Source organism: Peromyscus eremicus, chromosome 2 (assembly GCF_949786415.1).
Source record: "Peromyscus eremicus chromosome 2, PerEre_H2_v1, whole genome shotgun sequence".
Lineage (NCBI taxonomy): Eukaryota > Metazoa > Chordata > Mammalia > Rodentia > Cricetidae > Peromyscus > Peromyscus eremicus.
The window spans coordinates 104,681,913-104,754,001 of record NC_081417.1 but is presented as its reverse complement, the minus strand read 5'-3'; the positions used below and the strand labels follow the sequence as shown (position 1 = coordinate 104,754,001).

The 72,089-nt window shown below is 40.8% G+C and overlaps 3 long non-coding RNA genes across 4 annotated transcripts; 2 read left to right on the top strand and 1 right to left on the bottom strand.

Annotated features, from left to right (window-relative positions):
• Positions 1 to 11,534: 11,534 nt before the first annotated feature.
• LOC131905021 (uncharacterized) lies at positions 11,535 to 18,427 on the bottom strand. Its single transcript, XR_009377829.1, has 3 exons — positions 18,222 to 18,427; positions 12,123 to 12,254; positions 11,535 to 11,728 (listed from the first exon to the last, which is right to left on the bottom strand). It is a non-coding gene; the product is annotated as an uncharacterized LOC131905021 (long non-coding RNA).
• On the top strand, positions 17,654 to 19,562 carry LOC131905022 (uncharacterized). Its single transcript, XR_009377830.1, has 2 exons — positions 17,654 to 18,321; positions 19,029 to 19,562. It is a non-coding gene; the product is annotated as an uncharacterized LOC131905022 (long non-coding RNA).
• Positions 19,563 to 31,938: 12,376 nt separating this feature from the next.
• Positions 31,939 to 69,699, top strand: LOC131903763 (uncharacterized). 2 transcript variants are annotated; one of them, XR_009377589.1, is made up of 4 exons: positions 31,939 to 32,120; positions 50,209 to 50,362; positions 68,935 to 69,094; positions 69,373 to 69,699. It is a non-coding gene; the product is annotated as an uncharacterized LOC131903763 (long non-coding RNA). The 2 variants fall into 2 exon arrangements; XR_009377588.1 differs by having other exon boundaries at positions 31,942 to 32,120; positions 68,935 to 69,699.
• Positions 69,700 to 72,089: the final 2,390 nt, after the last annotated feature.

Genomic DNA, 72,089 nt, shown 5'->3' with positions numbered 1-72,089 from the left:
AATCTATGGGACCCATTTCTGACTAGATGCCTTTTTCTGCCTTCTCTTATTCCCTTCCACACTTCTTGTGAGAGCACTCCCCCAATAAGTTACCGATACAGGAATTTCCATCACAGGAAACCAACCAAAAACAGTGGTACTCCATGATGGTGGGGTGTTTACAGTGTGGCGAAGCAAGGTCTGCACTGAGAAGCAGAAAGTTTAAGTTGACAAGGCTCAAGGGAGCCTGTCTATGATTTCTTTGTAAATCACTCTACAAAAATCATCTAAATACACACAAACACATCTGCAGAGTAAACTTCGGTGCATAAAAAGTATTGACATGAAAGGAGGAAAGGAATCATCCAGACTTCACACTCAGGAAAACATCTTCCCTGTCTGCAGGGAAGAATAATATTTTATGTTCCACATCTCATTGGAACAGGTCTCCAGACCTTAGCACAACTGAACCCATGGTGAAAGTACCATTCAGGCCATAAAACTCAGTTTGTAGATAGTAACACCAGCCAAAATGAAAACAAAGACTTAATCCATCAAAGTCCATAGCTATGGGAAAGTCTCTAAGTCTATTAACCTTGCTTTTTGGCTTCTATAGTTTGCTTCTGGCTAACTGTTCTTGTTAACTGAGGTTTGTCAACTCAGGATATGATTTTTGTACTTAAAAGCTCACTCTGAGAAAGACTCGGGGCTATACTGGGATCCCAAACACCCAGTGTATTCACCAGCCAACTAGTAAAGACTTTCTATTGTCTTAAACCCATCTCCATGTAGTCTTCTCTGGTGGATAACCCACAACATCATGAAGCATCAGAAATGTGCAGACTTTGAAAACCACAGAGGTTAGTTAGGAACTACATGATCACTTCCAGAGATTTTTGAAAATCTGAAAAGGAAAGGACTGATAAAGTGAATACCTAAACTAATTCTTACATGGTGGAGTGGAGAACTGTGAAAAAGTGAACCCTGGACTGAGGAGAGATGGTGGAAGCCAAAGAAAGTTCAGTAAGATTTGCCTTGGACTCCCCACTGACCCCTCCATTTTCAGGAGCTTCTTGACTTGACTCATTAAGCTCCTACTATTGAGTACTAAGTTTGGTGAACATGTTTAATTTCCCTTCTAAACCCTTCCATTCTCCTTTCTTCTCATGATACTTAGTATTACGTGTCACCTTCAATGTGATACAGGATGCTCAGGCACCTGGTAAAGCATCATTTCTATGGATGTGAGAGAATTTTCAGAAGAAATTGACATTTGAAATCAGCAGACTGAGAAAAGATGTTCTCTCATTCTTGTGGGTATGCACCATCTAATTTGCTGAGACCCGAGACAGAACAAAAAGTCATAAAGGTGAGTTTCTCTCCTTTCTACACTGGGCCATCTACTGTCCCCTTTCCCTGTAAGGTCATTAGCACCTTGTTTTGAAGCCTTTGGGTTCAGTCCAAAGAACTCCACCAACTTGTTTGGTGGTCTGGCTTGTAAATACATGTCTCGGGACTTCTTGGCCTCTATAATCTCATGAGCCAATTCCCATGAAAAGTCTCCCTTGTATGTATGTGTTATCTGTACATACCTGATTAGTCCTGTGTCTTTGGAGGACCCTGATAAATACATAGAAATTTTTTTGCCATAGAAATTATTGCTTCTACCAGGGCTTCTTTCTAAATTACACCAGTGCAACATGGGAATCCTTTCAATAGTCCAAACTTCTCCCATTTTTCTGATGTCCAAGTAAGGACACAAAAAAATTTAAGATATCCTAGAAGTGTTTCCTTGTTGGAACAAAATTTCAAAAGACAGGTAAATGTTCTCCATCCCAGAAATCTGACTAAGTCTCCACTGCTAGTTCCAGCAAAGAGGGACCTTTTCCTTCCTGACCTAGGTCAGAAAATAGAAATGCCTGGAGGTCTTCCTTCTACTGTGCTGGCACAGACAGGACCAGTTCCTGAAGAATGCCAGTTCTCTAAGAATAAAGGGGACTGGGGCTAGAGAGGATGGCTCAGAGGTTAAGAGCACTGGCTGCTCTTCCAGAGGTCCTGAGTTCAATTCCCAGCAACCACATGGTGGCTCATAAACATCTATAATGAGATCTGGTGCCCTCTTCTGGCCTATAGTCATACATGCTGTAGCTGTATACATAATAAATAAATTAAAAAAAAAAAAAAAAGCTGAGCGTGTCAGCTGGGCATGGTAGTTCACGCCTTTAATCCCGAGCACTGGGGAGGCAGAGACTAGTGAATCCTGTGAGTTTGAGACCAGCCTGGTCCAAATAGAGCTCTGGGCCAGCCAGGGCTACATAGAGAGACCTTGTCTCAAACAAACAAAACTAAAGAGAGAGAGAGAGAGAGAGAGAGAGAGAGAGAGAGAGAGAGAGAGAGAGAGAGAGAGAGGGAGAGAGAAGAAAGAAAGAAAGAAAGAAAGAAAGAAAGAAAGAAAGAAAGAAAGAAAGAAAGAAAGAAAGAAAGAAAGAAAGAAAAGAATGAATGAGGGACTGGAGCCACAAACAGGCACACGCCATTTCTGGGCTCCCACAAGTTACTAGTGTCTAAAGCCAAACCTGCCTTGAAATTTTTCAGTAAGACTTTAAATGGTGCCTGGGATTTTTCTTCCACATTAATAGTTTTTCTGTCACTCCCAACGGAGGCCTAATGTAAGATGCCTTCCTTCTGAGAAATGCAGTGAGAATCCTGCCTCCCTCTAAGCTTTACTCTTTCTCTGGAGAACCTCTCACTGCCTCTTCCTTCCTCCTCCTGTTCATGCACACTATTCACAGAAGTCCATTCTGCTGGAAGAGCTCCATGTGCCTTCTCCAGGAGAAGTAACTCTGTCTTACTCCTTCACATTATTCTGGTGGGGACATCTTGTTTTCCAATGAGCAGCCTTGGGTCGGGATTACATAAAAGCAAGCTTCAAAAAATGGAAGTCCAGCAGTAATTCAAACTTTTACGATTCCAAAATCCTCAAATTTTGATTCTCTCACACAGCCCCAGAAGCTCGCTGTGTATAAGAACACAGTTGGGGATGAGCTCACGCTGCTTCCTCCCTCCAGCGCAGGGCAGGATGTCATCGCCTTGGGACAGATCATAATATGGTTAGTGTTTATCTTCATTGCTGCAAGTGGTATACGTTTGCTAAACTCAAGATGAATATGTTTGTTTAAACTTCTAAACTACACTTATTAACTGAAAAACACTGTCCCCAAAACGTGAGCACTACTATGCCAATTAATTATCTTGAATCCATCTGAACAGAACAGATTTCAGAAAGTCACTTAGAAGGTTTTGGCTGTTCTTTCTGAAATGTTTTTGATGGGGTTTTAATGTTTTAAAAGTCTGACAGCTGCTCCTGAAAATGAAATTCTGTTTGTCAGCAAGCTACAGCTAACTCATTTCAGTAAATAGGTGATCTGTTCTCTTAGAGAAGGCTTGAAAGCACTCGCTGACATCTGAGTGAAAAAGAAAACTGGGCAATTTGAAGTGGTTAGTGGAGTGAAATCTCAAATCAGATCCTGTGAATGCGAGAGAGACTGGGCACCCAGCAGACTGCTTTAGTCTGCCTCTGAGGAAAGGGATCGAATTGCAAATAATACTTGTCTACCACCTGATGTAGGAAAAGAAAGGCGACAACATGGTAATCTAGTTCCTCCATAAACACTTTCTTGTTTATTGTTAAAAGACCCATCATGTAGAGCAGCTTCCTGGACTTCGTGTTTCTATGTATTAACAAATATTCTTATTGTGGATAATATTAAACCAGACATTATTTTCCAAAGGCTTTTTAGTAAAAGAAATGCCATTCTAGGAGCTAGGGAGATGGCTCAGTGGATAAATGCTTGCCACTAAAATATGAGGACTGGAGTTTGAATCCCCAGAATCCATGTAAAGGCTTGGTGGGCATGACAACCCACCTGTAATTCCAGCCTCAAGGATCCCCAGAACAAGCCTAATCATAGCTGAGAGTTCCAGGTTTGATTGAGAGAACTTGGCTCAATGAATGATATGGAAAAACAGTTAAAGATGACTCCCTAACATCAACGTCAATGCACACACACACACACACACACACACACACACACACACACACACACACACGCAGCATACACATTGACACAGCTGTTAAAAAAAAAAAAAAAAAAAAAAAAAAAAAAAAAAAAAAAAAAGCCTCTTCTAACCATTCCTAAATGTACCTAGCAGTTTGCTGGACCAGATTAGCAACTGCCCAGCTTCTTTGTACATTTGGCACTTTTAATTGTCTATTGATCCACAATTGACTCTTGACCTTAAAAACACAAGTACATGCCATCAACATCTGGCTGTAAAACAACAGAAACCACAGTGCCTTTTTCAACACAGAGAGAATCATGCACGTTCTGAAAGGCATCCAATGGAATGACTGAATTAGTCAAAAGAGAACACTGAGATAGCCCTAGGGGGGGTGCAACTAAAGGTAAGATTGTAAGAACCTTGAGTTGGTGAAGAGGACATACCCTGAGCCATAGCTGATAGCTCTGTGGGGATGTGACATAGTATTGAACTGAGTCCTAATGCCATAATGTTATTCCCATAGATTAAAGCATCTCTCAACCCTCATCAAGAAACTTCTATTTGCAATAGATGGCAATTGAACAGAGATCTACAATCAGCTGAGATGCAGAGACTATGAGGCTGTAGGATGATAAGTTTAGACAGGATATCTATATCACATGCCTTCCTCCCAAATCTCAAGGATCATTGCAGAAGAGGGGGCAGGATGACTATGAAAGCCAGAGGCTGTGGATGGATAGAAGGAAAGTGTCCTCTGGACAGAGCAGGGCAGTTGCACATATGAGCCCACAGCAGTTATGAAGGCATACCCAAGACCCATGCACACCCAAGCCAGACCAAACCACAGCATGGAGAGGGGAGGTGGACATGAAGTTCCACCCCTAGCTAAGTAACTGTTGGCAACTGATAGCTTTGGGGAGAGGGAGGGTCAATTTTCTTTAAGAGTGCAGCACCTGGTAAGTTGACCGTGAACCAGTGGAAGACCATATATCCAAGGACATGTAGGCAGTACAAACTGGACTTGAAAAAGAGCACAAAGTTGGGGGGTAGGGAAAGGAGCATAGATATGCGAGGAGTGGGAAGGAGTGAATATGATCAAAACACATTGTACAAAGTTTTCAAAGAACTAAGAAAGAAAAGTAAAGGAAGGAAGGGGAAAGATGGACGGACTGGTTCTCATAGTGCAGCAAGTAATCCCAGAATAGAGCTAACTATTGCTTTTAGGATCATCCAATACCTCTTGACCCATCACAGTATGGGAGCAGGTAAAAAGTTCAGACAAGTCCTTTCCACTGCCCACTATTCAGTATTGCCAGTACTAGTACTGACAGAGTATTAAGAAGAATCATTTTGGAAAGAAGGAAGGGAGCGGGGAGGGAGAAGAATATCAATAACAATAACAACAAAAAGCCAAGAAGATGTAGCTTTCATGGCCCCAAAATAGCATCAAAAATGGAGAATAGGAACGCTTCCCTGAAGTTGAGATAACCATGATATACCAAACTTGTCTATTCCACTTCAAACTCGATGTACTCTCCTCTCTTCTGATCCCAATGTAACCAAAAAGATATATAGATATAGAGATAAATAAGTTTTCCTTAAGCACTAAATCAAATGGCTTGTCACAGCTGTGTCCAAACCCGACCCAGAAGCAAGCGAATGTTTATTTTGGCTTGTGGTTTCTGTCTCAGCTTCAACTGCATTTGTGCTCCTTTCTTTGCCAGACTTCACATTTTCCCTCTCATTTTGCTCTACTTTCTGTTTTCTTTCTCACTGTAAATCCAGAGAAGTGACAGAAACCATAAGTGCCCTGCAGCCTGAATCAGACCCTATGCATATCCTTTCCTCCACCAAAGTAATTGGTCCCTTGCTTTGAAAGTTCTCAAGACATGGACAGAAGCCATCCACACGCTTTGCAGGAATGTAATACAAATTGCGTCTTATCCGGCCCCAGCAGGGTTCTTTTTACCTTCTTAGATCTAAGGAGCCTGGCTTCACTGTCCACACTGCTATCAGCACATGGCATTCTGAGTTCCTACGAGAATCGTCCATGAAGCTCTGCTTGTAGCCTTCTGGGGCTTCTCTGGCCCACAGTTTCAAGTGCTTCCAAATTCCTCCAACAAACCTGTTCCAGGTGACTACAGAGCACATGATCAGGTGTTTCACAGCACTTCTCATGACCAGTTTTCTACACTAATTAGTTTTCTCATCACTGTGACCAAGTACCTGACAAGAAGAAACTTAGCTGTTAAAGGACTTCTTTTGACTAATGGTCTAAGGGCACAGTCCGTCAGCACATGGAGGGAATATCAGAAGGAACGGCTCTCAGCTGTGGTAGAGAGAGTGTGGAAGCTGCTTGTTCCCATCTGGGTGGAACAAAAAGGATAATCAGGACAGAAAAATGGGGCCCAGATATAAACCTGAAGGCCTGTCCCAGCAGTGACCCACTTCCCCCCAGCTAGGCACCACTTTCTGGAGATCCTCCCCAAACAGCATCACCAGCAAGGAACAAGTATTCAAACACATGTGCCTGCAGCATACATGTCACACTCAAACCATAACATGTAATGAGGTATAGTCACAACAATTTCCCAAGGGAAAAAAAAAAAGCTGTGGACTTCGGGAAAATTGCACACATTCACTGGGCATTAGTTTTCTTTTATGTGGTGCACATTTCAGATGTACTAAAATTTCAGATGTACATGAAATATTAGGAACACGTTTGTAAATAGATGATCTACATATAGCACTTACCTCAATGCTAGTTCTAAGACAGACACACAGCAAACATTAGCTGACTTCCTTTTCTCCCTCACTCCTCATCCTTTTTATGGAATACATGGCTTTGGGCCCTGCTACAAAAATTTTAAGCATCAGTAAGCATATGCAAGATCACTGACAGGAAAACTCACCCTACGAGGTTTTACTAGTCTGGCAGGTCAGAAACTTGAGAGTTCTAAGGAAGGGATACACATGTTTCTTACAAGAATGGGTTTATTGTGAGGATGCATGGGAACAAAAAGGGAGTTCTTAGAACAAAGTCCTGGCAGGGGTGGCCAATCTTTTGGCTTCTCTAGGCCACACTGGTATCTACAATGACCACATTCAAGAACTGCACAATCAAATGACACACAAATGGGGAAGAAAACTCACACTACTTTAAGGAATTCATTATTGTGTGTTGAGTCACATTTACAGCTATTCCAGACCGCATGCAGACTATGGGCCATGAACTGGAAATCGCTGCGAGCAGAGTGACGTACAGCAAACCCATAAGACCTTCAAGAATACTACCTATTCTACCAGGACGAGAACCTGAGCCTTCGGTTCGATTGGCTATCATCAAGAAAACAAGTCACTACAGGAGCTAAAGATGTGGGTCAGCAGTTAAGGGACACTGAGTGCTTTTGCAGAAGACCCAGGTCAGGTTCCCAGAACCCGCATGGCAGATCACAGCTGTCTAACTCCAGTTCCTGGGAATCAGATGACCAGTTCTAGCCTCCTCAGGCACATGCATACATGTGGTGCACATGAGCTCATGCTGGTGCACACACACACACACACACACACACACACACACACATACACATTAAAATATTTTTAAATAAATCTTGGGGCTAGAGAAATGACTCCACTTGCTCTTGAAGAGGATGCAGACTTAGTTCCCAGAACTCATGTGATGACTCACAACTGTCCTCAACTTCAGTTTCAGTGAATCTGACACCCTCTTCTGACCTCCTGGAGTACCAGGCACACATGTGGTACACAGACATGCAAGCAGGTGAAACACACACACACACACACACACACACACACACACACGCACGCACACACATGCACACACACTAATAATCTTTTGTAAAAAAAGAAAACAAAAGACTATCACAAATGATGAATAGATAGTGAAAACGTGACACATCACATATATACATGTTGGGATTTTATGAAGCTGCAAAGAAAAATGAAATTACAAAATTCACAGGAAAAATTATAGTAAGTGAGGTGACCCAAGCTCAAGTGGATGAAAACCACATGTTCACTCTTATAAATGGATCCTAATTTTCATGTACATGTGTTTGTGTTTGGGAGCCAAGACACTGGAAAGGGTATCATGCAGTGGTGGGAGGGGCTTTCGTGGAAGGGAGAGCAGGGTAGTTGCACACATGTGATAATGGTGATACTAGGGGTAAAATGTTTAGCACGCCTTTAATCCCAGCACTCAAGAGGCAGAGCCAGGCGGAACTCCGTGAGTTCGAGGCCAGCCTGGTCTACACAGCGAGATGCAGGAAAGGCGTAAAGCTACACAGGGAAACCCTGTCTCGAAAAACCAAAAAAAAAAAGTCTGAACAGAGGTACCTTGTATAAACAAATAAAGCCGCCCACACCAGGAAGCAATGGAAATGAAAGCCCCAGTGACAGATTTGAGTTGTTGATCAAGAAGGTCCCTGAGGTCCCCAAAATAATGCAGGTTATTGCCACTAGAACTAGAAAGTAAGACCCTGTTCCAGAAGATACCACCCACTTCGCTCACAGGCAGAGGAATCTAGCTGGAAATGTCCTCTCTACTGACTACCCTCACGGTTCTGGAAGGTGGTTCTACAGACTGCTGGGGGAACGCAGTCATCAATAGCAGTGTTTAGCTGTGGGCCCCACGTTGTTGGGCAAGACACGCCCACTGGTACAAGGGTGGCAAGCCTGTTTCGGGTGTAGTCAACCACTTCCTGATTGGATTGGAGGCCTGCTCCGCAGGAGGGAATTCAGGCCTGATGCTGTAAGCGAAAGTCCACAGCTAAGGAAGGCAGAAACTCAACTGAGGAAGGTACGGCTGTTGCTTTTCTAAAAGGAGTATGATGTGTCCACTAAATTGCCTTCTAAATAACTTTGTTTATGCCCGTAAGTCAGGGCCGCTGTCAGCTTTGGTCAGAGCGGCTTATTTTTACAGTGGACAGTGGTTCCTGCAGAGACGCCTACTCCCTGAGTGCTGAGAATAACTCACTGTTAAGTTATGTCAAGCCCTAAATGAAACTTCTATACTACCCCTCGAAGGTTCAGTAAACATCTCTAAAGAGATAAAGAAGAGATGTAAGAAGTGGAGGAAGGGCTGAAGTGCGAGGGAATGGTTTCTTCCAGGCGTAACGTGGCACTGCACCCCTGAACTCTCAGCAGCTGTGATTATCAGCACAAGACCTTGACAAGATTAGGCCCATCAAGCTTCTGTCAGAGGCAGAGAGGACCATGAGGCCCCGTCCCCTCTGAGGTTATAAATGAAGTTCATAGCTGCTGAGAAGCTGGAGTGGGGGAGATGGAGAGATTTTCTTCCATCGTGTAGCCATAGTAAAGTTATCAATACTCCCACAAATAACCCCTTACTGATGCTCCAATAAGCAATCCTCATTAAACAAAAAAAGAAAAGATATGACAACAGAACATGTCATGTCTAGTGGGAAAAAGGGAGAGGGTCTGTGGCACAAGAAAAGATTTGGGGCAAATATGATTGAAATACAGCATCTGTATGAATATGTTCAAAAAAGGCATTTTTCCAAAAAAGGAAATAAATAAATATTAATGTCATCCAAAACAAAATAACTTGAACTTTTACTGACATGCAATTCTTTGTCTATGCAGTGTATGTATTTTCCAATAGTTGAACTGCAGTGAGTCAGTTTACCCCCATTTGTGTGGTTCACTGCTGTTGCACAGGGGTCATGCAATCACCTAGAGATTACTGATAGCCTCAACTGGCCCTGCATGTGGTTAATTCCAAGATATGTCCCCTGCTCTTCATAACGTCTAGGCTGTGACTAAGGCGGCAACATTCACTCTGGTCAGTTATGGGAGTCTTAACGCACTCACTTTAAAACAAAAGTTACCTAATCATTTGCCCACAAGAGCCCACTGCCGTTTTATCCTATCCTGATATGAAGAATACCTACCACTTCTCGGTAAACTCTTCATTTCTCAGAACCATTTTATCTTCAAATATGGTGCTGCAAAGAATTCCAAGTAGAATATACAGAGAGACAACGAGGGAAGCGAGATTTCAAAGAAAGAGAATAATTCACCTTTTAGCCATGTCATTATGCTGACCTCAGAAGAGGAGTCGCCATTGCCTAGATCCCTAAACTGAGGGAGTAAGTTAGCAGTAGGAATATTATCAGAAACAGGTAAAATAATGGGTTCCCATATGATGAGACAGATATTTTAAGTTGCAGGAGGTCATTATTCACATATTTGAGCACAAACACAATGAGGATAATATAATATAAAAACATAATATGGTAAAGGAATCCCCCTTCTAATTTTTTGGAATGCAGAAGTATGAGATTTATTCTGCTGGCCACACTGGAAAGAGGAACAACTAAAAAGGTACACACACAAACAAACACACACCACACCCAAGCATCTCTTCCTCAGTGCATTTTTTTCTTTTCTTTTTTTTTTTATATATTTTCTAAATTTTAAGTGCCATATATCATGCTGGTCACCTAATAAGAGTTAGAGGCAGCCCTGTAAGTAAAGAAAACAAGAATGATGTTCGTATGTTGCCATGGCTTGAATGTGACCCCCAAAGATCCTGTGTTGGAAACTTAATCCTCAAATTTGTATGTTAATGATGTTTGAAAATGGAGCCCTTGGGAAATCATTAGGCTGAGCCAAGGTCATGAGGGTAGGGGCTTTCTGATGGCCTCAGTGGCCTGTAAGAAGAGGAGAACCAATGACTGAACAAGATACCCCTCTCAGGCTTGTGGGCCTCCCAGCCTCCAGAAACAAGCAAACCTCTACTCTGATAAATTACTTAGTCTCCTGTATTTTTTTATAGATAGGAAAACAGATTAAGACATCTAGAGATAGCCAAACTGCAAGCACACTTTTAGGAAATTCTTTAAATTTGCAGGTGAAATTTTACCCCACTTCACCTACTGGGAGAAAGATTTAAAAGAGAGAAGCCTGAGCCCTGAGTCTGTATGACAACATTTTCTCATTTTGTAGTTCACCTTCTTCACCCCAAACAAGCTGAAATCCTGCATGTGCCAAATATCTTCTCGTCTAGCAATGCTTTTCAGAGATGAGAAACAAAGCAGGCAATACAATGATAAGAGTTTCCAACTACTGCCAGCCAGAGAAAGACCCAAGGTGTTCATTTTCTCAATTACTGTAGTGCTTATTTTCTTGTTGGATGGGCAAGTGCTTCTAAGCAAACCTTGAAGCTAATTGTATATATCCTGGCATATACAGTGTGCTCGAAGCCCAGAGGATACAGCTAGCAATTATATTTCACTGATTAATGTGCAATCGTAAATTTACAGGCTTGATGGTCCAAAGAGGCTCCCTGCTATGTGAGATAATGAATAGGAAATTGTCAGAATAATTAGTCAAGTCAGACCCTACAAATGTACCTGTGACTTGAAAGTAACAAAAGAAAAAAAAAAGTCCCTCATTTACAGATTGAAAGATAAAGTGTAAGAGAAGAACAGAGAACAGGATATTCAAAATATGCTCCTCTTGGCTTGATTTCTTCCACTAGTCTTGGTATCTGAAGAGAAACAGATTTTGTGCTGAGCTTGTCAGGTCCGTTCATGGAGGCAGGACTATTCCACCAGCATCTGTTAGTCTTGCTACCCTCACGGTCAGTTCTGTATGGAATTTGCCTTCCGCAGAAATGCCACCTTGCTGCTAGTCAAACCACCTTCCATGGAGAAAGAACAGCAGACAATAATGGTCAAAACCGAGGTGAAAGGCCTGTCCCCCTTTACAAAACAAGACTCAAGCCAAAAGAGCCAACCTTCTTCAAAACTTGTGTGGGAACACTGAATCCCCACACTGTTGTTAAGAGTTGGCCTCCTTCCCGGCCTGGATTCTTCCCAAAGAGCAGCCCCTAAAAAGCCTTCTGCACACTGTCTATAACAGGACTCCTTCCTGGAGAATCCAACTTGCAACAGGGTTAATCACACACCACTAGAAGAGTCTTCCAAAAAAATGTCCCAACATTCGAAGAGCCCCTTCAGTTCAGTGTGACTAATATTTTGTGCGTGCCAACTGTTCAGATGGGAACCCCAAATCTATATTGAGATAAGTTTTACCTTGAAATTTCTCCTTGAGTATTTGTTTTTTGGTTGGCTGATTGGTTGGTTTGGTTTGGTTGGATGGTCTAAATTAAACACATCAAATCCTAAAGGTGAATCTTCTGAGTAAATGCATTTCCTTGGAATTTCCTGTAAAATAAAATGTGTGGATGATATCTTCAAAATAAGTCAAAGGCAAAACTACTAATTTTAAAAACTGGTGGTATATTGTGTTGCAACTGAACTTTGTGAATATATATATATATATATATATATATATATATATATATATATATATATATAGCTTGACTGACTATAGAGTCAAGTGGACCCAAACAAAGAATGAAAGAATTTACACATTGCCTAGGTTTGATGTCTCATTTCTACTTATCAATGTAATCATGACTATTACATCCTCAATTAAGAGAGGCAAACTGTATGGATGGTGTGTGATACAGATGGGCCGTTTTCAAGTGACAGGTGAATATATTTTCAAATGATGAGGTTTAACCTACATTAAGCAGACACTGAATCTGAAAATCCAGATGACCTTAAAGGATAAATTAGGGAGTTGTTTTTTTTTTCAAATACTTCATTGTAGGGTTTTGTAGTGGGTAGCCATTCCAGCTTTGTTCTGGAAGTTCCAACCCCCATTGAGACTTCGGCAACTGTCATGCCTACAAGGCAGGGCCAAGGGAAGTACCTGGGGACACCAATAGGGTTTTTCAACTAGTTTTTTAAAAATATACCCTGAATTTTAAATCTTCACTTACCTTCCATTCTATCTTTTATATGTTTTAATATTTGAGACCACTTTTTTACACCATATACCTTGGGTCAATGTTTAAGTTGTACTGCTCTTTTCATCTGTTAACCTATTCTTGATGCTCAGTCTCTGGTTACTTGTGAGCAGCATGATCTTGGGTGAACTACTTATCCACCCAAACCCTAGTTTCTTCATTGGTAACACAGAATTGGAAGTTCCCAAGAACTGTTGAGAAGATTAATAAGAACTGTTCAAGAAAACACCTCTGGCATTCCCTGTTGATCATTTGTTGTCAGCGTGCAGTGTTTGACAAGAATTCCCATCCAGAGATTTTTTTAAGGAGTGTATTCAAGTGATGGAATGATTTAATACACATTCAAATCCCTTGGATCTTACATGGCTATATTCATTTTCACACAAAGAATATTTTTAGATATCTTACCTCTCCTTATAAATAATGGCATGGTTCAGAGCCTCTCACTTCCCCTTCTTCAAAATGATACAAGATAAAGGACACTTTTCACAGGGTTAAGGATATCTGTGTGAGTCTGTGGTACCGAAGTGCAAACTGTTCCTTTTTCATTTTGATGTTTATGGGGAGAAAGGGAGACTAATGAGAAATGGCCATTGCCCCACTAAGTACCCAAGTATTTTGTAACACAAGCATTTAGCAAGGGTGCAAGACCTTAAGCCATCGTTCTAGAAGAAACTCTGTATTTTGTTTAGTAAATAATTCTGACTGCTGGGGACATTTACTTTAAAGCTGAATTTGCTGAAAAGCCTGGGGCACAGTTCTAAGACTGTCCCAAAGCACTGTAATGGGGCAATTAGTGCCTAATGATATAGAAGGGTGCAGCTCTAGCCTACATCAAATTGAAAGAAAGGTATTGCTTGAGCTGTTAAGAGCACAGAGGCATGCATTTCCCACTGTCAGCATTACTCTGTGTGTGTGTGTGTGTGTGTGTGTGTGTGTGTGTGTGTGTGTGTGTGTACAGGAACAAAAAACATTTCATTTAGAAGCAACCCATCAATATTTAGAAGAAAATGTATAAAAAGTGGTTTAAAATGTCTTGGATTTTAATATTCCTGAATAGTCCAGTTGTGTGAATAATAGATTTATGTGTAGTGAGCTTTCTTTTACCTTTTCATAGAACTTTTTCCCTAGTTTTGTACCATGATTTTAGGGTTAAGTATGTTTGGGGGTTCTAGTTTTAAATTTTCACCAGCTTTTGACTTTTCTACTTTACATAGTTGTGAAGGTTAGAAACTTTAGGAAATGGTTTGTGTGGCAGTTTGAAAGAAAATGTCCCCCAAAGGGAGTGGCACTATTAGGAGGTGTGGCCTTGTTGAAGTAGGTATGGTCTTGCTAGAGGAAGTGTGTCACTGTGGGGGTGGGCTTTGAGCTCAAGCAACACCCAGTGTCCCAGTTTGCTTCCTGTTGCCTGGGGGATCAAGATGTAGCCAGCACCATGCCTGCCTACATGCCACTACGTACCACCATGATAATAATTGATTAAACCTCTGAAAAATGTAAGCCAGCCCCAATTAAATGTTTTTCCTTTATAAGAGTTGCTGTGGTCATGGTGTCCCTTCATGGCAATAGAAACCCAACTAAGACAGCTTGCTTGAGCTTTTTTTTTTCTTGAAACAATTGACATCTTTGTTCACCACATTACAACAGGGGCAGTGGGTGTGGTAGTAATAGAATCGCCAGCATAGGACTATGAGAGAGTTTTCTAATTGGGAGTGGTCTTGTTTGGTTAAGCCAAGACACTATGCATTCTATTATCTCCCGCCCACCCATTCTATTCATGCCATGTAAATGAGGACAGTCCTGATTGGTCAGTGTTCTGATCTTGAATGGGTTTACAATGCTGTCGTATTTCTGTGATGTCCAGGTGTACTGGCTGGTTTTATGTCAACCTGACACAAGCTAGAGTCATCAGAGAGGAAGGAGCTTCGGTTGAGGAAATTCCTCTGTGAGCTCCAGCTGAAAGGCATTTTCTCAATTAGTGATCAATGGGAGAGGGCCCAGACCACTGTGGTCCTGGGTTCTATAAGTAAGCCGGCTGAGCAAGCCAGAGAAGCAATATAGTAAGCAGCACCCCTCCAAGGCCTCTGCATCAGCTCCTGCCTCCAAGATCCTGCCCTGTTTGAGTTCCTGTCCTGACTTCCTTCCATAACGAACAGCAACATGAAGTGGAAACCAAATAAACCCTTTCCTCCCCAACCTGCTTTGTAGTCATGATGTTTTTGTTACAGCAATAGAAACCCTAACTAAGACATGAGGTTACAGTCCATTCTTACAGGCCTACGGTATTCTGCCTTTACACTGGTCCCAACTGGAGTAGAACAGGCTATAAATGAGAACGCTGGGTGAATACCCAGACACATAAAGCCTGAGAGGTAGGCCTCACTGGGCTCCACTTCCTGCTTCTTAAGGCCAAGAACAATGGACTATTAATTATTGAAGTCCCTGAAGGTAAGGAAGAGGGGAACAGCATGTACACAGGCCTGGACCAATGACCAAATAAGAACAAAGCCTGGAACATATCCAAGTTTGCCCAAAAATGGAAGGCCGTAGCCCTGACCAACCCTCAACTAACTTTTAGCCAACAGAAACTACTAACAAAGATTGCCACCCACATAAGCCAATTATATCTAAGATGAGCTAACTTCCTTGGGCACTCCCCTTAGTGAGGCTTAAAAGAGCCCCTCACTTCCTCCCTGGGGGTCAGTCCCCATTGTGCCTTTGTGCTGGGTAGGCCACCCAATATATTAGAATAGTAAAGACGCTCTTGTCCATTACATACGTGGAAGGTGGTCTTTTGTGGGACTTCTCCGGGACCTCAACCTAGTCTTCTGTTTGGGGAGTCACTTTCTGAAGCGGGGTTGAACTGGGGACCTGCTTTCTTTCCCTAACCGTAGCCTTGCTTCTACATCCCACCTAGTCAAAGCAGCAAACCCATTCCTGGAGAGCTGATTGAAGGCCTTTTCTTTGGTAGCTTCTCTGAGGCATGCAGGAGGACCACACTAGCCCACATGGATCATGTGTGTTACTCTGGCAGGGGTTCCATGCCTTGCCATAAAAGAAGAACTCTACTTAGGAGTGGTTTTGATGGAAGGTCTGCATTCCTGGCCCAGGAGACTTAGAGGAAGTGAGACTTCTGAGGGGAAGGGATAAAAGCGTGGAGATGGACCTGTTGAAGCTTGGAGAAAACAAACTTGGCAAGTGGGTTAAAACTGCAGGAACAAAATGCCGAGAAGCACACAAATAACTCAAAGTGCCTCTAGAAAGTGAAGCAACAAGAAACCACATTATCTCATTTGTTTTAAAGTCTTATCGTTCAAACCCTCTTTTTGAGTCTTGGACCCAAGCACCATCAGTATGTCTGATGGTATTAAGTTGATTTTGTTGTATTTGTCCAGATTTATTATCATAAAAGCAACTTCCTTATTTCCATGTGGTGCAGGGTCTATCTACCTAGAGCAGCAGCCACAAACCAAGAGTCCAGCAGTTCTGAAGGCCAACTACTGTAAGTGGATTGAACAGCAGTTCCCATATGTGTGAAAGTTCTTGGGCTAGTATACTTCTTTGGTTTGTGAGTTCTGGGGAGAGTCTTTAAGTACTAAAAAGTGGAGTTTGTAAGAACCCCTGTTCTTGTACACACAGTGAAGGTGAAGTCAGAAACTATTAACAATGAATTGACACTGCTTTTTCAGTTCAGGCGAGAGAAGTCTGTCATGGCAAAAGTGTGTAGTCCTGATTAAATGGGACTTGGGGAAGGACAAATGTCACAGTCCATGCTCCTGTTCAGTATCTGAGGAGGCAGAGACAGGCTCAGGCCCTAGAGGAAAGAATACACAGTCTCCAAGACTTCAGCAGGCAGAAAATGTAGTATGCTTCTCATGGAAGCCAGGAAGGTGGAGACTGTGAGTGCCCATTAAGGGGGTTAAGACATCCTGTAGAAGAAAGGTGTGTAAAGGGGTTTTGGTTTATGACCTCGGTGAGCTCTCCACTGAACATATTGTCTTTGTACTCTTTGCAATTAGTATTTGATTCTCTGATTGAGCCTAAAATGTATGGCCTGTGAACTAATAAACTTTGGAAGTTACAGTGCCCTTGAAGACTTCTGAGGTGTTGATGAGCTGGCCCAGTTCTCAAGCTTTAGGAATCTAATTTGGCTGGAGTGGAGACCTGAGGACTTAGGAATAAGTAGTCTAGAATAGGAAAGTAATCTAGAGTTTGACTTATATCATAACTAAGGAGGTCTCCTACTTTCTTCCTGTAAGTTCAATTGTATTTGATAGAAAATGAGACCTGAGTATGAGTCTTTCAGAGACTATCCCTGAGGTGACAAAAAAAAAAAAAAATGTGGTTGGCAGATCCTTTAAAAGAGTGTTTTATAATCCCATTGTCAAAGCTCATTGTAGGGCTCCATCTGTTGGTGTGAATTATATCTATACTTTAGGGGACCAGAAAGTGGAGTATGTTGGCAGCCCCAAGTAGCCTCTTAGTGCCACATTAGCACAACTACATAGGGTGTGTTGTTACATTAAGAAGCACTAAATTCTCTCTGTTGGTTGGGTAATAGGCATGCAGTAAGAAGGAAAGACTAGGAGAGGGGAAACAGAGTTTTAAAGGCAGCATGCAGTGTGTTGAGGACAAGTGAAGTGAACTTACTGGTAGTACAATGGTCAGACACTTAGGACAAGCTCCTCTTAACCTATTGTGAGGACAGACTTGGAATTTTAAGAAAGTTCTAGAAACTATTTTATCTCACTCCCAGGGAAACCTGTGAGGCTACCCTGCATAAACAGATGAAGGGTGAATTTTCTAAGTAGGGAGCTGGTGATTTCTTGTCAGGAGGAAGATGTGAGGGAAGAGTTTGGAAAATGCTGGGAAAGTTGTAGGCACCCAGGAGAGGACTTGAATCAAGGGTTAGGGTCTTGAGTTTATGGAGTTTGGGGGATTATGTTTACACCACCAGGAGTCTTCTTGAACAACAAGCACCCAACCTTGAAAACCTTCACTGATACCTGATCCCTGATGGACTCACAACTAAAGGAGACTGATGAGTCCCATGCCAGTGGAATGGTGATTGACTTTAACAGGACAAAGATGGATCCAAAGAGAGAAAAAGTCTCCAAAGCATAACTGCAATGCAAGTTGTTAAAACTTGAGGTGATCTAATGTCACAGGAAAATCCTCAGATGAGCATAGTCTCATGCGGGCTAGCTGAGGAGAAGGAATGAAAAACACAGGAGAAATCTGATCCACCCAACAGCTGCCCCGGGAGCTGGAAAAGAACTGAACAGAAAGGCTTTTTCCTTACAGACAGTAGACCCACCTGCTCAGGACTTTAGATCCCACCAAAATGTTGACTGGGGAGGAGGACATTGCAACTGAAAGATCTGTTAAACAGGCTGGGACCCTCACCCTTTATGGAGGTAGGAATTGTCTTCAAGAAGAGGGGTGATCTGGATTTCACTAGAGTGTTGCCTGGGCCAGAAATTATGGCCCCTGTACCTCAGAGGAGCTCCCTGGAGGGGCTGAAGGCAGATAAAGTCCCTAGGTTGTCTCTGATGTCACAGCAGGGAGGCCTTGTAGTCACATCTAGGTAATCTAGCTGAAAGGCATCAATCATCTCTGAACCCACAAGACATGGCTCTGGGAATTCCCTAGCAAAGAAGGGAAGTCGCTAACAATCCTAGGGATACCCCCAGCCTGAAGACTTTGCCGTCTCCAGCTGCAGAGGTTGCAGCTTCTAGGGCCCAGGATGAGAGGTGAAGTTCCCACTCCTCCTGCAGGCCCATCCATACCATGGCGAGTGGCAGGTCTGTGAAAGAATTCAGCCTTTAGACCAGAGGAAAACAAAGGGACATGTTCTTTAGTACACAGCAGACAGCGGACAGGACAGAATGTGGGGACAGCAGTAAGATAAAAATCACCTTCCAAGAAATGAGTTTTTGATCCACAGAGCCTACATGTGACATTTGGAAATGATTCAGTTAGGCAGGCGTCTCAGTTGCCACGCACTGTACTAGGCACACAGAATACAGAAGTGGCAGCATGTGTAAACAGAAGAGGTATTCTCTCCAGCATTCTCGGCAGTAGGGTTCTCATTATAACCCCAACACTCTATGCTTCTACCCAGCTAGTTCATGTGAAATGAGGTGGCTCTTCTGCTAAGCTGATGTGAAATGACCTTTCATGGACAAATTGTTCTTCTAAAATGTGACACGAAACAGAAGCAGTAATTCACACAGAGATCATAAAAACAAAAGAGCTATTTTCCTCATGAGAGCAGACTGGTTCTCAAGCATAATTCAGACTACTTCTGGACAAGAATCCATCTAACAGAGGTGGTTAGCCAAGGAGCAAGACTGTAATGAGGAATAGATCCAGGAAGATATTAAATCATGATGATAAATATCATTGCCAAATAGTTATATGCTTCAAATGATCTTTCAACTTGCCACATATGTATGAAAAGATGAAATGTTTTTTAATTACATTGAAGAACTTATGTGTCCAAATAAAAGATGAGGGTGTGTAAGGTAAAATCTCTACCCTGCCATTGCCAACTTAATAGCTCAACTTTGTCTCAGCGTCCCCACCTGCAAGTTTGATTTTACTCTACTTTACTCTGCTACTTAACTCAAAATACGAAAGCTTTTTGTGAATAACAGTGTGAGTTGGCCTGACATTAGGAGTCTGTTCACATGAAACTACATATATTTAATTAAAAATAGTTCAAGGTTCCAAGCCACACCCCTGATAACTGACTCGATTACGTGCATATGTATATACATACATATGTATGTATGTGTGTACATATATGTATATTCTCCCTCAATTCCACTGAATCAAGCTTCACGTGGTGGCAATGATGGCTGAGGAGAAAAGGAGCATGATGGTTTTAAAAATGAAATCCGTGCATTCAGGATACAGACCTATTCTGAAGGGAAAGGTGGAAACTAAGTTAAAGAACAAGGAGACGTGTACTTAAAAGTCAAAGGTCTAATTTGAACCATAGACAAGCACAGGATTCCCTGCCCCACCCTGGCTGCTCCTCTGGTAGAGGTCAGGGTGTCTGTGCCCAGCAGAAAGCAGCAAGGACACCTTGTGCTGTTTCTATGCAATTCTAAAGCATATCCAACATCTTTGAGAGCCAGATTTTTTTATTATTATTATTAATTTGACTTGTCAGCCTTTGACTACAGAAACTGATTCTTTTTTCAGGTAAGTAGAAAAAGCAAATATAAGCAGCAGTCCAGTGGGAAGCCAGGGAAGCCAGTGTGAATCACACCATCCTGAGAGACACACCCACTTCCTACAAATGTGGGAGAGAGATTTCTGCCCTTGTCAAGGCCCAGGCTCATATGAGCAGCACTAAATGGTCTCAGTGAGTTGTTTTTTTGTTTGTTTGTTTGTTTGTTTGATTGTTTTTAATGCATCCGTGTGTGTGTGTGTGTGTGTGTGTGTGTGTGTGTGTGTGTATGTGTGTGTAACAATGATATTTTAAAAACTGCCCATGAATTGGAAGTAGGGGCTCCTTGGGAGAGGTTGAAGGGAGGGGACACTGGAGGAAGGAAAGAGGAGGAAGAAAATTATGCAATTATATTTTACTGAAAATATTAAAAGGCGTATTAAAAAGCTGAATTGTCCTTTAGAATAATCTCTGGGAACTGAGCATCTAGACTCCAGGTCAGTCCGTGTCTGAAACCTCAGGGCTGCAGGAAAAGTGGTGTGGAGAGAATGCTGCTGGAGTGTTTAAAGTACTGTAATTAAAGTACTGCGCTGGCCTGCTTCCTGTTGCTGTGATTAACACCAAAGAAACCTGAGCAGGAAAGGGTTGCTTCGGCTTTCAGGTCCCAAACAGGAGCCTTCACTGAGGGAAGCCAGGACAGGAGGGGAGGGAGGAGAAATTGTGGTTGATATGTAAAATGAATAAGAGAAAATTAAAATAAAATAAAATACAAATTTAAAAGGCAGGGAAATAGAACAAGGAACAGCATGTTCTTAATGGCATTTATGGATAGTCAACATTAAGGTTTACTTTGATTTAAATGAAAAAAGGGAGGTCAAACTGGCTTAGAAAACCTACTCTTAGCTGGGTGGTGGTGGTGGCGGCGGCGGCAGCGGCGGCAGCGCACGCCTTTAATGCCAGCACTTGGGAGGCAAAGACAGATGGATCTCAATGAGTTCTAAGCTAGCCTGGTCTAGAAAGTGAGATCCAGGACAGCCAGGACTGTTACAAAGAGAAACCCTGTCTCCAAAAAGCTCCCCCCCCAAAAAAAAGAAAAGAAAAAGAAAAAGAAAACCTATTCTTCACTTAAGTATTTTTTTTAAACTCTGACATTTTGTCTGCAGTTCCAAGTGATGATGAAAATCTCTGCGTTAAACTGAAGCAGCCAGGGTACACACTTGGCCTATAACTCAAGACATCACTCCATTGAGCTTCGGCTAGTTGGCTCAAAGAAATGACTTTAGAGACTGTCTCACACTAGGTTTAGGAAGGATTAAAAGATTTTTGAAATGTTTTTCTGACTGACATGCACTGGCATTTTAGTAATTTTTTTTTTTACACAAGTTGCTTCCCTGGCAAAATTCTCTGTGTGACCACAACTTGTCTGCACCACTCAAAAATGAAGTCATTTTGGATTAGGAAAAACAGTTCTTTCCTTATTGATGGTATTTTCTTCTTCACTTTCACAAGAAACTTTACAGGGTCTGAAAATTATTGTCATAACTCAGACCCATGAGATCAAAAAAGAAAAAACATTTCAGATTGAACATAGGAGAAAATAGTTCTATGGTCTAGCATTTGTATCCAGAATGACAGACCGCTGTGGACAACACAGCAATAGTTAACACTACAGCACTGGTACTTGGCCATAGTAAATTGTTTCTTATTTTATTTCCACAAAAACAGTATGCCATTACCCAGATCCCTGTTTTACAAAAGAGGAAACAGATTCCAGCTGTGCTGCGGATCCTCCAGCCTTGGAAAGTGTTCTCACTCCGACCCTTCAGTAACCAAAAAACATTTTCTCCTTAGCATTATTAGTCAACCAAGAGAGGGAGGAAGAGTAGGAGAGGAGAAGAAAAAACCTTTCATAGATACCAATGGTATTTCATAATCTCTCTTGTAACTCTCTTTTGATCTTGGACTCAAGCAGGGGTTTTTTGTTGTTGTTGTTTGGTTTTTCGTTTTTTTGGTTTGGTTTGGTTTTGGTTTTTCGAGACAGGGTTTCTCTGTGTAGCTTTGTATCTTTCCTGGAACTCGTTCTGTAGCCCAGGCAGGCCTCGAACTCACAGAGATCTGCCTGGCTCTGCCTCCTGAGTGCTGAGATTAAAGGCATGTGCCACCATCACCCGGCTTGGACCCAAGCAGTTTTTTAAACACAGTCACATGTACTGCTTTCTGGCTCTTAGCTGTATTCACCATTCAACCCACTCCATCAATGCTTCCAACATGGCCCCACGTTATATCAGTGCTGTCCTAGGGTAATCAAACACTGACATCGAACCACATGCCTGGTCTCTTTCCAACTGTTCAAGCACATCTTCCTCAAATTGCCAAGTTTCGACTTCTGCACTGCCATTCTTACTTAAAACCACTCCTGAGAAGACATACTGTTTTGTTTTTATCCGCCTTTAGATGTTCATGTAACTCAGAGACATAAGTCTACCCCTCTTCTCATCGGACTCTACACTTCTAGATACCACACTGAGTGATTACATCTATTCTAAAAGTTTTATTTTTTGAGAAATTCGTAAACGGATATAATGTGTTGACCAAGTCTACCCTCGCTGCCTCCTCCCCAGCTCCTCCCACACATCCCACCATTTTCCCCTCCCAATATCATGTCCTCCTTTCGAAACCCACTGAGTCCGCTTAGCGCTGCCTGTATATGCACGGATGTGGGGCTATCCATTGGAACGTGGATAGCCTATCAGTACCTACATCCCTGAAGAAAACCCCCAGCATCCATGAGTTGGCAAGAGCTCAGCTGGGGGTGAGTTTCATGAACACCTTTCCCATCCATGCTAGAGTTTCTCAACTTGGCAATAAATAGCTTAAGATTTACCCTTTTTTTTGGAGGGGGGGAGGGCTTCCGAGACAGGGTTTCTCTGTGTAGCCTTGCGCCTTTCCTGGAACTCGCTTTGGAGACCAGGCTGGCCTCGAACTCACAGAGATCCGCCTGGCTCTGCCTCTTGAGCGCTGGGATTAAAGGCGTGCGCCACCACCGCCCGGCGATTTACCTATTTTTGAATTCCAGTCTATTATTAACGGTGTTAGAGGGAGGTGAGTACGTCTCATCTCCATTACCACCTAAGCAGATGTCAGGGGCACTCGCTAAAGCAGTTGAGTCCAAAGAAGGCTTTTCATCAGTGCTCCCAGTGCTTTATGTGTGTTCACATGCCTGCTCCTCACAACAGCCTCACATCATGTATATCATTTTACAGGGGATTAAGATGGGGTTCAGAGAAGCTTATTAGCATGTATAAAGGCACAGAATTGAGAATTGGGAGGTCAAGGCAACTGGAGGATTTAGATAGCCACAGGACCCCTTTCACCTCAATGTAAGGAAAATAGTCTTAGCATGGAGAACGGGGCAGAAGACAGGTGAGGAAGTCATAGCCTAGCCTACTAACTATAATACACTGTATAAATGGTATGTGAAGTATCTAGTAATTACTATGAACACTGAAATTTGTGAAAGCTATTAAAATATATTTGGTTCAACATTCCAACTAAGGTAGATAGTGGAGAGGAAGGTAAGTTTTGGTCAACTCTTCCAGTTAAATCTTGCTTCAGTTTTTTTCTACTTAATAGACTTATGCAGAAGGATTGGAAGTACCAAAATAAAATACCCTGCCACACAGAGAACAGCACATATTCTGTGAAATAGAAGCCATATCACCTACCTTACAAAGCTAATTATAAAGAGAAAAATTTAGGCTAGCACTACAGTGACACATGAATTTCTATTATAGTCCCTTGATTGGGTTAATTGGGCTCCATAGTAAGTTTGTATCCTGTAAAGAATTTATGCCATGAAAGGAGGAATGTGCTGAAGCCTCAGCAAGGGTTTCTCACATTCCAGCTTTGCAAAAATAATGAAGTCAATAAAAGCCCACAATTAACCAAACATTTAATGAAAGTCCAGAACATGGACAATTGAAATGTGGAGAATAGCCAATGACCCGTGTCAAAATTGAGAGGCCAACATGAAAAGAAATTAAAAGAGAAAAACTTAATCAAAATATCTAAAAACTCTCCCTCTAAAATCTGGAGTAAAGCAAAGATGTCCACTTTTATCACTCTTATATACTCTTACAGTATTGACACGCCACGTCAGAGCAATTAGGCAAGAGAAGGAAAAGGGATTCCAATGGGAAGGAAGGAAGTTAAACTATCCTTGCTTGATATAACAGCATTTCGCATACAGAGAAACCAAAGGACTCACTAAAAAATTATTCGAACTGATAAAAGGATTCAGTAAATTTTCACAACACAAAATCAACATGCAAAAACTACAAGATTTTTATACAATACAATGAACTTGCTAGAAAAGGAACAGTGAAAGAAATTCCTGCTTAATAGTAGCTACAGAAACACTTTGAGTTATATAATCAAGGATGTAAATGATTCCTACTTAGAACATTACCAAATTCTGGGGTTGGGAAGTCGGTAAAGTGCCTTGCAAGCACTAGGACCCAAGATCAATCCCCAGAAACCATCTTTAAAAGGCCAGGCTTGTTGAAGCATGATTGCAGTCATGGTACTGCTGGGGACATGGGCAGGAGTGGCCTTGAGCTTCACTGACCAGACATTCTTGCCTAATTCGTGAGTCCCAGGCCAATGAAAGACCCTGCCTCAAAAAAAAGTGGACACTCACCTAAAGAACAACATGTGAGATTCCCCTCTAGCCTCCACATACATGAGCACACACATGAACATGCGCTCCCACACAGATACACACACACACACACACACACACACACACACACACACACACACCACAAAGGAATTACCAAGTTCTGGTAAAATAAATCCAGTAAGACACCAGAAAATTGGAAAGAACTCCCAGCTTCATGGACTAGGGGAATTAATGTTCTTTAAATGTCCGTGCAACCCAAAGTTACTTGCAGATGTACTTCAGTCCCCAACAAAAATATCAGTAATATTTTACACAGTAGTATGAAAAACAATCCTAAAATTCACATCAAATCATAAACGATGTCAAGTAACCAAAGTGATTTTGAGCACAAAGTCAAAGGTGTATCATGCCTGAACTCAGAACACATAAACAACTTGCCATGTTCCAAGCACCATGGTACTTTAATAAAAACAGACACATAGATTAATTAAACAGAACAAAGTAAAAATAAATCCATATATCAACAAGCCATTGAATTTTTACAAAAGACACTAGAAACATTCATTGGCCAAAGGAAAGCTTCTTTTGCAGATAATACTAGCAAAACAAAATCATATGCACAAGACCGAAACTATACTGTTGTTGTTTGGTTTTGTTCTTTAACTCTTTGAGGGGGGGCATCACTCAGCTCTCAAATAAATCACACATGGAGGCTTATTCTTACTTATAAATGCCTTGCCTCAGCTTGGCTTGTTGCTAGCCAGCTTTGCTTAAATTATCCAGTCTACCTTTTGCCTCTGGGCTTTTCCCATTCTCTTACTTCTGTAAATCTTACTCTTATTCTGTGGCTTGCTGTGTAGTTGGGTGGCTAGCCCCTGACATCCTCCTCCTTCCTCTCTTGTTCCTAGATCTTCTCCCAGATTTCTCCTATATATCTCTCAGCCTGCCAGCCCTACCTATCCTTTCTCCTACCTTGCTATTGGCCGTTCAGCTCTTTATTAGACCATCAGGTGTTTTACACAAGCACAGTAACACAGCTTCACAGAGTTAAACAAATACTACATAAACAAAAGTAACACACCTTAAAATAATATTCTACAAGACCCAGGTTCAGTTTCCCAGCATGTACATCAGGCAGCTCACAACTGCCTGTAACTCCAGTTCCAGGGGATCAGATACCCACATCTGGTCTCCACAGACACCTTCACATTTGTGGTGCACATACACTTGGGCACATATCCATACACTTTAAATAAATGAATTTTTTAAAGTAGAAATGATAATTCTCTTTAATTGATTATTATACATTGTATATTTATATTGTCAAAGTGTCATGTATTCATTAATCATTAATGTGCATAGTTATCTTGTGTCCATTTTTTAAATTATTTGTAAAAAAAGACAATAAAATACAAATGTATCTCACAAGTCAACAGTAAGATAAGTAAGTCATCTTGTCACTTAGATGAAAAATATAGGCTCAAAGGGAGTAAATGACTTATCAAGGTCAAAAAGAAAGTAAAAGGCAGAGCATAGCAAAAGAAATAATCAAAAAAGGGGAAGTACTTGCAAATTTTTCATTTGACAAGAAGTTAACATGCAAAATATATGAAGGATGCCAGGCAGTCAATAGCAGCAAAACAACCCAGTATAAAAGACATGTTTAAACAAAGGATTCTCAAGAGAAGACATACAAAGGAGACCAAAGGTATGTGGTGGTGGGGGGGAGTGCTATGTATCACTAATCATCAAAGAAATGTAAATCAAAATAACCATCATATGTCACCTCACTCCAGTATGAATGGATATGACTAACAAGACTAAAGGTGACAAGGGCTGCCAAGGATGTAAAGAGAAGGAAGCCTTTGCAGTATGGGTGGGAATGTGAATTAGTAACAGCCATTCTGCAAAACAATGTAAAGTTTCCTTCAGGAAATTACCATAGAGCTACAGATGACTCTAAACTCTCACTACTCAATCTATATCTAAAGGAATTGAAATCAGTATGTCAGAGACCTCTGCATACCCATGCTCACATCAGCATTCTTCACGATAGCAAAGATACAGAAGCAACCAAACTGTCCATCAACCAGAATGTAAAGAAAATGTGATATGTATATACTGCAGCTGTGACACCATTCAACTGCTAAGAAAAGATCCTTCCATTTGAGACATTGTGACTGGAATTAGAGTTCCTTGTGTTCAATGAAAAAATGTAAGCCAGCTACAGAAAGGCAAGTTATCACGTGATCTCACTCGTGTGTGAACCTAAAAAGACTGATCTTATAAGAGTTGAACACAAAGTAGGAGTCACCAGAGACTAGGAAAAATAGTGTGAAGAGATGTGGGCAAAGATAAAAGGAACTAGGACATAGATAGAAACAAGACAGTGAAGGGTCCACAAATAATGGGAAAGTACAGTATACCTCCAAAAGCTAGAAGAAAGGATATAGGATGCTTTTACTAGGAATAAATAATAGGTGTTTGAAGAGATCATGTATTTAATCTGATTTAAACATTCTATAACTGCACATCATACAATGTACATATTTATCCAAGTTTTACATATTATATCACCCATGTGTGCACTTTTGCATGTGAGGCATCTGTATTTTTAAAGGAAAGCAAAGGTGGGAACAGAACTTTGCGTTGAACCCATTGCAGTTGCTGAGGGCCTCTGTTTTAACCAACAACACCTTTCTTAAAAAGAAAAAACAGAAATAAGCATTTTTGTTTGAATGCTGATGGGTCGGTTCGCTTTTCAATTTCCTTTTTATTTATTTTATTTTATTTTATTTTATTTTACAGCAGGCCAAAACCACAGTAGCTGTCACCACATTGCACATTATGGATAGAAAGAGGATTCAAGTCAGGAGTAGAGCGAGATCTGAAATATTAAGTCTCAAAAACTAAATAAAGTCTTTACCCAAGTATTAAAACTCTGTCTCTAAGTACTAAGAAACTGGAAGAAATAAATTATAAGGCCTTTCCACTTCAAAAATAATAAGATAACCAGTGGAGCAAAGAATGCACCAGGGGGATGAATGTAATTAAATAGCTGGCTCAAATAATGCACATTTGCAAATCTTAAGGAAAAAAAATCTTTAAATTATTTTGAGCATAAACTGAGAGTTAATAATGTAGTTCAACCCTTTTCTGAGCCCCTGAGAGGCTCCTTGGCACCACCTAGTGCCAACCATCACTAATGACACACTAGTGTCAAGGAAAATTTAACATCTGTACTGATTCCTCTTTGTCATTAGAAAAATAATCTGCCACAGGAGGAAATAGAGGCTTCTTCTCCATGATATAAGCTGTGAAGAATTTCAGTTCAATATGGACTGTCTCATAACAACTACATATGCACATTCGTATCAACCCCCCCCCAAAAAAAAAAGGAAAATCCAACACATGCCATTGTTTCCCTCCACAGAATTATTTAGGACCTCCTTTGTACTAGACCTTGTGTGGGACCAGGCTTAACACTCCGGTGAAGAGAAATGCATCATCAATACCATAGCAGGTGTTTATTGCCTAAACGGACTTTTGTGAATAATAGTGTTGTCCAAATAGAGAATAACAGAAAGGGGGGAATGATTTGCAGAATAAGCAGCCTTCCTGATGACTTTTCAGGATAGTGAGAAAGGTGCTTCCAGGAGGTCAATACAGCAAGGAGGCTCTGAGAAATGAGATGGAGAGAGGTAGGTGCTGAAGCTAGAGTAGCGTGTCCTAATTCTGCTGTCTCACTTCTGTGTGCTTTCATTTTTTATCCTTGTTAAACTAGAACAAGCATGGTGTCCTTCATAGAAAGTAGCTGTGGTAATGAAGGAAGTTAATACACGGAGTGTGCATAGAAAGTCGCTGTGGTAATGAAGAAAGTTAATACACGGAGTGTGCATAGAAAGTCGCTGTGGTAATGAAGGAAGTTAGTACATGGAGTGTGCACAGAAAGTAGGTGTCACACGCTGAGTGTCCAACACTAATTTGCTGTGACTGTTTTGGCTGGAATGTAACTGCTTGGTCAAGCATAAATGGGAACTGAGGTGCCACTCCACTTTCAACACATTAGGTAGACTCAGCCAGGTGGTACCCATATCCAGAGATTCATTTAGATTATCTAAAAACATGATGGGGGCCTCACAGGTGATCGTTTTTCTCCTTGTAGCCCTAATATGAAAATAAGTGTTTCTAGAACTTTCTCTCTTGCTCTAAGGGGAATAATGGTTACTTGGGATTACATCTCAAGTTGAAGAACTTCATGGTTCCTACAATCTCCTCTATCTGTACAGATGGGTTTGGCAGGGTGAGCAGAAAATGTGACTGATAGGCCAGAACTCAAGGCAATATCTAAGTGGTTCTATGTGCCAAACAAGGGTCGGGTCAGGGTACTGGTTTTTGTCTTTACAGAATAATAGAAATACCTGTCTTCAAGAAATCAAAAGGCCTTGGATACCCAGAGGTCTACAGCAGAAGGGAAGGAACTATTGGTACCAATATACACAGGATAATATTTCACTGTCTAACATCTATTTCTCTTTAACTCTAGAAAAGTTGTAGTCCAAATTCAATTATAAATCAAGCTGGCTTTGGAGTTGGAATGTGGCTCTCTCCTTCTCTAATGCAATCATGTTGCTGAAAGAAAGAATTGAGACTCTGTCTTATATCAGAAGAATCACCTGGTGTGGGACAGAAGAAAGTCAATTATCTAGGGACCACAGTTGTCAAGATTCTATTTCTCTTCATGCTTATTCTTGATTTCTGGGAATCCTTCCTCACATGTCACGTCATTCTAAAATCCAAACTTTCCATTTTGATATTAATATGTTCAAGTCCTCCACAGTGAAAAACTTTCCAATAGCAATCTCTAAAGTCTCCAAAAGGAAGATGGGGCCTCACGACAATGACACTACCCAGTCCATAATGATGCCATTAAACTAAAAATCAAATCACTCAATAATCAATTTTGAACTCTTCAGAACAGTTCCAAAATGAGATGGTCCATCATAATACACTTCTAGCCAGAATCTCAGATAACCTTATGCTGCAAGCCGCAATAATATGAAGTAGGATTTCAGCTGATTATGACAAGATAATACCTGGAAGAAGCCAAGAGCCTTCCAGAGGTCAAGCCAAGGCTCAAGGAGTCTCAGTGATATTTGGCTTTTGATTATTAGCCATTTCCTGCTATGAATTTCTCGTGTGTTATTGTAGCTTTTCCATCATTCATTGGGCACCATTTTCCCTCTACTAATGGAATATTTAGATAACCTTCTGTGCAGTAACGCAGCCAGGATCCCTAATTTCAGGCCTTTCTGTAATTATTGTCATTAACAGCATCTGGCCAGGACCATCCTCAGACCAACAAAAGTATCTTATCAGAGACACCTCTGTATTCTCTAAGAACAGACTTAAACATCTAGACTATCTGTTTGAGAAGGCCTGGTGGATGTGCTAATTAAGCTTAACTTTCTCCTTTCCAAAGTCTTATCTCTAGTTTTAGATCCACACTTAACAATTAACTCATAACTAAAGGGTTCCTACTTACAGGTATATCTAGCTGTGACAGAAGTTGCTTAGCCAAGTTGCCTAGCAACCGAGCACATTTCCCCTGCCCTGAAAAAAAAAAATGATGGGAGCAGACATAGCTTGGAGAGATAAGGACCAAAGGAATAAAAGGAAGTTTTATTTTCAGAACTGGAGAACGGAGAAGAAAAAAGAGAATGGAAGAACTAGATGGGGAAGAACTGGAGGGGAACAAGCTGAGATGGGGAAGAACTAGATTTGAAGAGAACTAGATTAGAGAAGAACTAGATTGGAGGGCTAGAAAAGAGTACAAAAGGAACAGGATGGAAGAGGAGGAAGAGCCAGATGGGGAAGAACTAGGTGAGTAAGAATAAGAGGGGAAGAACTAAGGAGATGGAAAAGAACTGGATGGGAAAGAATGAGAGAGAAAACTTAGAAGATTTTAGAGAGGAACTAAGGACAAAGAGGAGCTAAGATGGGGAAGAATTAGATGGATGAGAACCAATATGGGACAGAATTAGAAGAATTAAGACGGGGGAACAGTATATGGGGGAACGGCACATAGGGGGAACAGCACATAAATGTAGAGAGAAGTCTGACAAGAAAGGAGCTAAGTAAGAGTAGAGAGAGAGAACTGACTCATAAGAATAAAGTGTAGGAACTAAAGAGTATTGTGTATGTAGATTTACTAGAGTATCCCTCAGATTAATCTGCCACCAGTAGTGTCTCTTCTGGAACTCTGGGTGAAGGCTATTGAGGGGCTGGACCCCAATAGCCTTCAGTAACCTGCAGACCCTACAGCTAGTCCTATTGATACATAGCCATTTAGCTTTCTTACAGGATCACACAGAGATACCATCACCCCCTAAACAGCAGGAAGCAATTTTAAGAAAATGATGTCCCCTCTCCCAAAGGTTTCATTTTTTCTCAGGGTTATGCATAAGTTGTTATAGGGTTGGAGTGGAACAGTAAAATTTAGGCTTGGGATTCTCTTTTAGGAAAAAAGGAGGGAATAGATAGGTGTGGAATATTTAGGTAGTGTATCTACTAGTAAACAAATTTAGCAAATTATCAGCCTTAGAAAATTGCACTGTTATGGATTCTTGTATATTGATACAAATGTAAACTTTTTTCTACTCCTATTTAAGATAATTTGTATATTGATATAAATTCAAAACTATAATTGTCATATTGTACACATGTTCCTACTCCTATTTGAAGTATTTTGTACATTGATACAAATGGAAAATTATATTCACCTCTGTTTAGGATATTTTGTATATTGATACATATTTAAGGATATTGTTATCACATTGCACTATACATTTCTACCTCAGTTTAAGATATTTTATGTATTGTCACAATTTTGAGGACATTATCTTTAAACTGTACATCTGTTTACAGACTGTTTACCTTGATATGTGAAGCCTTAGTCCTTAGGTTATTTAGGTAGATACGTCTTACAGATTAATAGTCACCCATGAGTGTCATAATAGTTATGTTAGAAAGGTTTTCCAGATTTACAGAACTTATGTCAGATGGATAGGTAATCTTCAAACACTTCATAGACCTAGAAAATATGGCATTGAAATGTTTTGATAACTTAGAATTCTGTTGTCATGAGACACAATTGCTCCTGGCAGCCCTGTACTCCCAAGAGAATGTTGGGCTTCTAAGACACTCTGTTTGGAAGTTTGTCTTCTTCTTGGCACAAAATGGCCAAGAACTGGGCAAAGAACTGTCCTTGCCTCAACTGTAGACAAAATGAACACTGTCCTTTCTGAACTAGCAGGACACAAGGAAGAGTGACTGGTAAACCTTGCCAAGACAGGGTAAGATAGTCTTTCATAATTCCTGTGTCTCAAAATGGTCTGTCAGATATTCTTGGCCTATAGCCAAAATAGATGCCTCCATGGTGCTCAGAATCTTTAGGTGATTGTCCAGGCTGCTGGCTGTCTCATAATTTTTCAGAAATTGCTTGTTTGTACTTCCTGTTTTCTCAGGTAATATTATTTTCCTTCTCAGGTCTTTGATGGGGTTGAAGACTAGATAGAGTTATAACCCTCTCATATATCTTAGCTAAGAACATTTCAGATAATAAAGTTAGATTTTTTTAGGATAGAACAGCTATTGGAACAATCTCTGTAACATGTCATTTACCTATGTTCTGCACATTTCTGAACTTTGGTATGTGTCTGTTGTTTGATGTTGTTCTTGCTGGTTGTATTTCAATTTTTGTTTATGTTATTACCTTTCATCTCTCCTGGATAATTGTTCCTACTGTATATAGTATTGTATTAGGTTAGAACTTTCTTATTTAGACAAAAGGGGGAGATGTAGTGGATAGCTGTTCTGTCTATGACCTTGAAACACCACCCCTAGAGATGTAGCAAGTAACTGTCCTACCTACCTATGACCTTGAAGTACCTGCCCCAGGGCATGGTTCAGAGTTACCCTTAAGACCTGAGATGCACATAGGCTGCTCTCTTCTCTCACTTGTGGGCTGGATGGTGTGGACCGTCTCAGTGGTAGAACAGCGCTGGACTGCACCTTAGCTTTCCAGGACCCTACGCTAAATCTCCCATGCTGTAGTGAGTTTTCCTCCCTAATAAATTCCTTCACCCTTTAAACAAAATCCTTTGATCTCTCATTACTTGTGTCTCTTATAAATCCTGCTATATTCTAATCTTCTATACACTAGGAAATTAAAGATAAAGAGAAGAGAAATAAAGGAGAAGGAGAGAAAAATAAGTAGAAGAATAAACTCATTGTGTGCTTATGCCCTAGCACTTTCTATATATTAATCTCATTTCATTAGCACATACTCCTGTGAGATGGTCATGATTTTGTTCGCAGCTTACAAATGAGAAAAATGAAAGTGAACCCCGAGGACCTGAAACAGCTTACCTGAAGCTACACAGCTGGCAGGTGGAAGGCCATGTTTCTACTACACCTTTAACACTGCAGTTACTGTCATCCACAATCCATCGAGCTTCTCCAGCACCCCAGAAATGAGCCAACTAGACTTAGCTTCCCCACCAGACGAGCCATGCTCTAGTATCCTGCCCCATTTGCTCACAGGTTAAGTAGTTATTCTTTCAAAATACTTGGATTTGGCAAGGTGACAAAAATAATCTATGTGTCTGTGTGTATGTATTCAGTAGTATCTTAGTTACTGTTCTATTGCTGTGAAGACACATCATGACCAAGGCAACTTGAAATAGAAAGCATTTGACTTGTTTACAGTTTCAGAGAATTGGCCCACAATCATCATGGCAGGAAACATGGCAACAGGCAGGCAGCATTGTGCTGGTACAGTAGCTAAGAGCTCACATCTGATCCACAAATTGAAGGCAGTGGGGTAGGGGAATCTGGGCCTAGAAACCTCGAAGCCTATGCCCAGTTCTCAGTTGGCACTAGGTCCTAAAGGCTCCCTCCAGAGAGGGGGTGAGAAGGTGTGGTATCTCGAACAACAAGCTCAATTTCTTCCAGAAGGGGCAAGCCTTATATACCCTCCACCCTGCCCGGGGAGGGGTCTGTTGCATAGGCATCTGTTGATGTGACATGGCTCCCCTTCATTGATCCAGGTCATCTCATGCCCCCACTCAGACACCTGTAGCTAGAGTTTTCCTGCCTTGCCCACAGTCAGGACAAATCTCTGTCACCCGCCAGTCCCACAGCTGCTCAGACCCAACCAAGTAAACACAGAGACTTACATTGCTTACAAACTGTATGGCCGTGGCAGGCTTCTTGCTAACTGTTCTTACAGCTTAAATTAATCCATTTCCATTAATCTACACCTTCCCACATGGCTCGTGGCTTACAGGCGTCTTCACATGCTGCTTGTCAAGGCGGTGGCTGGCAATGACTCCTTCCGCTTTCCTGTTCTCTTTTCTCCTCTCTGTTAGTCCCACCTATACTTCCTGCCTAGCCACTGGCCAATCAGTGTTTTATTTATTGACCAGTCAGAGCAATTTGACATACAGATCATCCCACAACAGACACCATTGTCAAGGCTGTCAGGCAGACCCAAGTTGGCTCCCAGGAAGTATGTTATACACTGGCTCTCATTACCAGTTTGGGCTGGCCAGCCCTCAGGCCTGTTAGGGCTGATTCATCCCATACCGAGTGACACCTCCTCCAACAAGGCTACATCTCCTAATCCTTTCTAAACAGTCTGCCAACTGGGAACCAGACATTCAAATATATGAGGCTACGGAGGCCATTCTCATTTAAACCAACACAAGTAGTGTTTGGACAAATTTACACTAAGATAAAGAAGAGGTAAATTCTCTCCCAGCAATATGTACCACAATACACACAGCACAGCCCAACACTTAACCTTTCCAAAAGCATGTGACTTTGGAAAACAGTTAACTGAAATTACTTGTGATCAACACTTTTTTAAAAAAAAAAGAAAATTGAAATTTTTGTAGATAATCTCCCTCATTTCTGTACCCTTGTCTTGACTTACCCTTCAAATAAGAATTTTCCTCAGCCACCCCACAGACATATGAGTCCTTTCTGATTTCATTTCAGTAAGGATCAAATATCACTTTTGCACACTTGTTTTACTTCCACTGTGGGATGTACACTTTTCTCTGGGTAAAGAGTAGGAGACAGCTGTCGAATATGCAAGATTCCTTTTACCCCTATGGCCAAAGAGGCTAGACATCTGTACAAGCAAGACACTTTGAAGAAAAGAGCATGGGTCAAAATTCAAGAAAATAATTATTTCCTCATCAAAAAATTAGTGCTTCACTCTATCTCTGTAATATTGTCATACATTTCGTTTTCTACTAGTAGGAATGTATGTTTAGTCTGTGTCCATAGTACCCTGAACCAGTCCAATCTTGTCTGATCTTGGAAGCTAAGCAAGGTCAGGCCTGGTTAGTACTTGGATGGGAGATAAATGTTCATAACATGGGAACCTTTGAGATCAAAAATCTCTGAACTATAAAAAACAGAAAGGAGAGATGCAACTAAATATTAAGAAAGATGGTGTGGGAGCATAGTCAGCTTTGTAAAAGTTTTAATGTGGTCAATTCAAAGCCCCCTTTGGGCATTTTGTATCCTTAGATATATTTTTATATATCATTGTCTCTGGTCAGCCAAGTGCACATCAAGAGAACTTGTTTGGTGAGTATTACTACACACAGGAGAAATCTCAGTTAGACCATGACAGGAGGACTTCAAAACCAGTTTCTTTCTATGTCAAATCTGACTCATCTTGAACACAATCTGCATGTCTTCTCATTTCTTGCTTTTTTTTTTAAAACAGCCTTAGCCACTATGTTGACATAAAATTTGTGAAAGAAATACTATCTGCAGACACCTGGCAACTTGAGTCATTGATATTTTTAACCCTAGAGCTCTCTCAAATAGAAATGTAACTTTAGGCATCTAAATACCTGAGTCAGAGATGTTTTTATAGCCCCATTTTCCTACAAAGACAAGAGGAAATTTTAGGGGTTTCCCCTTAGCATTGCATAATTTTTTTTACGTGTGCTGTGTAAGTCATCATGTTACACTGTTAAGCACAGGAGTGAATGAAATAAAATCTCTTAGGTTACCAATGTGAGCACCTAAGTGAGGAGTTGAGATACACTGATTTTATTGAACACAGACGATGTAACTTCAAGGATCCAGGGAAATTAGTGACGTACCGATTAAAGTAGTTGAGAATTAACCAGGTTTTTAGAAAACAGGAAAAGACCATGCAGAATGTAGAAACAGCACACAAAAGAGAGTCGAGTCAAGTGTCTCATTGATTCTGGTGGATCCTGTTAGAATTTTATCACGAAAGTCTCAGAAGGGTTCAGGAAGAGGAGAAATTACTTTTGATTAGAGACTCTTGGAAAGGTGCCTTAAAGGTGATGTTTGTGAATAGATAAGGCCAAGAGCATGTACACACAAGCTTGGGTCTGAGAGCAGAAGTAAGAAGGAAATTCTAGCTAGTTTCAGTTCTAAGAAAAGCCTGGTTCTGTACTCCTAGCAATTTACTGCTTCTGAGTTATAGTTAAGACTCCTAGACTCATACTCCAACCTATTCTGAATTTCTAACAAATAAAAACAATATCCAGTAGCAACAATAAACTTATCCCACACTTAAATGAATGGGATTAGTCATATTTACCATATAAGAAGTATAGAGAGCTAGTCACAGAATCTGTTACCTGTACACATCCTAGGACCATCTCTCATTTCAGTCAGTCTTCAGTGGAAAGCTCTATACAAACTCAGAGTAGGCTCAACCACACGCTAAGCACAGTCCACCAAGACTCCTAGGAGTCTTCTCTCTGACCCAGAACATTCCCAGCCCCTGGCTGTGAAGCAAGGGAGGCTGTGTCCTAAAGTCCCCTGGACCAACCCTCAAACACGTCAGAGTCCTATACACTGTGACATGTGGATTCAGTGAAAAGTGGGGACAGAAGGAAGCATCCTCAGGTTGGCTAAGGTGGCACTTGAAGATTCTCAAGGAATTTAGATCTTGAGTGACCATACCAGCAATCTCCTCTATAAAGGTGGACCCCCTTCCTTCCTTTCTTAACGATTCTCCCACTCCTCATCCTCTTGAATCCATCTCTTAAATTATCTACTTGCCCACAAGTATTTGTTTCAGGCACTGTTTTCTGAGAAGCCATTCTAAAATAGAATGATCTATATAATTATTGATCTATATAATTATGATATACGCAAACCCAAGAGCCTTGCCTTAGGGAAAATTTTTTTTTTTTTTTTTTTTTTTTTTTGGTTTTTCGAGACAAGGTTTCTCTGTGTAGCTTTGTGCCTTTCCTGGAACTCACTTGGTAGCCCAGGCTGGCCTCGAACTCACAGAGATTCGCCTGGCTCTGCCTCCCGAGTGCTGGGATTAAAGGCGTGTGCCACCACCGCCCGGCAGGGAAAAATTTTTTAACGGAAATTGCTAGTGAAATAATATGCCCATAAAAAGGTTGCTCAAATAATGTACAAGTCAAATAAAAAAGTATTAAACTCAATGGACAGCAGTCTCTGATATTAACAGGCAATGAAACACAAAATCAGCTTCAAAATCATGATGCCTGATGATATATATGTCCCTCTGAAAATTCAAGTTGCAAGTTCAAAATTCAAGTTTTGCAAGTGCCAAGACAGCATGCCAGATATATTCAAAGAAGGACAAATTCAAGTTCTAAATAAGCTTTATTAATCTGCTGGTGTTTGTGAATATCAGACTTGATCAGTCCTTAATACCTTAATTAATAGTTTGTGTGTAAGGCTTAGTCATGGGTAAAAAGTAGGATGTCTGGACTTGTGCAATGTTCACTGCCAAGGCCTTAAAAAAAAAAAAAGAATTGGTTGTTATTGTTTCAATTAATTCTCAGTCCACAAATTCAGGGCTTGAAGACTCTTCATTACACAGACTTACCTGCCATGATGGGCAATTATCCCCATGGTATTTGAACTATTAAAAGTTTTCACAAAAAAAGTAACTGAAATGGCCTGTTTTGAATGAAAAACTTTATTTTCTGAATTGTTTAAAGATAATCTTGCTTTTAAAAAATTTTTCTAAAGAGTTGGTTCCTGTTCATTCTGCTCATTCTAAAACCTTAGTAACCAAGAATAATCTCTGTAGAAAACCAAAGGTTTAGCCAAGGCACTGAGGCCATGTGAGTGTGTGGAGATGAGTTGCACATCCCTTGGCTTCTGTCCTAACAAAGCAGGACTTCATCTGTTCAGTGCAGAATGCTCTTTACACGTGGCACACCCTGCTGTGCATGGGGAAATACAGCAGACAGACCCCTCCTCGTATTGGATACAGACATTGTGAATAAAGACACATGTTTGATCAGTGTGAGGAAGCAGAAATGGCAGGAGAGAAAACAAAGAAATCAAATTGGGATTCGGACAAGGAAGCAGCTCTCTGAGGAAGTAATGATTAAGCTGAGCCTGAAAGAATGAGTAGAGAGCAGCCAAGTGACCATGTGCTGTCATAATGGAGCCCAGGGGGGTTGAAAAATGAATGAACATGAACTAGCAAAGCCAAGTGTGGCTTGAGAAGAATCTAGAGACATGGGTAGAGAGGTGCTTAGGCAAGTCCTTGAGGCCATGTAAAAGTGTTTGGGTTCCATGTTAAATGCAACAAGAATCTCAACTAAACATAGGCCAAGAACAAAGCAAACAGAAACCAGCTTACCTGTCACCCTTTCTTGAACGACAGCTGCCATGTATTTCACTGTGAAACAGCTAGTTTTCAAAGTTCTGTACCGTAACCGCCTGCTCAGAATTAATTGTTTGTGAGTTACTTTGATGGTAAGGAACAGGGACCCAGGGCAGACGTGAAATACAAATGAGAATCTTAGCTGTTCCACTCAGTGGGGGTGGACCATGGTGAACACTTCTGCCCAGAAGACAAGCACAGAGAGAGCTGTACCCCGGCCCAGAGTAAAGAAACAGAACACATGATTTCCACAATTTAACATCTGCTGGATAGTGTCCAAGTTGTCTCCAGTGTTCATGTCAGGTCCCCAGCTAATTACAGTCACTTCTATTTATAGATGTGGAAAAGGTCACTGTTTCTTAGGACCTGGCTATGGGGGGAGCACTTCACTGTCATCAAGTTTGAAGACAAATAATCAAGACACTACCCACAAAAGATTCAAGTTCAAAGGGAGTACAGGGGCTAAAAGAAAAAAAAATTCCTTAAAGTCTTTCATGGAGGTTCAGGGGCACCAGTTGGACCTGATAACAGTGAGTGAGGAACCCTAACCTGAAGCACTGATTGATTGGGAATAGGCACGGATATGGTATGACAGGGCAGTGTGGACCAGGCCAAAGCTAATATTCAATGACAAATGCCTGCCTATCTGTTTACACATGAAATACATACATAAAACACTTTAGAGATAACTTTCCTCATGGGCAAGTCATTGTCTTCATTTATGCATTCCCTGGAGACCCAGCATGTCTCCAATGATTGTCCCAACCTAGTGTCACACATATGGTCCTGGTTAGCCAAATGGGCCACAGAACAAAACCAAAAGTCAAAATCTGAGAAAAGGACACAGAGAGGAAAAGAGGTAATGAGGGTGGGATGGGAGATTAAAAGGTGAGCTAGAGTAACCAGAACGTATTGTACAGATATGAAATTGTCAAAGAACTAATTAGTTAACTAACAGGACATACTGTATACATGCATAAGATTGTCAAAGAATAAAAAAATGGTTTAAGAAAATTACATTATAGATTATATAGTTTTTAAATGAAATGGATTAACCTTAAATTTTATTTATTTTTACACAAAGTGCATTACACTGAATTTTCTCTTATTTGAAAGAGCTAGCATATAGTGCTATAACCCTAAAACCAGGGTCAAAAAACTACAGTCTGGGCTTAAATCAGTTTTTATTGGAAGATGAAAAGAGAAAATAACCTTCAAAAAAGTCAACAATAACTTCTATTCTCTGTTAACTGAATTTTCTGCAGTGAACAACTATTGTTTGCACACTTATTTTAAAGGCATTTATTACTAACGTCTCAGAAAAACAATAAAAAGCCATGTACAGCCTACTAATCACTATAAATCAGAAAAAAGAAAACTCCATGAGGATAGAATTCTTCTGATCCTTGAGTCTCAGAATGGCTGTCTGATCAGTTGAGTTGGCCAGGTTATGACCACTCTTCAGTCTTTAGAGCTTTCTTTGTGTGACACAGTGAGCCCCCTACAAGTCACTCGTGAAGCAATTAGGCCGAGAGAATTCTGTCTAGCGACAGTGAACCGCAGGAGCGAGGATTTAGCCAAGCAGTTTTATCTTGAAGCTTCGAGCAAATTCTAGTTACTTTGTGAAGGTGCTGTGAAAAGAGAGGTTGCCTCCGGGATTAGTAGCTACACTGATTTTCTTCCCGGTGGCCTCTGAGGGACACAACCAATAACGACCACTAGGTGTCCTCAAAGTCAAACTAATGCTCACTTGCGCACTCAACTTGTGCACTTTGAAGAGGTGTATTCATTCTGCATCCCGGCGCTGGGCTCCCGGGCTCCCCGGAGACACATTTAAACCTATTTAAAGCCCCGAGCACCCCCGCCCTGCTCTCTGAGTGAAGCGGAGTCCCCGGGGAACAGCATCGGTAACTGCGGTTCTCGGTTTTTGTACCGACGGAAGGCGGGCATGGGAGGTGGAGACCCTCCTAGCCCTGAACCGGAACAAGAGTGGCCAACTGGCCGCCGCCCAACCCCTCAGCAATTCAAGTGTGCAGAGAATACGTCCTGACTTTTAGCTGACTTTCTTTTTTCTCTAGTCGTGGCATTTGTAAACAAGACGGCATTGTGCAGCAAGGAAGCCTGTCCATTCATTTTCACGTCAAGACCGTCATCCAGCACCAAGTCACCGACGCCCCTTCGTACCGGCCCTCCCTTTTCTTTTTCTCTTTTCCAGCTTCCCCCCCTATCTCTGCCCCCTCTATTTCTTCCTTTTCAGTTCTCTCTTAAACCATATCTAACTCTACCACCTTTACACACGCACATGGCGGGGGCGGGGGGGATTTCTGATTAAAATATGAATATTTTACATACTCAATAGAAATAATATTTCATGACTTTGGACAGTCAAGGAGAGGAAAAAACAGGAATAAAAGAAGAAGAAGCAGTGCCTGAGCAATGGCTCTGCTGTTAAGAGTCCTTGCTGCGCTAGTAAGAGGACCCCTGGGTTCTTGCCAGCATCCTCAGGGCCGCTCACCACTACCTGTAACTCTAGTTCCAGGGAATCCAATGACTTCGTCTGACCTGCATAGCCTCTAGTACACATACGCACACTCAGGCACACATACATAAAATAAGTAAATATTAAAAGAGGAGGAGGAGGGAAGGTGGGGAGATGAGAAAGAAAGCAGGTAACTGCCCATATCTACCCAAAGGTTAAGGACAACAAGATCACGTGGTGGGAATGGGTGGCGGGAGCTGCGGAGGGCACTTCCCTTACACCTTTCCTGTCTCAGACTCCGGATCCTTTATCATGTTTTAGGAATTCCTAATCTTACCACAGCCAGATGACTCACACTGGCTGACTGGCTGTCTAGGCCTCTACAAAACACCTGTAGAGATAAACCCTAGTGAGGAAACAACACTCACGGCGGGGTGGCCTTTTCAGATAGCCAGGGGAATTTTCAGGGTTGATTTCAGTTTTTTTCCCCCTCAAAGGCTCACAGACCTTGATCTTAATTTCAGACATATTTGTGTCTGACAGCCAGAAGCTAATTACAAACCAGAACTCCCCCCGCCCTCCCGTGGACTGGGGCCTGCTTCTGCTCAGAGAGGAAGACACATGAGTGCAACATAACCTTATTTGGGGCCACAAAGAGTTTTGGTTTTCCAGCTACTGAGACCGGTCCTCCCCTCACTCACTTCACGCCCGGTCCAGGTTGCCTTTTAGGGACATGTCTGTTCTCTCTCCCCCTCAAGATCAACTGAGACGATCTTTCTAACTAATGTCTCCAGATGAAAGGCTTAAGACAACAGTGAACCACATGCCCTGATTCAAAATACAAATGTTAATTAGGTGACTAGTAACACGGACATGCCAGTGTGTGTCTTTCCGCCCAACTGATAAAAGAAAATAATCAAGGAGCTGTGTTTCTGAAGGCTTAATCAGAGGTAAAGCCCTGTAGAGAGGTAAACCATCCACAAGCGAATAATTATACGCCAACTCTTGTTTCTGAGACAATGGTTAACATGGAGCCCTTGAAAATATCCTTAGTCCCTTCTAGGAGTTCTACCAACATTAGTTCATTTAATATTTCCAACAAGCTCATAAGGTGTATGTAATTATAATTATAAACTAGTGCTTATGGCAGTGTAAAATTGTTCTTTAAAATGTGTAGCAATTTCTCCTGGTATAATTTGAGCAGAGCTCTGAGCATTCCAGAGAGCCTGGAAAACTGTGGATTTTTTTTAAAAAAACTAAAGTTGAACTCAAACTCCTGTGTGTGTGTGTGTGTGTGTGTGTGTGTGTGTGTGTGTGTGTGTATTTGCCTGCATGCATACATGCAAGAGCACCTGTGTTAATTTGTGTGCTTCTGTGTGGAGGACACCCTCAGATAATGTTTCACAGGAGCCATCCATGTTTTCCACCTTTTTTTTATGAACAAAATCTCTCATTGGCCTGGAACTTGTCTTGAAGAGCCACCCCACCCTCAACCCCACCCTCAACCCCACCCTCAACCCCACCCTCACCCCACCCCTCTATTCCCAGGTTTATTTTTTTTTACTTTCTTTTTATTTATTCTTTGTATCTTTCACATCATGTCTCCCGATCCCACCCATCTCCCTCTCCACCCTACCCCAGAATAAAACAAAATAAAATTTGAAAGGAAAAAAAGGGGGGAAGAAGGGGGAAAAAATCTCGTCCTGGAAGCTGCAGTGTGACACAGTGAGTCACGCAGTAAACCCCTTTGTCCATATGTCTTTACACGCAGGCGTTCATTGCAAAGAATCATTGGTTTGGTTCGAGGCCCCGGTCCCTGCTATGGTATCATCGACATTGAACCCTTACTGGGACTCTTCCTGGACATCCTGTGTCAAGGAGATCCTGCAGCCCTGGGTCTGAAGGACCGACCCCCACCCTCACCCCTGTCCCCCAACACACACACCTACACTCCAGCAGATCACAGATGGAGTGGATGTTGGAGTGGGCCAACAGGAAACCCTGGTTCCAGGGCCAGGAGTAGTTTCAGGGTTGGTCCCCCTAACAGCTCTTCACCACCAGGGTGAGCTCTCCAGCATTGCCCTGACTAGTTCACCCTAGCAGCAATGAGCGAGGGGGTGGGGCCAGTTCTTCCGCTTTCACGTTCTCAGGGTCCGCTCTCCCACCTCTACACCCACCACAAGGATCGGCTCCACTGTGCTGCCCAGGTATGGTGTAGGGATCCCTCTCCCAAGGGCTGCAGCTGGTGAGGGGCATGGACAGCTCTCTTGCTCTTATGACCTCAGAGCCATCTCCCCCACCTGCCTCCGCCCAGGTTTATTTTTTAAAGTGGGTTCTGGGAGTTTAACTCCGGTCCTGGTGCTGGCAAAGTAAGTACTTTACCAACTGAGTTCTTTCCTCAACCTGAATTCAAATTTAAAATTGAAAGTTAAAACCTTTTAAAATAATTTTGTCCTAGGACTCGGGAGACAGAGGCAGGCAGATCACTACAAGTTTGAGGCCAGCCTGGTCTACAGAGTGAGTTACAGGACAACTAGGGCTACACAGAGAAACCCTGTCTCAAAAATCCTAAGTAAGATAATAATAATAACAATAATAATAATAATAATAATAATAATAATAATTTTGGAGTTTAAAATTACCCATCTGGCCGGGCAGTGGTGGTGGTGCACGCCTTTAATCCCAGCACTTGGGAGGCAGAGGCAGGTGGATCTCTGTGAGTTCGAGGCTAGCCTGGTCTACAGAGTGAGTTCCAGGAAAGGCACAAAGCTACACAGAGAAACCCTGTCTCAAAAAAACAAAAAAAGAAAAATTACCAATCTGTATCCAGATAAAGGAAACATACTTGGTGATCACCCTTTCTTTCCTTCCTTTCTATTTCAGAAGATCATACATGTTCTGTTCCAGTATGTTCTATTTCTTGGTCTTCCTAAAGCACAATGCTAGGGGGCAGAGCCTCAAGATTTGAAGCAAGAATAGTTTAGGCATTTCCTATGCTAGACTGCGCTACCACTAGAGGCATTCATGCCACTGCCAGAGGCCAAAGGTGGAGACTGAAAGTCTAGAAACTGGAGTGGTCATGTGACTGAAAGGGAGATGGGTGAAGTGTCACTGCAATAGTAGAAATTTGGCTCTCAGAGTTTGTCTGTAGTACTGTTTTTTTTACTCAAAAGATTGCTACTTTGATGCTCCTCAAAGTATGAGCCAGGGTCATTTGCCAATCATAGATTTATTAACCACCAGCAATGAGATAGAAATAAAATTTGGTCATGAATAGAAATCATTCATAATACTCATCATAAAAGCAATTTTATAAGTTCCCAAATAGATGCGTACCATGGATCGAAACAAACACAATTAGTCCTCTAGACCAACAGTTCAGAAAACACGGGTTTACTTCATCAGGGTCCTGATTGGTGCCTGCCTGTGAGATTAAAAGTCTCTTCCCAGAATGCAATTTTAGTGTCTTCCTCCCCAACGAGGGCCTGACTTCCCTGAAGGTGAAGCTTGCTCTCAGCACGGCTTGATCCTGACTGAGTGACTGAGAAATACTCATCCACCATAGTAGAAAATGACAGAATTTTTGTCTGGGAACTTCTCAGGACCACAAGCTCAGAGACCACAAGAACCAGAGCCGGATCTCTGTGTCTGGCTGCCTCAGCACTATGCTACCTGTGGTCTTCTTGTCTGGCTCAAAGCACTACTGCCCAGCAAAGACAGGGAAATCTTTTCTGTTGTTTTAATTCATAAGCTCCGAAATCATTTGGACATATTTTTCAAAAAAAAAAAAAAGTTACACCAAGACCCTGGTTGGTAAAACTTGAAATATACATGTATATATCATATACGTGCATATTGATCAAAAATCAATGCATTTTAGCGTTCTCTTCTCATTCATAGGAATGCTATTCCTGTTTGTTGTCTTACCTTCTTTTTACAACCCAGTAAAAGTTTATGACTTTCTTCATAGTTACTGTTAAGCCGATCTCTAAAATGCTTTATTTTTTAAGTTGCTGCTCAATGTGGGGGTCTCTCTCTCTCTCTTTTTTTTTAACTGAATGTTCTATCTTCCTTTATTCTCTTAAGTTCTTTGTTTTCTATCCATTAAAAAAAAACTAAGCCCTTACTATTTCTGATTTTTTTAATTGTGTTATATTGGGAATAGTATCACATTGTTGACAACTACTCATTTTATCTGTTTCCTTCCGCTATCCATGTCTCTGTTTTAGGTCTCGTTTCTTATTACTACCAATAGAATGAAATTTTCTTAATTAAATCTTTATTAGGGAAGACATTTAGAAATGAAATAGAATACAAAAAAAAATTGTGACTGCACTGCCTCTCCACTGTGACCCTGCCAGCTGAAGATTTAGGGATTAACTGCTCTGAATGCTTGTATTATTGAGGAGAAAGTAGAAATAATAAATTGCATTACTATCCAGTGAACTTTTGCTCATATTAAGTTAAAACCAAGACAAAGGAGAAAATAAATTAATGAATTTAAACAAATAGAAGGAAATTCAGTGATTAAAACAATAAAAATTTATGTATCACCATCATAATTTAGGAAGTACTACCTTAGACAGGTGTGTTGCCAGATGCCTATATCCCAGCACTCAGCACTTAGGAAGCTGAGCCAGGGAGAATGGGAATTGAAGACTGTCTAAAAATACATAGTCTCTGATTCAGAAAAATAAAGGCTGAGGTTGTAGCTTGATAGTAGGACACTGGTCTGGGATGTATAAGGTCCTGAGTTCAATCCCAAGTACCCAGCACCTCATGAAGAGGAGGAGAAGGAGGGAAAGGAGAGAGGAAAGCAGGACACTTTTCTTCATTAGGGTCTCCGTAGGTGTCCTGAATCACCCTTATGAAGCTTAAGAATCACTACGTAAAAGCCACTCACAAGCGACATTGACCTTCAATCACTAGATAGCTTCCTGCAGTCCCTGGACTCAATAGATCTATGAAGTTAATCAATCCAACTAGCAGGAGCTTTTGGATTTCGGTGCCACATGTATCTGAAATGAGAGCTAAGAGTGTGATTGATCACATTCTATGTATCTTTTTATAACTAAATGGGAGTTTCTTACACTCAAGCAGCCTAGCCCCAGGGCAACTGGCTATTCTTCATAGGAGTCAGAACCACAGAGAACAGAACTCCTTTCTGCAGTCATTCCTGAAAATACTGAATCCAAAAAGTGTCTCTTTCCTTCTGGTTGAAGAGGGCCCAACCAGTCTCAGAGGTATGAAGGTGACAGAAGCTCCCCTACCCTGCTTGCCTGCTATCAGCATGCACCTAATCCAGGCTACTGTGTGAGCAAGTGTAATTTATAAAATGTTCCAGAGCCTTCACTCAGGGATGAAAAGTTTTCCCTAAGAATTTTGAAATCCTGAGCAGGAAATCAGGCAGGAGGGAGAACAAGGGATTTAATTCATTCCTCTCGGAAATCCTGGAACCACTCATCCGATGTATGTAATTAAATGTGACTCTAGGTTATAAATACTACAGGATATTGTCAGAGAAAAATGCAAGTGCTTTCTGGAACCTGGCCATCATTGCCCAACTCCCCTCATAGTCCAACTATGATCATCCAAATATGAGGCATAAGGAGTGATTTTAAAAAAAAGAAGAAAAAGATGGGAGAAAAAATAAACAGCTTCCAGGGATCAAACTTTTAACTGCCAACACTAAAATCTAACCAGATGATCTAAGATTAAAGTGGCCAGCTAATGTGTTCCTAAGAACAAACAGACTGAAAGACATGAAGGAATGAGAGCCCCAATAGTTCAGAAGGAGGTGCTGCAGGCAGGATGCATGACACTCACAAAGGTCCTAAGAGACAGTCTTCATCTTTAAGCTCTTAATGCATAGTCTTGCATCTAAACACAGAATAGATGCACACAGCAGATGGACACTAAGAACACCTGCGGTGTGAGTACCAGGTTCCTCCCTCTAGAGACAGACTATTTTAAGAAATGTGCCTTGATCTTTCCCCCACAAAGGAGAGAGTTTAGAAAGAATGGGGTAAATTGAAAGAGGAAGTATGATCTACCATAAGTTTAAGCTTTAAGTCACAAATATATATGGGCAATGCAAACCATTGCATTTTCACAGGAACCTACAGACTAGAAACAAAATCTGTATTCTTTGTATACTCTTTGGTACATGAATTCAGAAACCACAAAAAAAGAGCAAAATTATTTTCTTTAAATAAAAAGAAATTTAAGCAGTTTAAGAATCAAAAGTGTTTTGAGTTCAGTCACTCAACTAGAAATCTCTAAGCCTCAGCAAAAAAAGGAGTGGACCTGTTTGAAATATTTAATACTGGTGGAATTTTTTACAGTTGCATTTCAATAATATTTTGGTGATTGGAATACAGAAACAGTGAAATTGGACTAAGAACAAATAGGAACATTTGAAGTCCTTTTTCTTAGTCTATCTCTTTTATTTTAAACTAAAATATGAGTTACATCACTTTGTCCCTCCCTGTCCTCCCTCCAACCCCTCCCATGTGGCCTTGCTCTCTCTCTCAAATTCATAGTCCCTTAATCTTTAATGAGTATTGTTTTGTATATATATGGATAAATGTCTAAATACAACCTGCTGAATCTGTTTAGTGTTGCTGTATGTATATGTTTTTACTGATGTAGTTTTTAAGGAACAAAGGAAATACCATTTTTTTATCTTTCACATTCAAATGTATTCCAGTAAGCTATAAATCAACTGGTTGTTCATCCTTTTAATGATTAACTGGCTTATCAAAGATATCCCCTTGTTAGTTTTTTATGAGGCTTATCATCTGAAGGCAGCCTCCAAAATTAGAAGCTAATAAATGATTAGCCACATGTCTGGATGTGTAGCAGCTGACGGGGGAGCAGTAAGAGATCCCTTCTCCCTGTTCACACTGCCAGGTGATTATTCTGTGTCCACTGGAGCCATCTTGTAGCTTAGAAACCATTCTGTTGATGTGCTGGACGCAAGGAACTGGGGAGAGCATCCTCCAAGTGGCTTGGGAGAAGCGCAAGAATCTGCTTCTTCTGCCAGTCACGTTTACAAGTCGCCACACCTACTTTCCTGGGTGTTCCACAGACAGGGGTAGATGTTGATATTTGTTTTCTGTTTATATTTTTGGGGATCAAGACATTTTCAAATGCAGATTTCACCTATCTGGATTTAGGGCCTACCAATTTTGGAAATCCAAACAGTACTTAAAATATTTGCTAAGTAAGAAAATACTGGATTTTTTTTAAAATCTATTTTAAAACTATGTAGTAAAGGGCTTCTAGAGATGCTTCATAGTTCCTGACAGAGGGGAAGTTTTCCTATACCTCAGAATTGTCCTTTTTTTACTCAATGTAGACATGGCGATATGGGTGGCATTGGAGAGCAGAGAGATAATATATATCTATATAGATATAGATGTGGTTGTTGGAAAGAGACAGATATAAAATGTTGAGTCCATGTAGAATGAAGACTCTGTCCTCAAATTTCTTTCCAGGCCTACAACTTGATCTGTCTGATTGTCTCAGAACTGGTCAGTCTCTTGAAAGCCACATTTGCCTAGTAAATTCATCCTAGAATATCCACAGCCATTTTTAAGTATCACTACAAAAAAGGAAGTCCTTGGCCAAGATATAATGTATTCACATGTTTGACTAGCAGAAGAATTCAAACTGAATTTATAGGAATCACTTTCACTATTACACAAAGCACAAACCGTGGCAGTAAAGTGGGCAAGCTAGCAAGGATAGCAGAATTGTACAGGTAACACCGTGTTAGTATGGTTACCACATTCAGAGTCAGTCCGGGTGTCTAAAAACAAAAATTCGATGCTGCTGAGTGCTCAGAGGTTTAGAGAGGGAATCCACCTCTGGCCAATCCAATTCTCAATACGTGCACATGTCTGCTACTAGTCTACTCCATCCAATGTGGGAATCTTCTCTTCACTTTCCTGAAATATTGTAGACTTGCATGTCTCCGTCATATTCATATTTGACATGTGGTCCCTGCTCCTTCAGAGGGAGAGAAGGAGGAGAGCGGAGATGAGAAAAGAAAAGGGCAGAAGGGCAGAAGAGAGGAGAGAGATGAGGGTGAGGGAAGGAGGGAGAGAGGGGAAGGAGGAGGAGGAAGAGAAACTAGTAGATGAACAGGAGTGAAGTGTATGCAGACAGCATCTAGGCGGCAGTGTGTGATGTCGCGTCCTTGGCTATGTTATCCTGAGAACAGTTTGAGATGATTACAACAAGCAAAGCCCATGCCAGCCTTGGAGGGATAAAAAGTGTGAGAAAGGAAGAAAGGTAGGTGGGCTAAGCCATTAAGATAAAGTTGTTTGTTACTGAGACAAAACCTAGCGTGTGCTTCCTGTTGTGAGATACGACCCAGTATTAAAAATTGCTGATTCTAAATTAAGGCACCACCCTCTTGGCATCAGGATACAGTTGCAAACTGATCAGTGGTTAGAGGTTGAGTCAGTGTTTTATAATTAGAGCAAAGAGAACTAGAAAGTCAGGACATCGTGGGATACTTATAAAAGTATGATGGAGAATTGCTGTATCTACGTATTAGAACATATCTCTCTGGAGAGTACAGCAAATCTGCCTGTCAAACACCATAGCACATTCACTCAAGCACTTAAACAGTGTTTGGAGTGCAGCATCTGTATACACTAAGAACCCCAATAAATTGTACTTATTTCTCTTTTCCGTTCATAATCAGCCCTCCCATCCCCCGCCCCCCCCCACACACACACACACAAGATTGTTTTCAGTGTTAATTACAAAAAGTTCTCAGCAGCTACTTAGAAGCTAGAGAAAGAATTTTTAAATCCTTGACTGGTACTTTTTATTGTCGTAGATGACAGAGTGGACTCAATCATAATCTACAATGACAGTATTGGCAGTGTGACCCAACAGTCTCAGATAGATGACTTGGCCTCTAGATCTTCATATACAGCATCAACTCCAATGAAAGAAACAGTCATTTGTTTACTGCCTGTGAATTACTTCTGCTAAACACCTGTTCAGACTTCTACGGGCACTACATCAAACTGGGAGTTCAGCATGAGGAGTTACTTTGGCATGGTATTCCCAGAGATGGGCACACAAGCAAAATCTTTATAACAGTAGAAAGATCCACAGGCATCTTTTTTTACCTAATACTGAACTTTATCAAAGAATTTTTCTGTCCAATTTGCTATTTCAAATAAATGTTAACCATACAGTGTCTTCTTTCTCCCTTCAGGATATACAAACCACAGAATTCCGATGACTCATCCCAAAATAGCTTATGAATATGCCAGGGCGGAAGGGCATGCTGTTTGCTTCTTTAAGACTTCCTGCCAAACTGAAGGAAAAAAAATGAGAAACCGAACATACGAAGATATTTGGGACTAACTGTGAGTAATAATGAGAATCTAATCCTTTGTAGTGCTCAGTTTAGCAACAGTTTCCCGCTGTGTCCGGTTGCATCCTGTTTGCTAGACATGTGACTCTTCAAAATAATAATAATCTAACACTAACAGCACAATGTATCATTGTCCAGACTGCTATTATCAGTGTTCATTTGTAGACTTCTTGGAAGAACTATAAATAAAGGGAATTATTAAATAGACATACTGCCATACACCTTTAAAATAAATAGCCAGGATCTAATGTGTGGAATTAATTACAAATCAGCACAAAGCATTGTACTGGCTAGTTTTAATATCATCTTGGCACAGGCTGGAGTCATTGGGAAGGAGGGAACCTCAATTGAGAAAATGCTCCCAACCAGATGGACCTGTGGTGCCTTTTCTTGTTTGATGATTGATGTAAGAGCTCACTGTGGATGGTGCCATCTTTGAGCCCAGGGTGTATGCAGGAGCAGTCCTAGATACTATAAGAGAGCACAGTGAGCAAAGCAGTAAGCAGCACTCCCCTATGGCCTCTGTATCAGTTCCTGCCTCAACTTCCGTGGATGGTATACTACAGGCTGTAAGCTGAAATAAACTCTTTCCTTTCCAAGTTGCTTGTGGTCATAGTGTTTCATCACAGCAATAGAAAAAGAAAGCGCAGTGAAGTATATTTATTAAAATGTAAAATTTGTTCATCAGTCCACAGAACAGCAATGTCACCTTCCCTGTTGCTCAGTGGCCCCCTGGGCCTTCCCATGTGCAAATTCATGGTAATAATAATAATATTATCTGGGCCTAGGGACTTTAAGAGGATTGGACTGGAGGTGTTTGCCACAAGGGGATACTGCTCAGAAAATGAACTCTCCAATGTATTCCCTTCTCACAAATGATAGCTCTGGAGACTAAAGCCATTGAGTAACCTAGGAGTCGCCAGCCTGTAAGTGCAGCCCTCGAACAGGCTGTTGCGTTGCTGTGGTTAAAGACACAAGTCTCCAGAGCCAGTCAGGCCAAACTCCAATCCCACTATCCAACTGCTTAGCTGTACAGTCTCAGGAAAGTCACCCACACTTTCAACCTCAATGTTTTAACTGAAATAAAAAATAATAGTAGTAAATAATAATATAATAATAATTACTATTTATTATTATTATAATGCCTTTCTCAGAGAGTCGGGACACTTTAAATGTGTAGTGGACATAGCTCTAACCGGCTGTAAAGGCAAGTCAGTAATTACTTCTGCAATGCAATAAAGCTAGGAGGTTCTGGTTCCTCCAAAAACAAATATTAAAGCAAAATAAATGTCAACAATGCCAGGTTTTACGATCCATATCCCTGAAAGCAGCCCTAACTTAAAAAATAAACAACTGAAAAGTTTGTTCGATATAGTTTACATGGGATCAAAATATTTGCACAGGTCCTTCCAGATCAAGACACAGGTCTTCTCGAAGCATTTGTTTGCCGTGTTTCCTTTTCTGATAGAGGAAGGATACAAGCAAACAACATAAAACTATTTCAAGCAACAGTTCTCTGCTCAAAAGCCACTCAGAGTTTGAGAATGCCCAAACTGAGGAAAGCTGGGAGCAGGAGAGGTGGCCCTCCCCAGGGAAGAGCACACCGACTGACTGGTTGTCCAGTGCCAAACGGTCAGCCCTGAAAACACACATATGGGTAGCATTATATGGACTGAAGGGGGTTTCTTGTGGTTTTTTTGTTGCTGGTTTTGTGTGTGTGTGTGTGTGTGTGTGTGTGTGTGTGTGTGTGTGTGTGTGTAAATTGAGCAGTGGTGGTACACACCTTTAATCCCAGCACTTTGGAGACAGAGGCAGGCAGATCTCTGTGAGTTTGAGAGTTTGAGGTGGACCAAGTTCCAGGACAGCCAATAGATACACACGGATAAACTCTGTCTCAAACAAACAATAGAAAAAAGGAAGGAAGGAAGGAAGGAAGGAAGGAAGGAAGGAAGGAAGGAAGGAAGGAGAAAGATAGAAGAAAGAGAAAGATCTATGTATATGCAAATACATATATACATACATCAGGATTAGTGAAAAAAGAGGCCATGAATTTGAAGGAGAGCTGTGGGGGATATATAGGAGGTTTTGGAGGGGAGAAATAGAAGGGAGAAATAATTAAATAAAAATAAAGAAAAGACTAGCATTACTCAACTGTCCACGGCATCTATCCATCTAGCTATAGGGTCTGTCTCTAGATCAGCTTCAGTGAAAATGCCATACCTCTGCCATATACAAAATGAGAACAACAATACACATCTACCTTATGATATAACTAGATGGAAATAGATGTGTGATATGATTCATAAAATATAATCTGCTCTTCTCATTCTGATTTTTATTTTAAAAGTTATAGTTCTTTGACTAATTTATGCAAAACTATTCTGAAACAGATACCCAAAAAGAAACAAAAATACTTTTCTTTATTTATAACATATCCAAAGGATACCAAGAATGTCAAGAAACAGTGAAGGAGAAACTTTCAGATCTGGGAGAAAGAAACACTCTATTTTTGTACCCCTTGACAAGAGTTATTACAGGACTACATACTAAGTAGACTCATGTTACAAATAGGTGAGACACAAACCGAATAGTTAGTATTTATTGTGTCCAATATTCAGCTGACACGACTATGTTCCTATTCCCACCCAGCTAGGACCTAATTTGGCCTAGGCAAAGCCATCAACAGCTTCCTAGAGCCAGCCAGCTCTGTGAGCACCTTTATGCAAATGTTAAAGTGGGTGACAACAGTATGAAGGTGTCAGTAACCTAGGACTTTGTTTCTAGCAGTGGCACACTGTCTTTGCATTGCCTTGAAATTGTGCAAGTGATTGAAATCTCAAATTGAGGCCAGTTGGCCACAGGGCACTACATGTCATGTTTACTGTCCCAAATACACTTCCTTTGAAAATGAAAGAGAAAATGCCACATGTGCTGTGTGCTCCATACAAAACAGGAAGAAATGTAACATAAAAAAAGGGAGTATTTTATCATGTGGGGGAGAGAAGGGAGCCTGAGAAGGTGATGGCCCCTCCCAGTCCTTCAAACTTCCAAAAGAGAACTTCAGTAGCAGACCTCAGTTTGTTTGTTTGTTTGTTTGTTTGTTTTGTTTTGTTTTTTTTCGAGACAGGGTTTCTCTGTGTAGCTTTGTGCCTTTCCTGGAACTCACTCTGTAGCCCAGGCTGGGCTCGTGGTGGTAGACCTCAGTTTGAATGTTTCGGGCAACACCACAATCAGACTGTTCCTTCCTGAGCACATCACAGCATCTCCACTGAAGATTAGCTGGAGACAACCTCAAGATTCGTGTCTGCTGGCAGAACAGCTGGTGTGTCCGAGCCTCACCTGATATGGACTCATCAAATCAAAAAAACCAAGGCATACAGATGGCATGCCAATCATTTGTAACTTGCCATTTCCATCCAATGGCACCAAGCTCCTCCAGATACCTCCCAGGTTATTTTCCCCTTACACTCTGAAACATTCCTAAAATCACAGCCACTGACACTTGGGCATTCTCTCATCACTCAGAGGGCTCGGTATCCCCTGATGGGTCCTCCACTCATAGCCACCTCCATGCCAACACTGCTGTGGAGGCCGACAGCTCATGGCATGCTCTGACTTCACTCGCCTCAGCTCAGAGATACCAGGCAGCAGAGACTACCAGATTTCCTAAATGAATCTTGAAAACGTGGTCTGGCATCACAGATATAGGAGGTTGTTTCCTCACGGGGAGAAATTTTCTCAAAGGCACTGCATTAAGTCTCAGTAAGACACTGTGTGTGTCATGTTCAGGCTTCATGTAAATATAATGCGTGTCTGTCACCACACTGGAAATGTGAATCAGTAACAAAATTCCCCCAGGATAACAGATGACTCACAGATCTGAGTTAAACCAAGTGTAAACTGAACACAGTGGTATGGAACCTGATCTTTACTCCACTTCCTACTGTGTATACCTTGTTCCTCCAAAGTGCTCGTAACAATGATGGGCATTTGGAATATTTTCTTCCAGAAATAAGGAAAAATTGAATTGGGAATTACAGGAGAAAAAAGAAAGGAAAAAGGAAGAGGGGAGACACTCTTCTCGGCAAACCAATATTTATTCTGTGACTCTTTTTTAATATTATTTTGTGTATAGTCGTACCTTGCATCTAAAAATAAACCTATAATTCTACTCTGTGTACAGTGACAGTGCCTTAGCAAAATCTAGCCCTTGTCCTCAAATGAACTGAAAACATTTCCATGTATATCAAAATGCTTTTAACTTGTTCGAGATTTTAAAAAATCAGATTTTCAACTAAGGAATGCTAAGAATGGGAGAATAGTATTCCCCAGGGAAGGACATATTAATTATCCAATAACTAAATATTGGTTAACTAATAGCAAATGGTCAGCCCTAAAAACATACATACAAGTAACATTATACAGACTGAACAGCTTTAGTTATATATTAAATATATATAAATGCATATATGTATACAACAAAGAAAAAAGAGGCCATCAATTTGAAAAGGAGCAAGGAAGGGTCTATGGAAGGGTTTGGAGAGGAGAGGGAAGGGGGAAACCATGTAATTAATTATATTATAATCTCAAAAATAGAACTAATTTTACAATGTTAGATTTGTACAAGGATCAAACAACTCACATATGAAAGACTAGCGAAACTTTTGAAACATTGAGGAGGAAGAGAGTTTCTGGGAAGTTAAAACACAAATAAGTGCATGAATAAGGAGGAGAAGAAGCAAACGCAGGTGGACAGGTGGGGACTGCTGGGGCTGGAATCTATGCAATCGAAAAAGAGAAGCTAAGAGCAAATGTGATTGTCTGATGAAGCACTCCAGTTTGTACAAGGAGTGGTGAGGATGGGAGGCAGAGCCTGGCCTGGCCTGCTCTTCTGCAGAAATGGCGTACTCTTGGTTACAAGCACTCTACATAACATCTAGTAATCAATAGGCACATGTGCAGGATGAGAGGAAAAGAAGGAAGAAAAAGAAAAACTTTGAGGAGCCAGCAAAACCAGCTGGGGTTAACCAGCCAAGATAAGGGAGGGCAGCAGAGAAGTGTGTGAAGCCAGGGGGAGAGAGAGAGAGAGAGAGAGAGAGAGAGAGAGAGAGAGAGAGAGAGAGAGAGAGAGAGAGGGGGAGGGAGGGAGGGAGGGAGGGAGGGAGGGAGGGAGGGAGGGAGAGAGAGAGGAGAGATGAGAGAGAGAGGAGAGAGAGAGGGAGGGAGGGAGGGAGGGAGGGAGAGAGAGAGGAGAGAGGAGAGAGAGAGAGAGGGAGGGAGGGAGGGAGAGAGAGAGAGAGAGAGATTGAGAGAGAGAGAGAGAGAGAGAGAGAGAGAGAGAGAGAGAGAGAGAGAGAGAGAGAGATGGTCTGTGCCGGAGGCCTCTAAGGCCATTTGCACTTAGCAGTCCTAGCAAATGTGTTACTGATTTCCTCATTTTCCCCTGCCAGTTTTACCACCTCCTAGCTTGCTGTTTGCTCACAGCAGGTACTTACAAAACACTTGTTGATTGGAAATGGGAGGATAGAACCTTGGACAAAGACTTCTCCTGTAGCTTAGGTGAGAGTAAATTCAGCCCTGGCACAAGCTTCTTCAAGGACCCCAGACTTGTGTATTATTTTGAGCCTATTTTGTAGTAGCCCACGCATAGAAATTTGGTAAGAACAGCCTCTCAACCGGAACAAAGCTAAATGTGTATCATTCTCGGCAACTCTAACTGACTTATAACGAGATTGCCTTTTTATGGTTAGCTGCACAGCAGAAGAAATGCCTGAGATCGCATTTCTGTTGTGACTTAAATGCAGCAAAGAATGCTGCAGGACACAAAAGACAGACACCCCACAGCCCTTAGAACCAGGAGCAAGGAGGCCACCAGTCCACGGACAGAGTGAAAACGCAGGAATTTCATGATGTGGCTGGCTTTAAAAAAATTAATAAAATGCAAAAAATAAAAAAGAAGAGGTATTTTGGCAACATAGGAGAGAGGTGGTGAATGACAAGACAATAACAGGCCTATTTGAGAGAACTTTGCACTTAAGAGACTGTTTATATCGACAATGTATACAGTTCGCTTTTATTTTTTTCTTTTGTTTTTCCCTAGAGCAAGTTAAATAGGCATCACTCTCTCAAAGAGAAGATTCCTAACTCATCAACTTAATGGCATGTTACATAGCCTCAAAGTACACCATTATTCATTTATGTGGAAGCATAAAAATTCACCTATTTATTGATCAAACAAATAGCTGCCGACTTTCTCCTCTCTCCAGCTCTGATGAGCTATGTCATAGGATGTCTGTAAACATAAAACAAGATTAAACAAGATGAATTCCAATCAGGATAAGATCCGACAAGACAATATCCCAGCTACCCAAAGAAATCCTCTCAGGAGAATGTCGCCAAAAAGGAAATAAAAACAGAAGCATTGTAGCATGATTTTAAAAAAAGGATGTGTGCCTGAGAAGGCAGGAAAGCCAGGGAAATTCTCAGAGGCCAGAAGTGATGAGAAATCACATAAGCTCAGAGCCAAACAAACCCCTGAGTCAGCAGTTGCCTTGTGGGCCTCTGTGACTCAGGAGGACCAAGGATTGGGTGCCAAAAAGGTGAGGAATGAACCTCAAAGCCAGGATTCCCAAGACAGTGGCGTCAAAGGCACACTGAGGAACTCTCCCATGTCACCCTTATAGTCAGTGTGTGGGAAAGATAAAAACTACATCAAAAGTCTCCTGGCAAAATCCTGCAACCACAGAGATCAAAGGGCCTTTGGTCACCGTCCCTGTGAGGATCTGGGTCATGAAAATAAAGGCAGCAATTTAGACTGAAATGTCCCCAGGTTTGTGAAGGCATCAAGTCCCTGACAAGTAAAATGTCACTTCTCACGTGGGCTCCATTACCCCTTCAATTCACAGTGTCTATGAAACTGAGTGGGGAAATGCCATGTGTTTGTTTTCATAGCTGGAAATCTAGTGTTTCTTTCTGTTACGAGCATAAAAAAAACAGAAATCATAGTCATGACAATAATAACTGGCATTTTCTCAAATATGTCAGGCATTTTCATATTATGACATCTGTTATAAGTATCACTAAATATCACTTATACTTATTAGGATTATGTTACTCATTTTAATTAGCTTAGTGACTTTTATTATTTGATGAACTGATTTTTTTTTTTAAGTATACATATTCACCAGTCTTGGTATCAGAGGCCAGATGAGGAAGCTGAGGCAGGAATACTGCAGGTTTGAGACTAGCCTGGGCTACAGAGTGAATTCAAGGCCAGCCTGGACAACTTAGTGAGACCCATCTTAAAATAAAAGGCAAAAAGAGGCTTGAGAATATAGCTCAGTGGTTGAGTGCGCAGCTAGCATGAGGCCCTGGGATCAATGCCCAGTACAATAAAATATGTATATGTTAGCATATCACAATGAGGCTTTGTGCAAGCACACACGTGTGTGTGTGTGTGTGTGTGTGTGTGTGTGTGTGTGTGTGTGTGTTTATAACTGTATTTCAATATGATCAGCTTCTTTTCTGTTATTACTTATAATTTGAAGCATCCCTGGGGTATATCTGACAAAGTCTTCTGTTTTAAAAAACAACACTACAGAAGAAATTCAGAAATGTACACCTGACCAAAACTTCATACTGGATTCCAAAAATACGTACAATTATTGGTTCAATGGAAGTTTTTAGAATTCAGAAAGGAATGCGATGGGACGGCTTCTCGAAAATATCAATCAAATTTAATTTCTTTCTACTTTTAAATGCTAAAGAAATTTAATTAAAATGTTTTTGTTTGGGCTTTCATGTTTTATTGCAGACATCTGACGCAAATTCAATAGTGAAAGAAGAATACTAAAGGGAACCGAGTTGGAGGGGTGCTTTAAAGGCTACCCAGCTGTAATCTCGCTGATTATTTGAAGGCCTTTACTTTCTCTTAGTTAATTCCAAGTCGCTCATCTAAGAATTTATACTGGACATTACATATTTTCTTTTCTGTTCTTCTGAGGAAATAAACTACTTACATTCACTGCTAGGCATGTAAAGTGTAATTTAGTTTTCCGACGTTCTTGCACAAGAGCCTGAGTTTAGGTATTCTGCAATTTGTAAAACGAGGCTGTGTCATCACATCCAATCTTCAATCTCTTTGCAAAATGTGAAAGTGAAGTATCTACATGTTTGTGTCTGGGCTCCATAGACTCAGCTGACCCACCACACCCTCACCAGAAAGAACTTCAAAGGAAGCTCTGAGAGGCGGTGCTTGTTCTAGCTGGAGGATCATCCTGTGTCCCTCCCTGTTTACTCTTGCCGTGTTTGGGGCTCCTTTTATCTCCAGTTCTCAGACTCCAGAACAATAGGCCCGCTCTGACATTTGCCTCTAACCCTTTGGGTCTTAGCTGTCACAGGAGCTTCATGCTTTGATGATTCTGTGGCTGTCCTCACTTGGATAATTGCATTGTACATTACCTGGCATGAATCTGTCTAAAGTCAACGTTTAATTCTCTAGAGAGCAGACATTGAGACATCGTCCACAGGCCTTCTTCATGCAAAAGGCCAGACAGACTCAGAAGGATGCTCTACCAGGAGCCACACTTCAAAGCAGATTTCTCTGTGCCTCAGAATATGAGATCTCTGATGCTCTCCTGTGACTCCAGTGAATCCAAACATCATGTTCTACTTTCAATCCTGCTTCAGCAAAGCAGCACATCCAGTGGGACAGAAAAGCGGTCTTTTCCAAATGTTTCCTAAGTGGATAGTGAATTTCAGCCTGGAGAAAATCTTCCCAAAGATGTGCTTTCCCCAGCCTCCTCCCCCAAGTCCTCTCATTGTGCAGCACTGGCCTCCCCTCTCTCTTGAATCTAGCTCACTTATCAAGTTCCATCTGCTATAAAAACAGCATGACAAAAATGTCCATGAACAAATGTCTATGAGCAATTTCCAGGTGCTGTTTCATGACAAAAGGATGGGGCAGAAGAACAGTCTACCACTTTTTGTGTAAAATGGAGGGGGAATGGTAAATCACACCTACACCTGCACATGTTTGCAAAAGGAACAAGCAAGAAGAAATCTGAATACCTTGTATTTGGTTACCAAGAGATGAAGGGAAGGGAGTGAAGTGAGGTTCACAAGTTCCTACCACTTGGCTGAAAATGTTATAGTTTTACCATGACATCATGTATACTGAAAAGATAGACCAAATGGGTAAGAAAAAAAAAAAAAAAAAAAAAAAAAAAGGAAACCACGACAGTGAATCCACTGTTTCTTCAAATGGACACTACCACCAGAGCAAGGGTAAGGTGGTGGTGGAATCGTGACTCCAGGGAACTCAGGCCCACAGTGTTTACTGGGCCTTGGCAAGGTGTGAAGGATAGAGAGTTAGGAAAGCACAAACACATCCTGACATCATCTTAGCAGGTTTGCTCTTCAGTGGCACACAAAAAGCACTTCTGAGATAATTCAGACCTACCGTAAGATGAGTGAACAAATGTGTAGATGCATTCATTTAACTATGGTTGTTCATGTGTATAAACATATACAAAGCCAGTTCATGTGGGTGTCTGCTGGCACTTATTAAGCCTAATTATATATCTTAGTGCTGTCCACAGAAAGGCCAAACACAAGGGCCACAATTGCAGTAAATACACCAACTTCACCTCTTTTGTCATTCCCCATTCATAAAAACAAGGAATCCTAATTTCCATGGTCCCCATCTTCACTCAAACAGTTTCAAACTAACTTTTGAATTACCTCTTTAAAAATGGATGTTGCTAAGGGCTGGAAAGATGTCTCAGTGATTAAGAGCACTGGCTGCTCTACCAGAGGACACAAGGTAGATTCCCAGCAGCTACATGGTGGCTAGCAATTGTCTGTAACTCAAGTTCCAGGGGACCTGACACTCTCCTCTGGCCTCCATGGGCACCAGGTACACACAAGGTGTACAGACATACATTCAGGCAAAATATTCATACACATAAAATAAATCTTTTAATATGGATATTGTTGTTATTCAAAAATCGCTACTTCCTAAGTTCTTTCCATCAACTTAACATTTTTAATCAAATCAAGTTCTTCAAGTGTTTTATCAAAGAACTTGTTAAAATCTTTAAAGAATCCTATTTATACAAAAACAAGAATGAGCCATTGATAGGGGTTCACTGGCTTTCAGGATTTTTTTTCCAAAGATCAACATATTTAAATGCATACAGCCCTGTTCATACTGATGTTATTGAAAAAAATGCTTGGGAAATAACCTGTAGGCAACAGCAGTGTTAATATGGAAAACTCATCTCTCTTTTGCTTCAGAGGCCTTGTAGTTACAGAAAAGTTGAGAAGATCGCAAGGAACGGGATAAACCAAATCATTAATGCTTGGACCCTTTTCAGAATATTACAGTAAACTCATTTTTTAATCACAAGGAAGTTGAAGTATAAACAGGTTCCCAGACATATACTTTCCATTCATCTCTATTTCTCTCTCTCTCTCTCTCTCTCTCTCTCTCTCTCTCTCTCTCTCTCTCTCTCTCTCTCTCTCCTCTCTCATTTGGCATTGATTTTATAGATTATTTACCAATGACAGCAGCTTTCACAGAAGTAGATTGTAAACAGCAGCTTAGTTACAAGGGGAGAGAAGTCCATGGCTTAGCATGCTTTCCTTGTAATAGAGCTGTCGGTGGCTTCTTCCTGGGATCTGAATGGATGATATCAGAAAGGAACCCTGTAAAATCCCTACCAGCTCCCTATTGATAAATCCACCGGGCAGAGGCTTGGCCAAAGCCTGAGCTAAGATCAGACTGTACCCAGTTGGGTAGCCAATAGGCACTGCTGTCATGAGAACTCAAAACAAGGGGGGAAAAAAGCCTGTATTCTATTCGTCTATACTGATTCCCTCTTCAAAAATAGAAGGTAAGGTTAAAAGAATGTTCAATATAAAAGAATGACAAATTTAGAACTAAAATCCATAATTTTAGATCTCCGTTCTAGAATCTCGAGAAGAGAATCTATGTTGTGACTGTTCCTTATGTCAACTGGCTCAGTCAGCTCATGGGCATGATGAAGTCAATGTATGAAAAGTTTATTTTTGCTGCAGAGTCTCATTACTGCCCAGCCCTCTTGCACTGTACCAAATAAACCTGTTTTCTTAAGAAAAAAAAGTAAGTTTCTTCTTGAAATATTGAAGTGTACTTCCTAGGTTGTGAATTATCTATGTACGTGAAAAAAAAGACAGAAGTAATAGATTGTTTCAATACCTTGTAGGCTGTAAGAAACAGTAAATTGCAGTGGTGGTAGGCATAGTATATTAGTGTTGAAGGAACATTCAATATTTATCAACTTTGGTGGATATAACTAGGGTGTTGGCCTAAAGGGAGTAGTATTGTTTATTGTTTAAAAATGTTTTTCCTTTCACTACTAGAGATTCAATCACAGTTTGTGTGACTGTTAATGTTGTCAAATTGACAGAATCTGTAATTACCTGGGAGACAGGCCTCTGGGCATGCCTGTTATGTATCTTGATTAAAGAATTGCCCACTAGGGATAGCACTGTTTATTGACTGGGATTCCAGCCACAATTGAGAGAGGGATCTGAGCATCTATTGCTGTCTGTTTCTTGACTGTAGCTGCAATGTGACTTCAAATTCATTCTGGCTTGACTTTCCAGACACGTTGAACTGTACTTTGAACTGTTAATCATAATAAACCCTTTTCTTCCAAAGTTTGCTTTTGTCACAGTATTTGATCCCAACAGGAAAAGAAATAGGGATAGTTTTAAAATCACCCATATACTCTGGACCCCTGCATCTTTATTTAAACTTTTTAAGTTATATTGTTTTATTCAGATATGTATAAGGACAAATACTTAAATGTAGTTTGAGATTATGCTGGTTCAGTAAAGTGGGGGCTGTAGGTTTTCCTCCAAGATCCATGACTTCATTAGCCCTGAGTAGTTGACTAGGTTTCCAGTACTAGGCATGGTTTACCTCTTGTTGAGCAGGTCCTAAGTTCAATTAGAGAGCTGTTGGTTACAGACAAAGCATGTGTGCACTACTGCACCTTTAGTGTTATTATGCCATGCTGGTCATTGTTGGGGTTCATAGGTGTCGTAGCTGGGTAGGACTGTTGGTTGCTTTCTTTCTTTGGAAGCTTACATGAAAGCTAGGCTTTCAGGCTAGCTCCAGCACAGGGACCTTTGAACCCTGTGTCTGAAGTGCACAGTGTCTTCAGCAATAGAGAGTTAATTTCCACCTCTGGAGGACAAACAAGGGCAACAGCCATGGTCTGTAATGTTTTGGGAATCTCTTAGACAGCCCTGACAGCACCTCTAAAGAGGGATACTCATGCCTAGCATTGATGGTGTTGTTAGATAATCTTTGGCTCTCAGAGGGAGCACTACCAGCCCAGATGAAGACATTTCATCTAAACTACACGTCTTATTCAATGGCAACTAAAGGCCAGATAATGCAGCCTTCTACTATGACATGAAAACATAACTGATTCCAGGGGGCAAAAGTATCCACCCAATCAGTACTGCAAAGGAGTCAGGGAAGAAAAAGATGGGGAGATGAGAAAAGGGTCTATCTCAGTACTTCTCCATAGTCAATCCTCAGCTAAGCCCAGAAAGCCAGAGAGCTGACAGCTGATCCTGGATGGAAGATGTGGACCTAGGTGGTATATGTGGAAATCTTACTACATGAATGAACCAATGAAATCACCAAAAGTTTCCTGTGTCATATAGGAATGGCAAATGTGTTTATCAACATGTTATAATTTAAGAGCATTCAATTAAAGTGCTGAGGACCCAGACACTGGTTCTAATATTAGGGACCACAAAAAGCTACCGAAGCTGTTAGGAAACAAGAGTTTCTCAACAGTTACAAGAATTCTAACCTTAGGAGAGCTATTAAATAGTATGTCAGCTACACCAGACTTCCTTGCCAAAATTTAATATTTACACCATTCAAAACAGACATTTATTTATCTTAAAGTTAATACTCTTCCAAGTGTATCAATGACTCATTAATCCCTGTAATAATATAAGAATTAATTTCCAATTAGAAGTTTTTGTTGGCCGTTGCATTCGTAGTGCTGTGGGAGGCACAGAAGGAGACTAAGAGTACTGGGGAAAGCATAAGACACACAGTTTGTGTCTTTAGAGAAGGTTTTAGAAGCAGGAGGATGAGCCCTGAAACAGGAAAATATCGTGAAAGAGCAAAGAACTGTGATCAGACACACAAATACTCAGAAAAGAGTTTTCAAAACCATTGAAAAAGAATTCATTCTCAAAAATGTTAAAAAGAAAAACAGAAAGGTAGACAATATTCCATACGTCAACCAAAACTAATACATTAACATAGTAAACTGATAGTTTGTTTGAAATGAATATTCATTTTCTAAACTAGAAGATAATAACTAGAACTAAACAACAGATACTTACAATCTTGAAAGTGCTTACAGGAATTGAGTTCCATTTAGGGGATGTGCTACAGAACATTCATTAGCACAAGGAGTAAAGAAAAAGTTTAACATTCTCAAATAATCTGAGATAAATACATCAAACAAAATGTAAATTAAAATAAGTGACTTGGAAAGAAGTTCTAATTTTTTACACATTACACATCCTGATACATGTTTTGTACACCCCCCACACACACAAAGAAAAGACTAAGAAATACATCAGAATACTGAGTGATTGCCACCAGGTGATGGAATTGCTATTTTTTGCTAGTATTTTTCTAAGAAACATGTATTTCTTTTATAACCAGAAAAATAAAAATTAGCAAAATGAAAATAATGAATTATTCAACCTCCCAAGAAAACAAAATTTTATAAAATTTAAAAAGGAAAGGTGATGGGCATGTCTTTAATCTCAGTACTTGGGAGGCAGAGGCAGGTAGATCTCTGTGAGTTCAAGGCCAGCCTGGTCTACAGAGTGAGTTCCAGGACAGCCAGGGCTACACAGAGAAACCTTTACCATTTAGGTAAAACAAATTAATACACTTAAATTAGATCAACATGTATAAAGTTAAAGTGACCAAATAATGAAAGAGAAAAAGAACCCATACAATGATTGCAAGCAAAATATACACATAGTTATGTATTTATCAGTATGTTGTTGCCAGATTTCATTGAATTTCAGATCCTACTAGACTTTTATGAGTTTGAAGTCACACAAAAAGTATGTAGATGTTGGTACATGTTTTGGTGAAAATCTAAATGAGTTTTTTAAAAGAATTTCATTGATATTACAAGAAAGATTATTAGAATTTTTATTATTCTTTTCATTTCAAATAATCGTAAGGGGGCCTTTAGTGTTCCTGGTATTAAGCAATGAGCACTTTCTCTTAAAAAACTAAATTCCCTGCTTGTCACTCTGAGGTGACATTAATGACCCTAGGATAGCATACATGTTTCTCTTGATGTGTTTAATCACTGTTTCACAAAATGTGGAGAGATTTTTAAAAGTAAAAAAATAGGAAAGAAATACCACTTTTTTCACATTCCACCACAACATCATTTTTTTCAGGCTTTAAATGCAGCTGTAAGAATTTGGTAAATGTCTCCTAAGAAGAAAATTCACTCACTAGAAATGGAGGCATTCATTCTTTAAAGGGAGTAAATTTTAGTGAATAAAGAAGACATCAATTAGTAGGTTTTTCCGTATGGTAACTAAGAAGTTAAAGAGGCATTAACTCTTATCAGAAAGCCGTCACTAAAGCACTGGGTCATGGTGGCTCTGACAGGGTGTCTAAGAAGGGTGCTTTATCAAGTTGGACTTCCATGGAGTTGTAAAATGCCCTCGGTCTCATTTTCCAAGTGTGAAGCAGATAAGGACAGGAGACCTTTTTATTGATTGTATCCCTAAAGCAAAAACAGCCACCTGAATTTTGTAGGCTAACAAAAATCACCTCTGACCTAATGGTAAGATTGTAAATACTTTATCCTCTTTGGTGGTAATTTTATGTGTTTACTTGTCTATACTGTAGCGCCAAGCATTTGGTCAGACAGCAGTTAAAATGTTGCCATGAAACTGTTTTATATGGAATTAATTTAATCAGTAGACTTTCAGTAAAGCAGAATACCCTTTAGAATGCAAGCAGGCCTCACCCAATCAACTGCAGACTGTTACTGAAAAAAACAGGTTTCCTCTAGACTACAACATAGAAACATTGAGAACGGCTCTTAGGCTACTGCCCCAGGGGCACAGTACATGTACTCTGGAGCTATCTTTCTCTCCTTCTATCTGGATGAAAAATGTTTCTTGGAGGAAGCATTATAGTCCTTAAATATTCGGCCATATGGATGATCCTATCTAAATCCATCCCCAAATCCTCCCACTATCAGCAAAATTTCAAAAGTTTAGTCCATGTGTTCTTACTCTTCCCTAAGCAATACTTACCTACAGAGCCAGACAGTAAAACAACAAGACTGCAGAAGCAAAGGCAGTGGAAAAGAAAACAGCCTGGGGAATAGCAGCCATAGCAAGTCCATCAGGATGGCTGCACCATTGTGTCTCAAGATCACATGAGTACACACACACACACACACACACACACACACACACACACGCACACGCACACGCACACGCACACACACACCTGAACAATAAGGGGAAACAGACGAACTTCACATAATCCTATCACTTATTATAATAGGAAGAAATCTGGACCTAATGAAAGCCCCATTTAAGAATTCTAGGAGAAGAAGCTGGAGAGAAGGCTCAGCAGTTAGATTTGCCAGAGGACTCAGATTCAATTCTCACCACCCGTACGGCAGCTCACAACTGTCTGCAGGTGCAGTTAGTTCCATGGGATCAGATGCCCTCTCCTAGACTACACACACACACACACACACACACACACACACACACACACACACACAGAATTCATGTATATATATATATATATAATTTTAAAACAAGAATGACTTAAAAGAAATATAATATATTTTAGAAGGTAGGAAGTTTATACTCCTAATTACAAAAAAAAAAAAAAAAGGCTGGGAGAAGATCCAAAGTTACCAAAGAAATCAAAGTCAGTGCCTGGGTCAACAGCTATGAATCCTTCAAGTATAACTTGTCTAGAGACCTCTCTTTTAAACAAATATGTATATTCCTTTTACTTACAAAACTACTATCTATAATACAATGACCTATAGAAAAATAAAGATTAAAAGATTGAAAGACCCTATTTCACTGTATTATGATAATTACATCTGTATCTATAGATGAGAGAATATTTTACATTGCTTGTATTTTAGTTAATTTTCAGATCACAATGTGTATACATTTTTCATTCTACCACTTGATATTTCTTCGTGAATATTTTTAATAACTATTCTTTGAAGTCTAAAGGCTCCACAGTATTTACAGTATGAATCTGTATCACAGACCTATCAAAACGTACCTTCTATTGTTGGATATCAATGCTGCTAACCAGCTTTCTCTATTATAAGTCAAGAATGAAGGAACAACCACTACTTACCAGGAAAACTGACACAGAGTCAAGGGTGATATGTAACCACCTTTCCAGCATGCACTGTTTTAAAGTAATTGGATTATTAGAAAAGACAAATTTTTCTTAAGTTTTATAGAAAATTACCAGTTCATTGATATAGAAAAGATAAACTAGCAGCCTACTACTTAATAAATTCTAACAGAATGGCAGATCAAGACAATGATCACTAATGAATATATTTTTCATTTTATTTTATGTGTGTGTGTGTGTGTGTGTGTGTGTGTGTGTGTGCCTGAATGTATGTATTGCACCACATGTGTACATGAGCTGGCAAACATTAGAAAAGAACATCAGATTCTCTGGAACTGGTAGTTTTGAGCTGTCATGTGGTTGCTGGGAACTGAACCCAAGTCCTCTGCCAGAGTAGTAAGTTCTCTTAACCACTGAGCCAAGTCTCCAGTCCCACTAGCAAATATATGAACCATGATGCAAAATGTCAATGAGAAAGTTGATCATGGAGGAATCCTCATATGCTGTTAACCAACTTTAGCTCCTTTAAAAACAGGGCAACCAGAAACAACATCATTCTGGTGTGTTGCAACAGGAAGAGCACATACCACAAATCACGATCTTGCCAAAAGCAAATAAAACAAAATCAACCTGACTCCAGTCAAACCTCTCATTTCAAGTACTGTTATACAAGAAATAAGTGGGAGGAATCTCATGACATTATGAAGCAAATATCAGCTGGATGTAGACAAAGAACAGGACAATATTCTATTTATCCAACACAGAACAGGACAATGAGCAAAGCAATGTATTCTGCAGATCTTGCTTGGGCTCTAACGTGAAAATAATATACGAAAAAAATATATTCTTAGCTGGGCACAGTAGTGCATACCTATACATCTGCATCAATGTATAGTTCTTGTAGCACATATCTATCCAGTTTGCCACACCATCACCAAAAATGAATGTATTAAGAAACACTCATTCTATTTCAATACATTATTTCATGTTTAATTAACATTTTCTTTACTAAATGATTTGAAAATTTTCTATGGTAGTTGGGTATTTGTATTCTTTTCTTGCTTGAACTATACAGCTATAATCTTAATCCACTTATCAGTTCCCAGTGTTTTAGTCTTTGAATTATAGGAATATCAATGAGTTTTGTTGGTGTTACTTACAAGAGTGTGGGTGAGGGGTTATTTACAGGAGCAGAAATGACTCCAAAACAGCTGCACCACCAAAGTCCACCCCAGCAAAGGTGACAGCTCCCAACGCTGGGAACCAGGAGCACACTGCACAGCCTACATGCATCACAACAGGTTAGAGTGTGTCCTTTCCAGTTACCTCAGTTAGTCTGAACCTCGTCCAGGCAGATCAGCCAGTTTCTGCCTCTTCCAGGTAGCTGGCCTGGTCTCAGAGTCTTCTTGGCAGCTTTGATTGAAAATCTTCTTTTCAGCTTGGCTTTTCTCTGTCTGAGAGACTCTCAGTTTTTATCACTTACGCTAGCTGGGAGAAGCCTAGTAAATCTGGTCAGCTTCAGGAACTTCTGAAGCTATTCTGAGTGGTTTACCTTTATGCTTAAGGCGCTTCCTGCAAGACAGAGTGTTTTAATCCCAAGGGAAACAACAGTAAACTAAACTAACAACTTTCCTTTATCTGATACCAAACACTGCCTGTTTGTTATTTGGCTTTTATTTTATTCTTATTCTGAATGTTTTTGTTACGACTATTCTTTCATTATTGTGTTTATGCTTAGGAAGTCTGACTAGGCAGAAGAGGGTGGTGCAGACCTGTAGCCCCAGGACTTGAGTCTGAAGCAAAACAATTGTCATAACTTCAAGACCTCAGACAAAACAGAGAACAAGGCTCACTCTCCCCTAAGATGAGCTATAGGTGCATGCTGTTGCCACTTCATTTAAAACTACCTTTTTACTTTGAAACCATCTGAAATCCATTCTGTGGCAAGGCTTGGTGGTAACTAGGATCTTCAGTCTTTTGCAAACAGTGAAACAATCGTTTTCTTTTTCCTACTGAAATACCACCTGACAGAATCTCTATCAACTCCCTACGTTTCTCACCTTTTTCCTTTTCCATTTGTTTATTGTTTACAGGAGGAGCATGGGTCTGCCATTGCATGAGTGTGGAGGATAGAGGCCAACTTGAAATCATCTGTATGATGAGACCGTGAGTAAAAGAGACAAAATTCTCACCGTAGTTCTAAGGCAACGGGGCAGGTGTGATGCTCACAGTCATTCTTAAAAGCTCTTACAGGTGAGATTTGAACACATTCTTCTCTGTTCATTTCAACAAATCCTAAAGAGCCAAGCACATGGGATCAGAATCTGGGATCTATGACTTCCAAAAGATGGAAGAAGCACACAGTAGAACAGCAGAGAGGGGTGAAACACCCCAGGGAGGCAACCCGGTTGAAGTTCCGCCCTTGCACCACTGCTTCGGCAACTTCTGACCACCCACAGTGCAGTATTTTGTTCTGATAATCATCTGTCTTTAATTCTGCTGCTGTCACTGCTTCTCTGCTCTCCTGCCAGCCCAAGCCCTGATGTTTGCTGGCTTCCCAAACATTTGTGACCTCACTTTCTGTGCCTCACCTTTTATGTCAACATGGATGGATGGACACAGCCCGAGGCATACCGTCTGTAAATCTACTAGATGGACAGATCTAGACTTTAAGTGGGTAACAGAAGGTGCTGCTGGAGAGTGGAAGGCATCAGGCGCAAGTCGAGATTGTACAAGTATACTTTACATTAAGGTTCACATTTACATTTTTCTCAAGAGAGAGGAGTGGCCCATGAAAAAGAACACCCACTAAAATATAACACCCATAAATAAACTCTCAACCTGCTAAGGCTTCTGTAGCTTTTGGTAATGGTGTTTTCTCATTGTTTCAAGTCCATTATTTAGGTGTGAACTACCAAAGGAAAACTAAGTCTGCCTGTCATCCCACACTTAACTTTAATCTATTCAATGTACTCTCGTTATCAAACTACATCCACATCATATGCATAAGACCAGACCATATATAAACAAAACACCATCATGAGTTGTCAGTGTTACAACTCTCAGGGAAGGGCTTCCCAGATGGAAGTATAAGGCTCTGAGGGGAGAGCTCCCCCACACTGGAGGTGTTGCAGCTCTGAGGGGAGAGGCTTCCACAATGAAGGTGTTGCAGCTCCTAGGGGAGAGGCTTCCTCAAGGGAAGTGTTGCAGCCCCAAGGGGGAAGGTTTCACCAATGCAAGTGTTACAGCTCTGAAGGGAAAGGTATCTTGGCAATTGGGAGCCAAGAAATACCACCAAGTCACCCAACACAACAAACCTCACAGAAGAGATTTAATTGGGAAAGACACAAGAGAAGGCTACCTCTGCTCAGGTGGGAAGCAGCAGGGAACAGAGCAGGACACAGGCTTATACAGAGTTTCTTGGGGGAGAATATTTCCAGGGTGGAGATTTCCAGGGTGGGGATTGGTGAGATTTCAAGCCTTGCCTAGGGATTGGGGGGTTTGTGCTCAGGGACTGGTAGGTTTTTGTGCTTGAGGATTGGTGGGTTTTGGTAAGTTTTCAAACCTGAGGTGGGCTCAGATATTTTGCCCTCCATGTGTGCCCTTCCTAAAACCACCAAGTAAAACCAGGACCTCAAACCAACTACAATCCAACTACGTAAGTAAGTCTAGACCTCTTTTTTCTCCTATAGTTAAGTGTTAAAATTAAGCAAGCTACTAAGTTTTAGTTTTCTCCTAATTTCTAAAATCCCTATTAAATACTTACCATATGTTAAACATAACTGGGCATTTGCCCATCGATATTCTCACTTAAACCACATAGCTCTGAGAAGTCGGTGTTACCATATTGAAAAGCATGGAGCGTGAGCTGAGAGAGGCCAGACAGCTACAATGAACAGAACTGAAGTTTAAAGTCAAGCCCTCTGATATCATTGCATAGTGTGGTCTTCTTTCCCAGATTCCTGGCAAAGTTCAGTTCAAAACCAGAACAACCAAAAACACATAAGGAGAAAATATCCTTACACTACATGCTTCAACATGAGGTGCTGGGGCTTTTTGTAATTCCAGTGCAATCACGGATTCCAAACACGGAAGGGTCAAATCTAACCATTCTCAACTGCTGTTTCACAGCTGATGTCAGTGCAGCTTCCTGCAGGATACATAAACCAACATAAAAAGAAGCACGTGTGTTGGTCTCTTATGTGCTTGCTACAATGTTTGATTTCACTTCCCACAATGTTTGATTTCACTTCCCATGCATAGCATCATTCTCATTTTTCATATAAAGAAACTGAGGCACAGAGAACTTAATCTGTGTACATCACAAAACCTGACTGTGACAGCACTTGGATTTAAACACAGTCTGATTGCAGAATTAGGAGTCCTTTCCCTAGTCGTATGCACTCTCAAGAAGAAGAAAAAAGTGAAAAAGGCTTTGTCCTAGTTGGCTTTCTGTTACTGTGAAAAAGACCATGACCAAAAGCAACTTGGGAAAGTAACGAATTATTTGGCCTAATGTCCCCGGCACAGTTCATCATTGAAGAGAGCTAAGGTAGAAACACAAGCAAGGCAGAAGGCTGGAGGCGGAAATGGAAGCAGAGGCCAAGGAGAATTTGTGTGTGTGCACACATGTTGGGGGTGGCTCATGCCGCATCACATACGTGGAGTTCAGAGAACAATTATAGTGTCACTTCTGGGGGTTAAATTCAAGCTTCCAACTTGTTCAGCAAATGCTGGCCCATCTCACTATCCCCGCTAGTTTAATTTTTAGTAGTTAATGATCACTAACACAATCTTCCTCAATTTCCTCTCTAGAAAATCCTGGCTACAGTGTAAAACTCTTAGAATACATCAAGTGGAAATTCATTCAGAAATTCAAAACTGTTATTTAACTCCCTCTCTCTTCCTACATCTCCGGACTCAAACCTCCCAGTCATGAGGCAAATGGATAAATACACCCACGTCTGGGGTCTTGTGGTCATTCTTGAATATTTATTCAGGTTTCTTTCAATGCCAACTATCTATATACCACAATCTATACCCCACATTTCTTTCATTTTGCAAAAACAAAGCTATCTTCTGCAGATGATTCAGCGAGCCTCATAATTTAGCAGCAGCAGCTGGAACAGGAAAGCGAAGGAGGATTAAAATGCCTTTAAAAGTAAGCTTTATCAACAATTCTTAAATGTAGTGAGCACTTACCTAATTTTGACACAAAGAGTGGGTCAAAAGAGAACCTGTTTCTGAA